Source organism: Pyxicephalus adspersus, chromosome 4 (genome assembly GCF_032062135.1).
Source record: "Pyxicephalus adspersus chromosome 4, UCB_Pads_2.0, whole genome shotgun sequence".
In the NCBI taxonomy this organism is placed as follows: domain Eukaryota; kingdom Metazoa; phylum Chordata; class Amphibia; order Anura; family Pyxicephalidae; genus Pyxicephalus; species Pyxicephalus adspersus.
Window position 1 is genome coordinate 82,299,716 of NC_092861.1, and position 53,960 is coordinate 82,353,675.

General features: G+C 35.9%; 4 protein-coding genes and 1 pseudogene across 6 annotated transcripts in view; 2 read left to right on the top strand and 3 right to left on the bottom strand.

Moving 5' to 3' along the window:
• The window catches only part of ZUP1 (zinc finger containing ubiquitin peptidase 1), a 13,233-nt gene extending 12,072 nt beyond the window's left edge, over window positions 1-1,161 (bottom strand). For 2 of the 3 annotated variants that reach the window (XM_072408795.1, XM_072408793.1), the window contains exon 1: window positions 844-1,160. The gene's annotated coding sequence lies outside the window, so the exon portion shown is untranslated. Of the gene's footprint in view, window positions 1-843 lie in introns of all 3 variants that reach the window. The other variant, XM_072408794.1, reaches the window with a different exon arrangement.
• A 758-nt stretch (window positions 1,162-1,919) lies between these two features.
• FAM162B (family with sequence similarity 162 member B) lies at window positions 1,920-9,357 on the bottom strand. Its single transcript, XM_072408796.1, has 4 exons — window positions 9,200-9,357; window positions 7,675-7,783; window positions 5,198-5,306; window positions 1,920-3,357 (listed from the first exon to the last, which is right to left on the bottom strand). Exons 1-4 carry the CDS (start codon window positions 9,282-9,284, stop codon window positions 3,274-3,276), a joined length of 387 nt encoding a protein of 128 aa, XP_072264897.1. The 5' UTR covers window positions 9,285-9,357; the 3' UTR covers window positions 1,920-3,273.
• A 4,997-nt stretch (window positions 9,358-14,354) lies between these two features.
• On the bottom strand, window positions 14,355-26,878 carry GPRC6A (G protein-coupled receptor class C group 6 member A). Its single transcript, XM_072410206.1, has 5 exons — window positions 26,607-26,878; window positions 23,083-23,386; window positions 21,508-21,723; window positions 20,939-21,068; window positions 14,355-19,484 (listed from the first exon to the last, which is right to left on the bottom strand). The coding sequence occupies exons 1-5, from the start codon at window positions 26,798-26,800 to the stop codon at window positions 18,373-18,375; spliced, it is 1,956 nt and encodes a 651-aa protein (XP_072266307.1). The 5' UTR covers window positions 26,801-26,878; the 3' UTR covers window positions 14,355-18,372.
• A 5,183-nt stretch (window positions 26,879-32,061) lies between these two features.
• LOC140329812 (G-protein coupled receptor family C group 6 member A-like) lies at window positions 32,062-45,440 on the top strand (annotated as a pseudogene).
• Window positions 45,441-50,091: 4,651 nt separating this feature from the next.
• Window positions 50,092-53,960, top strand: part of RFX6 (regulatory factor X6) — a 31,553-nt gene continuing 27,684 nt past the window's right edge. Inside the window, exons 1-3 of the mRNA XM_072408797.1 lie at window positions 50,092-50,314; window positions 51,855-52,011; window positions 52,777-52,900. Coding sequence (XP_072264898.1) covers window positions 50,092-50,314; window positions 51,855-52,011; window positions 52,777-52,900 — 504 coding nt within the window. The remainder of the gene's footprint in view (window positions 50,315-51,854; window positions 52,012-52,776; window positions 52,901-53,960) is intronic.

The window sequence follows — 53,960 nt, forward strand, 5'->3', positions numbered from 1 at the left end:
GGCACAAGCAAGTTTCATGTTGTTGGAGTTATGGGCCGTCATGAAGTTTTTGTTTCTCCAGGGAAAGGAAGGACACTTCTCCTCCAGTGTTTGTGACATCTCAGTGTGAATGTCCTTTGCTGACTTTTCCTGGAGAAACTAAAACTTTATGACGGCCCGTAACTCCAACGACGTGAAACTTGTTTGTGCCTCTGCCATCACAGCTTCTCACTAAAGACCTGATATTTGCAGTTACATACTAAGATATTAGGCTGTCATATGCCCCCACACTCATTTTTCTATTTCACCTGAAAGGGGGCAAAGCCAGGAACTTCTCAGCACCCCCTCGTACTGCATTAAAATATCCAGCACCCCACACTGTCCTTCTATAGCCCCTGATCTTGCACTGTATCTTTGTGTGGATCTTGGTAGAGGCAGGGTTTTGCTTCTTTATGTCCAGCAAGGAGAACAGTGAGCAGCACAGTATTGACATCACCAAACCTCACTTTAGATGATCCCAGAAAAGCGGTGCCTTAGATCCCACACAGCGGACATACAGCTATAAAGCCATAGGCACCCTCACATACCAGAAGATGCTTTTATCAGAAGGTACTGAAGACACCGCTTAGGCTCAAATCAGACCGGACTCGGGATCAAGCTGGCACCTTACAGGGCTGGTTCCTTAAAAAAGCATGATCTGCAGTTTAGACAGCAGAGGCCGATACTGTACCACTGACTGCTGCCCCCATTCATTCTGTATGGGGTTGCCATTAAAGCAACAGTTATAAAATTAAAGTCGGCTTCCAGATTCTAGGGTGCAGCCATAATCTACATAAGTATGCAGAAAATCATTGCCTGACTTACCTGACACAGTGCCCCTCCAGTGCTGTGGTGGCTGACAATAATCTGATTCTATAGTAAAAATGAATTCCTATTTAGAGAAATATTTAAAAATAAAGTGCACACTGATATGGGGATGCTCTTATACTCCAGCAGAGACAATATGGCACCACACATGTACATGACAGAAACCTTTCCCCACAGAGGCGCACTGTATGAAGCACTTCTTACAAACACACAGCCCTATACAATGCGGGTTGTGTAACAGTGACCATCCATACTCGTATAACCCTTACATCCCTCACTGCCTGACCCCTCATCACCAAATGACACAAAACCCGCCCACACGTCACATGTTTCCTGCGACAACTTACACACGAAAGCGATAGGGAAGTCGTAGTAAGAGGTGGCGGCCATTTTATTGGAGACCACAAGCAAACATTTGTTCTACATTGTTTTTATTTACTTATATTATCTAAGTTATAGGACTCGTTTTAATTGTAAGGCGCGAGTGTGCGTTAATAGCAATGAAAATAGTGCGGTGTTCGGTAAAATGCCGGGCTCAGTAACATGAAGTGATGAGTTGTGTACACAAGGGGGCGATGTGAGCAAAGATCAGAGCATCTTCTGTATCATGTACAGGTAGTCCCCGGGTTAAATACGAAATAGGGTCTGTAGGTTTGTTCGTAAGTTGAATTTTTATGTATGTACAATATTTTAATAAATGCAATTAGGACAGATGTCATGACATATTATTAGGCTTATTTAATAATACTTTTATATTTTCTGTGCTTGTGAAAAGGTGGATGTGGTCATTACTGGTGCCAAAATAATAGGCAGGGTTGACCATCCACATGGGTAATAATTATGACCAATCTGGAGCTTCAAAATGTGTGCATGAGAAAATAAAAATGGTTGTGCAAGACCTGGTCACAATAGTAGATGTGGCTTTCCAGAGCCTTATCCCACATGTGTTACCCCGGCCATTAATTCTCAGGTCTTTGCTGGGCTTGCAGATAACTGGTAAACTATATATGACCCAATAATTGACAGAATATATATAACCCTGCCTACCCAACACTATACATAGACAAGCAGTGTTTAGGCTACAGATGAAATTTATTTTATAATTGTTGCTTACAAAAGAGATAAAAAGTTGACATCCATTGAGCGGATAAAGCAGTGTTTTATATTTTCATTGCTTTAAAAAGAATGAACAAATTACAAATTTTATGTTATTTTGCTATTATTATCATTTTATTAAGCTAGTTTGAAACATGCCTCTATGTTAGCTGTAATCTCTAATTTAGCTTGTAAGTATTAAAGTACAGTTCATTGTTATGTGCAGTTAAAGGTTACATAGGTAATATTCACAATAAACTAAAAATAAAGAAACATCAGATTTAGAGAAAACACCAATATACATTTGCATGCCTATACTATAAATATATGCAGGTATATAATATTGTAAAATGTAAATTCAAAAAATGTGTAAATTCAATCTCACAGCGAATCGGGCCTTTCTCGCTTACCGAACATGTAAGCGAGAACGGCTTTGTGAATTCAACCGTCGAATTCGCATTTTTCAGGACCTGCAAAAGCAATCGGGAGAGCGGAGCTGACAGCTCTGCTCCCCTGATTGCTCTTGCAGCCCTACCAGAACTAAAGTATGTGTTCTTGCAATACAGGAGTCCCGTGGCTGCATCCATTCATGAGCACAGCCGGGGGACTCATACTGACAGGAGGAGTACCGCGGCTGTGCTCATTAATGAATGCAGCCATGGGAATCATTCACGTCATTCATAAGCACAGCGGCAGGACTCCTCCTGTCACTGAGAGATCCCCGGGCGCTAGAGGTTAAATGAGGACAAGGCTCCCAATTTATTACCCCTAATGCTCTCTCATTGGTTGAGGAAAGGTAATCCCTGATGACAGCTCAAGTGTCATCAGGATTTTTCTTTCCTCAGCCAATCCCAGAGCACTGGAAGTGATGAATGGGGAGACTTGTCCTCATCCTGTATCATCCTGTAATTTCCTCGAACGTTGAGGAATTTCCTCGAAGTTGGTTTGCCGAAATTTTGCGAACCCATCGGTTGGAGGAGTTGGAGGAAATTTTAGCAAGACTGGCAGAGGCCTTCTCGCTCGTCCCTATTTGGTTGTAGAAAGTATACATATTACACAAGACATCAGTGCTATTGCAGCCCGTTTTCAAATCAAATTGATAGCCCATGACTAAAAGAACTTTTCATTGTTTTTATAGTGACCAGTGTGTTGTTGGGATTAGTTACTTCTTCAGATAATTTTGATTATGAGACCTTTAATGTTTGTCTGACAAATAAGAAACAAGCAATGAAAACAGTGAAGTCCGAAAAGTTATTAGTATGTGGACATAAAGAGGCTTATTACAAAAGTATTCATGCAATATATCTATTTATATGAATGTCCTGAATAGGTTCATGGCTTATTTCCTGCTTCTCTACGCCACATCTCTTTCTTTGCTAAATTCATACTTGTTAGCGACTCATGACGTGCAGCAGCCTGCAAAACATAAGAAATATATAACATTTATACATCGGGTGTGCATGTTTAGAATTTTTTTGAAGTTCTGAATTTTCTCGGCTTTATTGATCTGCATTTCTAGCCCAAACCAAAAATAAAAGGAAAATATTATTGGAGAGGTAAAATGTTCCTGTTAAGATCACTTAAATAAACTTGATTAATAATAATTATTTATAGGATTTATTTCATGTTTTTAGTCTTGTCACATCACATTGTGACCACTGTACATTAAGGAGGAGCAGGAATCAAGGACTGTTGGAAATAAAGGTGTGTATACAGATGTAGTGCAGCAAGCAGCCAAAGGGAGCAAGCTGGAGCTGGCCTTTAATGCTCTTGATAATACTTTATGCCAGGAAGGATATATTAATTTGGATGTTATAATGTAACCTGTATCAAGTCACTGGGTTTGTTTCTTTTAAGCGTTTGTTTCTTTTAAGTGTCAATGGCATACCGTATTAATGCATGTGTAATGGGCCTGATTTATTAAAGATTAACGTTTGCTGGATCACCCATGATAGCCTATCTTCTCCATTTCAGGAGATCTTTAATAAATAAGCCCCAACGTGTCCAGTTGAAAATTACACAAGATGAAATAATTAATAAAATCTACTAATATGTTTTTTTCATGATAAAATGAAAACTATGATTGCAACTGTGTTTCAGTAAATAAATTTCTCTGCTTTTATTGATCTGCATACTTTTGTAAAAGTAGTCAGGAAGTCAGCATAACTGACAGGCAGCTTGGAGAAGTACTGGAGATGTGTGCCTAGGTGCTGCAGAGTGTTATGTTTTATATTAGAATTTCACAAGTTCACAAATGGAAGTACATGTAGTAGTGCTGGCACCAGAAAATTGCACGTATGCAGGTTTGTAATTGATAATAATCGGGGTATTGATGTTATAAATATTTTCTTCTGCTATTTACTGATTTATAAATAAATCTTTTTTACAGGTTTCACTCATGACACTAGTTTCCAAATGTAATTTCCAAATGTTTCCAACACACCAGAGCAGAAGCTGTTTGTTTTTAGACTACCTTTGATTAAGTAAAAGTCTGAAGGAAGACATACAGAGTGAGATAAAGAAAGGAGCGTAGAACCACTACTTTAACTAATTTAGCTGCAGCTGTGCATTTTATGTGTTAGATCAATGTTTCTTAACCAGGGTTCCTCCAAAGTTTGTTAGGAGTTCCTTCAGCAATGAACAATTTGTTCCTCTTGAGTCAATTACCACTAACACCAATGATCCATATGGTTATTGTATCCACATGGGGAGGCAGTCATTCCACTGGCCAATAATGTAAAAGGCAATCATCAAATTGACCACCAGGTTAATGTATCATTTTATCATTATTGGCATTTTTGGCATTATTGGCAGGGTTCCATGTAAACAGGTTGAGAAAGGCTGCTTTAATTGCTGAATCCTGTCTCTTCTCTTCCTGCTCTAACAAGATACAGTAAAAATGAACTAAAAAATATAGGAGACACAATGTCAATGTTATAATACAGTTTTCTCTTTACATTTTTTGTTATTCTCTGTTGCATCATAGTAAAATGCTGATATACTGTAAAATCGGGATGCTACTGTTGTACTTCTTTAAATGAGTAATTGTAGAATCTTGTTTGACATCTGTATAGTTTACACAGCAGCTAACTTAGATGGAACAGTTGTTATGTAGCCTAATGGTTGTTAGTGATTTTTAAATCCTATAATGTATATTTGTTTGCTGGAGGATTGTGTGATGTTTAAAAAGAGTGAGGCAGTACAGCTAATATAGGTGTTATCTAAGGGGAAAGTATTTGGTTCTAATCTTTCTTACCTTTTTGCCGGATACAATGACAGCAAAGCAAGCTATGATAGTGATTGCAATCATAACGTAGCAAGCTTTAATGCGTGCCTTATTCCGAGCTCTGACCAGCATTTCTAGCCTAAACCAAAAAGAAAAAGAAAATATTATTTGAGAGCTAAAATGTTCCTGTGAAGATCATATAAATAAACTTGATTGATATTAATTAGTTATAGGATTTTTTTTTCCCTACAGACTCAATTCTTTGTGATCATTTGCCAGGTATTTTCTAGCTGAATAACACCCAGTGACATTGTGGCCACTGTAGATGCAGGGGGAGCAAAAACTGAGATATCGTGCCACAAGATCAAAGACTTTTGGAAATAACGGTGTAATACAGATGTAGTGCAGCAAGCAGCTGAAGAAGCAAGCTGGAGCTGGCCTTTAATGCTCTTGATAATACTTTATGCCAGGACAGATATATTAAATTGGATGTTACTGTATATAACCTGTATCCAGTCACTGGGGAATTTAGTACTTATCTTTCTCTCTACATATCTCTTATCTGAATAATAAACTGCTGCACGTCCACTTTCCACTGCACATGTTTCTTTTAAATGCAGGATGGAATACAGTATCAATTCAAATGTAATGGGTCTGATTTATTAAGGATTAAGGTTTGCTGGATCACCCATGATAGCCTATCTTCTCCATTCTAGCAGGTCTTTAATAAATAAGCTCCAACGTGTCCAGTTGAAAATGAAACAAGATACAATATTAATTAAAATCTACTAATATGATTTTTTTTATGATAAAACAAAAACTATGATTGCAAACTGTGTTTCAGTACTGTGAAAACAGCTGTACTTAAACATCAGAACATCTTAAATTATCTAATGAGTGGAAATTATAACTATAATTGATTTTGAATTTAAACAGAGCAAACACATCAATGAGTGGTAAAGTAAGGTAAGCAGAAGCTTTCATGCTCAGATAAGAGACAGTTTTTGGCAGGACCTGCACTGTATTTGTCACGTATACAAAAGCCCTGTCACAGATATCACTCGCTAAGTATTACTGGAAATTTAGTCTTCACAGCTTGTTCTAAAACTGATTCAATGTACTCCCACTTCCACAGAAAAAGAGCTCAATGATGTAAACTACCTCCACTGGGTTCAGTAAGTTTCTCAGTGGTGCAGGTTTTAAAGCTTGTTCACCATGTATGAAAAAGTCCAAAAACAAATAAAAATACATTCAACCAAAATAAATAAATGAATTAATATGTGTGTGTGTCCAATGCCTCTCATCTGAGCTCTATCATTTGAGTCCTATGTCTCTGTTGTCATCACATAAAATTCAGAACCAACAGTTTTGCAATGTTAGTGAGAACATAAAGAGAACAACCACAGCCTTAAGTGCTGGAGGGAAGAGGAGCAACTGGCTGCAGGCAGAGCAGATGATTGGTAAGTAAAAGTGCTTTTAGTGGTACCCCTTGTAGCATTGAGGTTTTTTATTTTACTTGGAGTTTTGCTTGAGTTGACTCTAAATAGTATAAAGAGGAGACCCTGTACCACTTCTGGCTCTTGGTCACACTACAATGTTCACTGGATTGCAATTCTATGAACTGTTGAGGTGCCTTATTGCACAATAGGGGCTTTCCTAAAGTGAAGCTAAATGTTTTTGCTAGAGTTAGCATTACTATGTTTCTTTAGGTGATGCTGCGGCCAGTTTTCCATGCAGGAAAAGTACATAATCTCTTCCTTATCCAGTGGTAATAGGGAAAAAGTTATAAAAAAACTCTCACATTGCACTGTAATCACAAAAATTGGCCCATGTAGATAGTTGTATTGATTCAGTTGATGATGGATTCAGTAGTGCTTACTGTCCCTAAATAACTGACAACTTTTTTTCAAGACATTTAAATAAACCTATTGTTTTCATAGGGAACACTTGACAATATTCATCTGCTGCCTATTAAGCCTAAATTTGGATTTTCCATGATGCATACTGGTTATTTGGGCTATTTATTTTTATTTTCCAGTAAAGAATTACTGATATTTTGTTTTGTTCACATAGCCCTACTGTAGTTTTGGGGCAGCACTTGAGATACTGTCATTGGGGTATTGCAATGGGAGCTTCGTTTTTATTTTATTAAAAGGCTATTTTTTATATCCATATACCATACTGTTTTTTTCTCTGTTGCATGCTATCTGATCCATTAGACTCATTTTCTTGGATTTTTTATGATCATGCCACATATTTCTAACTATAGTGCAAATATTTTAAGTGTAACACTTAATTTTTTTCTTGGTTCTAGATAAAGAGTATAAGCGTGACAATTTTTGTTTTATTCTTCAACCTAATTGCAGATATTTTACCTAATTTCCTGTTTCTGTGACACCTGTACAAAAATACATAATACAATACTATACAATATAAGTCCAATCTTTCCCTACTATTTTTTTGTGAGTCAAGTTACTAGCTTGCTTGAAAATTGACTGAAACCTTACGGAATTGATGGTGGAATATCCGCTTCTGATTTGAAACGTCCTGTCCATTTCAGTATTTTTTTATCAAAAGGATTTGGCTTGTAGTAAGAAATGTTGTTCCTTGCACCACCTAGGAGCATGAATGCAAAATATTTACTTCATAAATAGTAAAGTAATGAAACATATACAGTAGGCAATATATTTGTCTCTTAGTTTAACAGACCTTGTGAGAGATATTTAGGATGTACTAGAAAATGATTACTGATGTTTTTGTGATATGGCTGTTCATGTGAATTAGAGAACAATGTCTGAACAATTTGTGTCAGCACAGCTGCTTGTGTATCAGGGACACATGACATGGTGACAATGGATTAGTAGAACTGTAATGTCGTCAGAACAGATAATTCCTGAACAGGGACCAATGGAGCTTTTTGTATTTTAGGTGTGAGTACACTGGGAAGTGATTGAACCCCCTGTTTGGTTCTTTCTGCAAACTGGGGCTCCGTGATAGAAGTCTATGACTTATATTAGATTAAATCTCACTTCCTGTCTTGTAAAACTCTTACTACCATGTCAGAAAGCAAAGGTAAATCTCAGTAGCAGAACCCAGATAGCAGTAAAATTTTCATAGTGGCAATAATCCTCCCCTATTCCATTTAAAACAACATTTTACGAAAACTACAGATTTACAAAGATTGAAAATTGCTTTAGATTTACGTACAGGTATAATATTACTCCTTAGTAGGACAGCCCCAAAATACAGTTATAGTTTTAATAATGTCTTGTTTTATTGTGTTAATTTTAGTACTCTACAATCTAGCAATTTTTTTCTCAACCAGGTTCCATGGAGGTTGCTAGGGGTTCCTTGAACAATGAGCAGTTTGTGACTCTTAGGTCAAGATAAGTGAGTTATGGATTTAGTAGATTATTCCATTAAAGCTCCCAAAGCTATTTCAAGAGTTCCCCAATGTTAAAAAGGTTGAGAAACACTGATCTAGCATATTGCTTGTAAATAGAGGTACATTAAAATCACTGCATGTGTAAAATAAACAGTAAACCTGAATGTGGAAAAAAACTGTCCAAAATGACTTCTGCTTAGTCTTTTTTTGCAGCTAAACAGCAAATAAGTTGTGCTCAAAGAATGTAATAAAGGAACAAACGTTGTTAGGTGAATGCAAATTTAGCTTAATGTATAAAAAGAAGTTGAACAATTTTAATAAACAAGGAGGGTGAGAGGAAGAAAATAAGAATCAGACCTTAATCCCAAATGAAGATAAACATTACCTAAATTCATTGACCAAAAAAAAAAAAAAAAATAAGACAGCCTCTATTTCTTTAGTTAATCGATCCTAATAGCACTTTTAATCCAATATACATGTTTATAAACTAACAAGGTATTTTATGATTTTTTTTTTTAACACATAATAGAAGTAACAATATTTTATGAAGCAAATATGTATTTATTTATTGTGTCTTCTGTATTTGTATCCAAATCTGAGGTTAGAATTATTCAGAATCATAATTATACATTATTCATAAACCTTACCTCCAGTGTCACATTCTGTGGAGTAATATGCATGAACAAACTGTCCTAATCTCATGCATCTTCTTGCCAATCCGACTGCAGTCATAGTTTCCCAAATTATGTTTGTTGTGTTGTTTGAATTGTCGTAATATTCCCATCTCTGAGTTCAATTACATTATGGAAAAGTGCCAAGTTAACAACGTCATCACTGTTTAGACCACCCCTTGCTCCCAAGACTTTGTGATTTCAAGCCCTGAGAACAGATATCGAAGCCTGTATTTTGAGTTAAGAAAGTCATGGCACTGTAACAGAATCAACCTTTATTTGCTAAAGAACACCACCAGCCAATATGCGAATAATGTTTTTTTTTTTTTTTTTGTTAGGAAGATTGTGAAATGATTTACATTTATACATCCTAAATGCAAGAATTGGTATCCCAGAAGTTTCATTGACTTGGTGTTATACTGTTGATTATGTGTTCCCTTTAACTTTTTTGTAAGTAAATATATTGTATACAGTATGTCCTAGTTTGGTATTAGAGATCATTTGTTGCAGAAGGAGAACTGTGAACTCCAGGAACCCAGAGAGAAAAAGCTGTGGTCAGGGAACAAGCCAATTTAGAAACTGGCACAGGAACAGGGTTAGGTATTTCAGGGTAAGTAGCTGAAGATTTTTAAGCATTTTACTGTCACAGATCTAAAAATGGTCATCTGGAACCTATTCTAAAATTGGGCATAAGTGTCTATGAGCATGCCAGCTACAATGCACATGTGTATACAAATGAGCTTAGTTGAAAATTATCCTAGGTCTGTAACATCACTTTATACCTGTTAACATACTTTTTTTCACTTAGGGTGTTTCTCAAGTAACACCTGAAGAAAAGGCTTTAGGTTACAACTGTGCTATTTCGGATTGTACCAGTAGGAAATGTGAGCAAACATCTAAATTTAAACATCTTAAACATAGCATTCTTTCTTTCTGGTCTTATGTTTAATGTAGAAATGTATTTGCAGTTCCTTTTCCTGATACCTGCTTTCTAAGTTTAATCAGTTGTTCCAATAACAAGGAAGTAATAATCATATGTTGACATCATTCTGTGTTAAAACACATCTTCCTGTTTCCCTAATGGTAAAATTATTATGGTAATAATATGCTTCTTGTAATTTTTTTTTCAGTAGAATGTCATATGTGGTTTTGCAGATCTATGATATTAGATATGTGTTGTTTTCCAAAATGTATACTTGTCACACTTACCTTTTCCTCACTAAAATGCAAGTGCCTTCTTCCTGTGCATGTGGGCAGTTCTGACCCTGGGCGTGCCTGTGCTCCCAAGTTTTATCAGTTTCGCCCATCCCGCCGGACCATCAGGAAATAGCCTCCTAATCATCTTAATCATGACAAAAGTTTCCCTCCACATCCAATTGGATTTAAACTTAATAACAAAAGTCTAGGACACAGTCTCAGGACTTCTGTCCCCCATTCATAAAACATTGCAGACTTTTACACTCAATTAAGGAATCACATTTTCAAAAAGACTCAATTCTTAGTAAACAGTGTCATCACCACCTCAAGAAGGTCCCTGTCAGATGTAAACAAATAAGAGAGAAGACACAGGGCTGGAAGGCCACATGTCTTCAGCTTTGGGTTTGTAATTTTTATACAATTAAAGGGCATGGGTGGAGAGGATTATGATCACCCTGGGGAAATTAAGTTCACAAAGCTGAAATTTGCAAATGATTGAGTATCAGTCACAGTCAGTCAGTACACAGATGGAATAAATTCAACATACACATAATATTGAATCCTTGTGTGATACAGTAGTCATCTCTTGCACCTAATAGCATCTGTGTTTGTGAGTTTACCATAATAATATTTACCAAATATACCAAATATATTTATATAAATATACAAATAAACTCATGTAAACTTTGAAACTCTACAGAAGAGCATTAAGATATTTGGGATCAAAAACCTAAAACAAGATGGGCTATGCTACATGCCAATGATTCAGAATATGGAATTCCATCAACAACAGAGTGATTTAAACAGATGAAACATATTTTAGTTTTGTCAGGTGTGACCCATTTTGAGGCATTACACATGAACTGAAATTACCTTTATGCAACAGAGGACCAAAGTCTTGTGCAACCTTAAAGGCTTTTGGCTAGTGTGAGGGATTAGCATCAAATAGGATGGTACAGAGGCAACTCCACACACCAGCTTTGTTTTAGGGTTTCTGCCCATATTTATTAGAGGAAATGGCAAACAAACCAAACAATCTTCCTTAGCGGGGGGGTTAGTGTCTGCAAAAATACATTAACAAAATAAACAGCCTCCTGGCTATCATAAACAAATTGTTTTTCCTTGCAGCAAAAATACAAACTGACCCACAGCAAGTCCAACCTTCAGTCAGGTTATGTTTAGCACAAGGTTTGCTAAATAGGCTTCTAAACCTTAGGAAAATGTGGGGCCTGGAATTGTGAATCTGCCCCACTCTGCTTTTGCAGATTCCCTGTAAAACCAGTCCCAGTACAGAAATTTTGAATAACTAGCAGAGAAACCTACATGTTTCTTGCAGACACAACATTGCTAGTAACGCAGCCCCACATACTTTCTAAATCTAGAGCTTTAATAAATCAGGCATATCATGTTCGTGATAGCATTTTTAGCTCCTACATTTAGTTGCTATTACTTTGTTGTGCTGATGTTCTACTCTTCTCCTCTGTAGCTAAAAATGTTTCTAAAGTTAAAACATTTTTAAAATCCTTGCAATACTGTCTCTGAATTAAAGTTGAACTCTGGCTTTATTTTTTATCTTGCACAGTTGTACAGTCTTTTGTGATTTTAATGCACAGTTTGGGTTTCTCACAATTAGCATTGGGAAGCAAGTCAAGCAAACCCAACCCATTTCCTAGCTAGAGGATGTCCAGCATTATCTATTTCCACCTCAGTCTTTATGGTCTCTGATCTGCCCATTTAGTTCCTTAAATTGCAGTTCTTTCATTTAATGAGGCTTAGCATCACATGTAGGCACTACCTATTAATGAGGTTACTGGGTCTTTAAATAAGGTATGTTAACAAAAACACAAAGGTTTAATTTATTATTTTTTTGTAGCATGTTGATGAGGAAATAGAAAGAACCAGGGAAAACAAACCATAAGGAGAAAAAACTTGGAATGAATATTTTCTTCTGGCTTGTTTTTGTTGGTATCTGTTCACTCTTTGTGAAATGTTTTTACTATAAACATTATTGAACTGAATGATCTAAGCAGTGAAGGTATGAGTCTCATTTTGTAAAAGAAACTTCCAGAAAAATTTAAAGTGAACCTATTACCACATTTTTTACTTTATATAAGTTTCTTATCACTGCGCCATACCTACATAACGTATACTAGAAGGCTTTGGGCTGCTCCTTTTCCCAATGCCCAGTCTTGGGCATGTGCAGATGGGGCTTATCCATGGAAATGTAATAAAAAATTCAGATCTCACGCGTTTACAGAAGGAAATGTTACCCAATCTCACATCTGTGTAATCAGTAATCCATTGCCACTTTTTGCTTTTATGCAATAAGTTCAGAAAACTAAACAGGCATTCACCTGCATGAGGAGTGACATCTCTTTCTTGGTGACAATGCTGCTGTCTAGCAATAGGCTGACGGGTCCAGGAAATGGGTTTTTCAAATTTATCATTATAATTATTAAAGAACTGCGAAAATTGCTGACAAATTAAATAATATCTGCCTTGATAAATCTCTTTTTAAATATGCCCCTAAGTATATAACTCTAATCTCCAGCTTAGAATTGTTTATATTACTACAATCATTCTGCAAATGTTTAATCCCTTCCTTTTGCTGTAAAACATTTGATGGAGACAATGTAATCACTCCATTTTAAAGTACTTCAGATTTAACTTGTTGACATAACAAAATGCTGTTTAATATAATGATATTGAGGTTTGGAAACTCTTTAGTTTGCATAGAGTTCATATCAACATGGCAATTTGTTTTCATAACAATCACAATCCTTTTTAGCCCAGTATTGCATCATATTTTTCCCTTGCAGAAAGGCTGAAAGCTATAAAACAAACATTCATAAGTGTTCCATTTGCTAGGTGAAAATGAAATCGCATTTTTGCATATCGCAATTTGCATATAGAAGGAGTGGGTGAGCTTAAACACATGGGTTTTTCTCCGTATACCCTTACCTGGTTATGAAATTCTTTAAAAAACGTCTGGCATTTTTTTTAGTTATATTACTCATAAGTTATTCTTATTTTCTACAAAATACCTGTATGGTTTCCAATAATACTTGGGTTGAAAAATTAGTCCTGGTAATACATATTCCAGACAGATATAAAGGACACAGACCAATGCAGCTTTTTATTTATTAAATACATTCTTCAAGGCATACATTCTTCAAACAGCAAGGAAGTACCTTCACTTGATAACAGCCTCCTGCAATCCACTGTACAGTTTAAACTAGAATATGGAAAGGCAACACAGGAAGCCAATAAGCTCCAGGGGCTTAATACCAGGAATAATACAGACTAAAAGAGAGATAAGCTTATCATTCTACTACCTCTACTTGTACAGTACAGTCATAGGGTGAGGATGGGAGAGGAAATTAAATGGACGAAAAAGACATACCTCTATTGTCAAAAAAGAAAACAATAAAGCAATGGCTCCTAGTGGCCTTTGTTTTACCTTTACACTCTACATCAGGGGTGGCCACACTTTTTTGGCTTGTGAGCTACTTTTAAAATTGATTAAAGTTTCTCTTTAAGTGTTACTGAACTGCAGTAGAGAAAACATAGATCTCCAACCATATCAAGCAAGGTCGTGTGGGGTGACAAAGCTGGGTAAATCTCAAAACAGAATGTACAAAGTTAAAAGTACATAGCCAGATCAAACGTCTTCCTAATATGTTGTTCTATATCAGTAGGCTCCAAATATGTATACCTGTATATAAGCATGCACGGTTACTGATCAATTGTCCTGATCCATTGAAACATTTTTTGATGGTGAAAAGCTGATTGAAAATGGTTGATTGCTAGAAAATTATTATCAGGACATAAAAATATAGGTGAATGTTACCCTATTTACAAATGTGTGAATAAAGAATGTGCTATAAATGTGTGTCACAAAAATGACAAACAGCATTATGGCTATTACACTAGGTCAGTACAAACTTTGGTTTTATTGTTTTTTTACAGCAGTATATTGATACATATGTTGTAATAGGCACACACAAAATATAAATATTCTTACAGCTGTTCACATACTTCCAGATGATAACAAATCTTAACAATTGCCTGATCTTCTTATGCTTCAGAACACTTCAAAGTTAAGGAAATGACAATATGTAAACAGCTCAAACTCACTGTACAAAATGTTTATTGTATTTTCCCATCATCTAAAACAAGATGCAGTTTATTTCCCATGTTATATAACATCTAAATCAGTTCTTCAACCTGATATATTTTGAGTATATCATTTTTTATATAGCTGTAGCAGTTTTATAAAGCTGTACCATATTCCATGTAGCTTTTTATAATGAATATTGCATTTTACTGTATATATATTTAAATCTGGTTAAGCCTGCATGTCGACTTTTGTTAAAATGGGTTGGTGACAAGAAGGACCTCTAATATTGGGTAGGAAGAAGGGAAAGCAACCTAATCGAATTAGTCCCAAAAAATAAATAAATTGTAGAATGATTTATGTCCCACACGCCTAAAAGAAAATGCTCCTTATTTCACATATCTTACCTGACTTAGCCCCAAAGTAAGATCACCTGAATAAAATACATAAATAAATAAACACTTTCATATCACTGTATGGCAGTGCTAGTAGGAACCATTGCACATAGTTAGGTCATATCCTGTTCATAGTACAAGCTATCCATGTAAGGAAAAATTATGTTTCTGGTTAACGTCAGCTTATCTTTCAGGTAGACTTGCTTTTTCTAAACTAGAAGCTTATCTCCTGCTCTTCCTAAAGTAAAGCAAACATTTTTTTAAAGCAGAAGAGCTTAGCAACACACTTCCAGCATTGCAAGTCAGTAAATGTAACCATATGTTCAAATCATATTCTGTTACTAGAGATAACAGGGTGCATCATATCTATTAGAGCAGAGGGGGCATTTGTACCATAATTTCGCTAAGCAAATTGTCAAACAAATTTGACTCTTGTCAAACAGTCACACAGTCGTCACAACAATAATTTGCAGCTATATGATTTAATGCTATTAATATTAAGACATTTGTACATTTGTACACTGCTTTCCTTGGTAGACTTGCTGCTCAGCATCTTCTGTGTTCTCTTAATCTTTTGGTTACATATCCATTATAGACAATCTTGTGTAATACAAGGCAAAATTAAAAGTACATACTATATGCTGTATGTCCATAGTAGGTGGACAAGAGGGTCAACAGCGAACCAACCCCAGAGGAGAAAATGGTTTTACAAAAAGAAAATTTTCTTCTCCTTCTTCTTCATTGATATTTCAGTCTTGTATTTTGTATAGTGCCCTTGTCAATGCTGGTACCGTACAGTATCCAAAGGTAGTACAGGTAGTTGCACAGGTGGTCCAGATGATCGAGGATAGTAAATCCAAATGGAAATTGCAAGAAGGCTTACTGGGTCTTCCAGCACAATGGTGAGAATATCAGAAGATGAGAGTTTCCACAAGAAGACTGTCATGTAGCTATAAAAGGGCAACAGCCCATCAGCAGAACTTTTATCTGTGTCTTTGTGTGAGAAATAACAGGAGGAGAACTACCAGAGCCTTACATGATGATCTTCAGCGGACTACTTGTGTGCATGTTTTTGACCAAACTCCAAGATAGTGGAATGCGTCCACATCATGTAGTGGGATCTGTACGCACAGCCTAGTACTTTTCAGCTTGAGAGATAACCAACAGGCTCGTTATTGGTGCCCCATTCACTTCACAGATGAGAGCAGAAGTGCTGTGATGTGGCAGACAGGAAAGAGCCTTAAGAGTCCATGGTGAATGTTGTGCTGCCTGCAGCATTATCCAGCATGGCTGGTTTGCTAGTGAGTCAGTCATGGTCTGCTGGGGCATATTTTTGAAGATAACTGCACAGAGCTCTATGTTCGAGCTAAAGGTACCCTAAAGGCTGTTACATACCAGGATGAATGAACCATGTACTGGTGCAGTGAGTTTATGTTGGTGTAGGACAATGCCCAACCTCATGAGGCCAAATTGTGTATATAGTTCCTGGATGATAAAGGCATTTATGTCATTAACTGGCCTCTGTGTTCCCCAGAACTGAATCCAATAGAGACCTTCTGGGATATTATGTATTAATGAATCAGACTCTGCCAAGTTGCATCAAAGATTCTCCAGGAGCTCACTGATGCCCTGATCCAGGATTGGGAGATGGTCCCCCAGGACACACATCTACCATCTCATCAGAGGAATGCCCAGACGTCATTAGCAGTGCATACAGGCAGTTGTGATCATTCTGTGATTTGAGTTTTTTTTACTTCACAGTGTGATTTTGAATCCAGTCTTTAGTAGGTTAATAATTTTGGTTTCCATTTACCATTCTTACGTCACTTTGCTCTCAGTGAATTACTTAATGTATATCAATATACACTATATATATATATATGATAAAAGATATTAGACTTAGTCCTAAAGCAGTGATGACAATGATTACCAAGATACACAGAGATCCATCCCCCCTATGGGGTGAAAAATAGCAGTACAAGCCTGACATTGGTTATTATTCTTCTGCATTATTCAAAACCTTAACAAAAGTTATGATTTTGAATACACATTATTAACATGAATCTGTGGGTGCAGTATGTTTAAGAAAAAATAAAGGTTGAGTGTAAAGGCATTACACTGTTTATATACTTTCAACAAGCCATCCTTGACCTCAAACAAAGATCACATGAAACACTCTAAAACTAGTTTAATTCAGTTTCTAACTGCTTAGAGACATCTGCTCGCTATTAACATTTAAGGGCAGACTAGCTGCCAAGATTCTGCTTATTTTCTGTTTTTTGCTGTGTTGTGAACTATGAAAAATAAAGGTCCACCTGCTGGCCTGAACCCCTCCCTAAATCACCTAATATATGAAGGTAAAAATTAACCTGTAAAGAATTAAGTTACAAATAAACTTACCTTACACTAGTCTTCTATCCAAAGTCTAGCCAAGGATAAAGTCACCACCCTTTTGGGTAAGGTTCTATTGAATGCAGAGTAGGCAAAATTTTACAAAACAATGTTCTGGCAATAGATTGGACTATCTCCTTGAGAGACTTCCCCTGCTCTGCATTTCAAGATTTTTCTTAGAAGGATGGGTATTTTGCACTCATCAATGCGTAAGTCATAGGTAAGATAAATATAAGTATATAGGGCCCGGCTAACATAAAAAGATCTTCCACTTTAGTCCTTTAATTACTTCATGGCTCCTACACAGTAAACTAAATAAATGAGTGCTTGTTTTAAGTGTTGTACAGCTGGTTCAGAATATGTAAATACTTTAATGTGCATGACCTGGGCACAGGTTCTCTTAGGACCAACCTAAAACAAAGACCTAGGTAAAGATCCATAAAGTTTCTTTAGTCAATTAATATTTATAGTTGACAAATGTACTGTGAAAAAAGTAGATAATGCACAAACGAAAGCTGTGTTCTGGTTCTAATAATAGTTCCAGGCCTTATTACATAAATGGTATTTACTGTGTAAAACAGATGTCAAATTTGCTAATACTGAGCATTGCTTTTCATAGGCATCAACTTTTGGACTGTATATACATTAAGATTATCCCTAACACGTGTTTAGTCAAATAATCCTAAAATATCAGACATCAGGTCAAGCAAATGATACAATTCCCCTAAAGTAGCTATACACAGTTGAACATGAAATAAAAATGTGTTTTCATTGTCTAAATGAAACCACCCCTTGCTTTAAAATGAAGCAGTCTTCACTCAACAGAAGTCCTTGTTTGCCATCAGTTAAAGCTTCCTTTTATATATATAGTTCCACATAATGTTAGTCCACTTTTAGTAGTTTTCATTGGAATCCTTAATAAAAGTAATTGCTTAGCCAATAAAAGAAATTGGGTAGATTGTGATCTGTCATTGCAGTATTTGATGAATATGACAATGCAGGTGTTTTTTTCTTGTCAATACAATAAAAAGTCTTGAGAAATGCTCTCATCAGATGCTTGATAATCTTTTCCTTCGGAGGCATCTGGCTTTTGTTGGAGGTATATCTGCAGCTACAAGTCTCTCGTGAAATGAAAAGCTATTACTTATACAACTCACAGAAGGTCTACTTGAGACACTGGTCACAGTGTTACTGCCCTCTGGTAATGGTAATGAACTGGAAGATAACTGATTAACAGTCAAGCTGCTGGCACTTTTGGATGAATATTTATAGATCATCTTTAGGAACGCAGATTTGGTATTTGTGTCTTGTTTACATAAGATAATGTAGCATTTGGGCAGAAACGTACAAGACAGAATGCCATAGTTAGATATCAATATAACTATCATTTCAACAGCTGGTAAATATATACCAAACGTTGTGGCATATATTGGAATAAACGTTATCCATGCTATAAAGTAAATTAACATGCCAAATGTGATAAATTTGGCTTCATTATAATTCTCTGGCAGTTTCCTTCCCCAAAATGCAAAAAGAAAACATATGAATGCCAAGACAGCAATATATCCTAACATGATACTGAATGTCACCGTAGAGCCTTCATCACACTCCAGTATGATGATCTTTGGAAGAGAGAAATTTTCCTTAGTATATGGAGGCCAGAATACCAGCCAAGTGGTACAAATCATGACTTGAATCCCGGTACATACAAAAACTAGGGTGAATGGCTTGTACAGGCGCTTTAAAATACTTTGCACTTTGGGTTCAAAGGTAAAAGCTAGCAATATTTTTATTAACTTTAATATATGGCATGCCACTGCTAATGTAAAACTAATACCAAACATTGTCTGCCTCATTTTGCACTTGATGTCTTCTGGTTGCCCAATGAAGAAGACTGCGCTGATAAAACTGAAAAGGAGAGAGAGCAGGATGACATAGCAAAGAAAGCCTCCAGATGCCTTAACAACAGGAGTATTAAAGTTCTTTGTGAACAGCATCCCTATAGCAACAATAAGAACAATACCAACAAAAGAAGCAACAAGGAGAACAATTGCAAAGCCATCATCCCAGCGTAGAAATGCAATCTGTTTCATGTAGCAGACAGGACTATTTACCGGAGACCAATGAGTCTTATTGTTGCATTCCAGACAATTACCCATATCTGAAAAAGATTTAAACATACAAGTTAAAATAAAAAGCATAAAAGCATGTAACATACACATGTTCTTTTGAAACCAATGGATACTATCTTACTACTGAGTGCCATGACAGTCAAATACCTGGGGTCAGGGCTTTTTTGACAGATTTTTCAAGTCCATAAAAGTCAGTGAAGGGGAACAGCTGTCAGTGAAAATGACAGCTCAGCCTGTAAATACAGGCTGCGCATGCGTGCTTCAATACTGGACGGTGGCTGAGCAGCCTAAGTGCTTGGGAAGTGTCATCATGTGCAGCGTGAACTGCCTGACCTGTGACAACATTTGGAGAGGGCCGATTGTTTAAATGGACCCTGGAGGATTAACAAGATGTGCCTGGACCCTGGAGGATTAACAAGATGTGAGTTCCAGCACCTATTTTCTTACAAAAAAAACACTGCCTAGGGCTACCAATACCAACAACGCTGGCCAAGAGTTTCACATTCCAAGAGGCAAGTTGCACATCAAATGATCAAAGGACAAGAGGGTTTATGTCTACTTCAAAGTAAAATGCATTTTGGGTACAAAGGGCATGTTTTTTTAAGGCTCTCAAAAGGCTGGAGAGAATACATTTTCATCAGTGAATGGATTTCTTCAAAGTAATTTGGTATTTCCTAGCAAATGTTTTGAATCCTTGACCAGATCCATTCCAGGTTTGCTGAATCACCCGGGTTCACTGATGAAAGTGTATCCTTTCCAGCCTTGGAGAGCTTTACTAAATCAGGCCCAAAGTATCATCTCTACAAACTCACAATCAAGTGGAGTATATAATTTTACCCAGTTTGTCCAGCTAGCCAGGAGAAGGGGTTGATTTATACATAAAAGTCACAAATCCTACAGTCACAGTCTCCCCCCCACACCAGGTCTCTATTTTCACTTGCCCTAGCATGTGCTTTTATTTCACATACAGGTAAGTAAAACATGGATCACAGTTCAATTAAACAAATGTTCTGAGTTCAGCACACAAGGAGTGTTTTACCTAACACAATGCTTTTACACATTGCTTGTTGGAAATCGCCTATTGATATATTCCAGTTTTTGTTCCTGCCTACTTACAACCGAATTACTGTTGGCATGAAGAAGGAAAGTTGTTTCTAGTTTTATTGCTGTCTAAGCTCGTTTCCTATTGTGTTGTCATTGGAACAGAAAATAAGCAAAATCACCTAACAAAGACACAGAAAGAAATACAACCACTTTTTATCTCTAAAGAAATAGAGAATGGATAGATTCTATTTTATTTTATTGCTTTCTGTACCCTTGTTATATTGGCTCTGCTCACAAAGACAGAACTCATAAGCAGACAAAAGTTTATACCCTTTTTCCGCAATAACCCAAATTAAAAAAAAATTAAATATTTAATTGTATATAAACAATTGCCCTCCATGCTAGTAAAAAAGAAACCAACAAGCTTCTGAACCCATACCTGAATTGTCGGTGTAGTGGTTTTCAGGACAGGGAACACATTCATAACAACATGTGTGTTGGCTCTTGTTGTCTGATGTTTTTTTCATTTGCCCTGGTTTACATTCATCTGAACATCGGGAAAAAATTTTCTGTTTTGACAAAGAGAACATTCTTGTTCAATAATAATATTCCAACATAAAAACACTATTTTTATTTTCTTGAAGAGTAATGGGGTGTTGGTCACATGCCCTATCAAGGTTGTGTTGGAGGGTCAGTGGTACTGGGCAGATGCCTAGTATACCTCATTCCCTACCTATATGGCTACAATGTATTTGGGAGGTGAAAGCCTCTTGTTTTAAATGTTTTAGTTTGTTGGCTGTCATAGCTTTGGCTTCGGTTCTTTTAGTTTCTGACCCTGAATAATTTTAGTTAAAAATGACACCTATTTACAGCATATGCATTTGGGTCTGTGATACAAAAGCAAAGGCAGATATAGCATTTTCCTAACAAAGCCAGTAAAGGCAGACCCGGTATTTACTTTGTGTCACTTAAAACCTGTAAATGTAAAGATTGCTCTTGTTTTCTTACCCTCAAAAGTTTAAACTCATTTTCTTTATCCTTGGTGCTGAATTTAAACACGTCCTTCTGGGTGTCATATTCAGCAAATGGGGTGATATTTATCTTTCCATTAGGGCCGGTTTTCCAGAGCAACACATCATATCCTGTACTGGCATCACCTTTGGAATCAAAGTAAAGAGTCCGGCCTTTGTAAGTGAAATTTACAGCCTTTAGGGATTGTAGAAGCTGTAAAAACATGGGTCCGGGTTATTAATACAAAAATCATGGTATTGTTAACATTAAGAAGCTTTATGTTATATATTTCGTATCTGACAACAACAGCAAAATGGAGACAGAGTAAAATGAATATGTGATCAAAGTGAGGATTAGGCGTTAGGTTCAGTCGTTTGCTGAAAAGTTAAAACACTGTTTTGGTAGGATTATGAGATATCTCTGACTACTCGCAATTTTGTTATCCGGAACTTTAGTTGCATTTCAATACTTGTAGTAAATATTTCTTTGTGCCTGGTGTTTACACTGCTGTATCTTCAAAATTATTTTAAAACATAATAAAAATTTGACAAAATTTGGCAGGAAAAGTTTGCACCTGCAAGAACATGGACACCGTCAGACAACCCCTAGTCAATTCCTATCCACCATTTGCATATGTTCCTGCTAAACTACCTTAAAAACCTGCTTTTTTCCTAAAATAAGTCAGTGATGGATACTCTTTTGATATACCACCTGAAGATTTATGGCTCCCAAAATCTATCATTGAAAGGATTTGTCTTTTTATATTTTCATGCTGCCCTTGAAGCCAAATGAGAAGGACCCTCTCCCTGCTTTATAGTATTTTTAAAAATTTTTAAAACCTAAATTTTCAAATGTTGACATTGCTAATTGTTACATTAGACTCCATATACAATGTTCCCATATTTAATGGGATTGGCTTAAAGGTTTGGGTTTTCTAAACTTCAAACAGGATTTGCCAAACCCTTGGCAAAAATCTAACTAACTAATTAAATATTGATCCTTTAACCGGATATTGCCTTAGGCTGCTCCTTGTACAGCATTCTGTTAGGTGAAGGTACATTGGTTCAGTTGTTTTCCATTTAGAAGGTTGAATAAAGATAAAAGTTAATGCCCACCCAAAAATGCCAATACCATGTTCCCACCATATGGATGCTGAGTTGTAAACATGATAATTTTAATTTCTGAAGAATTTACTTCACATAAACAGTGCATAATACTAGACACTTTTGTTGACAGATCTTGGGAAAAACACAAACTCTCATTTTGGAGGTATTACTTTTAAACCCTGCTTGATAAGCCTCTGGCAGTGGTCTGGTCTGGCAACTGCTCCCCATCCTGCCTACATATTATAGCCATGGCTCAGACAAGAATGCATGTTTCTTTCATTGACAAACCAAAGATAACTTGAGTATTGGCTTCACGTCTGTTTGCGCTTTAATTTTAATGATTTAGGAAAAGCATAGGCGTACATATTATTTTTTCACTGTAAATATCATATTATGCATTGGAAGTCAACATTGAAAGTATATTTCACAGAAGACAAAATACCATAGATTTGAAATAAAGTTTTACCTGTGGGATAAGCTGGGTGTTTAGTAACCTTGCAACAGCAATGGACACTTCTGAATAACTGCCTCCAATCACAGCTTTCACTTTGGGTGTATAGTCTGAATAGTTGCATTTGAATGCCACGTTGTCCCCTGAGGTATTGTATGTAGACAGAAATCGCAATGTAGCTGATATTGCTAGTGTGGATTCTGAACAGGTATCATATATTTCGTATCCCAGTTTAATTCCAGGTATAAGTGAGGAATTATTTATCAGCTCTATAGCATGAGCCATGGCTAGCATCTGCAGGAATCCCTGCATCTCAAATCTGCAACAAAACCAATATTGATGTTAAGTTAGAAAAAATGAATGCACTAATACCATATAAGATCAGAAAGCAAGACTAAATGCTTGTCATCCACAGTTACCCATATAGATATTAGAAAAAAGGCGGAACATTTAAAAAAACTGATTTTTTCTACATTTGTCCAATAACAATGATACCCTTATTGCCCGCTTATTACATGTGCCCTTCAGAAGACTTAAATGCTCAGGACTTGGGAAACTATGAAATCAATCTTACATTTCCATATGCAGCAACAAACAAAAGGGTTGAAAAATTCAGAACATCCAAACCAGTCAACCAACATGACATCTAGGAAATGTTTTTCATGTTTCGATTGGACTTTTGTTTTCTTTACAATTAAAACAAGTCACAAATAAATTACAAGACAAATAGGCAGATAATGTAAAGTTTACAGACAAAGATCAACCAAGCATATAATTTGGGGTGAGAGGTTTTCAAAATATTATAATGCATATAATAAATGATTGGCATATGCTGTTTATAAATCATCCATTTTTTTTATCATCATGTCATTTGTTTTATGAAAAGCTCAACATTGGTAGCACTCCCTTTTTTTATTTTCTTATTTTAAAATTGCCATTGTTATAGGTATCTGATGCAACCAGTCCTCTGTGTTATTTTACATTTACTTGTATGTTGTGTGATATCCCTAATTGCTCCTTATGAGATAATTAAAATCAGCGTGTTCTAATAATTTTTACCGTAATGCAACATATCACTGACTGTGTGTTTAGTCAATGTGTAGTTGTTTTATGCACTATATACAGTCAAGACTATGTAAATTATATTAGCCCATGCCAGGGAAAGCATCTTTGCTTGTGTTTTCTCTTCTCTAAAGACCCAGTATACAACAGTATGTATTCTACCATGAAATTATAGATGCACAGTTTACTCATTGAAGTACTTTTCTATCTATTCCACACATTTTTTGGTCCATGCAGAATTTCAGCCTGCATAAAATTAGAGTCATTATTGCTGAAGAGGACTACTTGCACTGGATCGAGAAGGAAGCCAGTTAATTGAGTGTAAGTAGAAATTAAAAAAATAGAAACATAGGAGGAGATAATTGATAATAATAAAAAAATAGAGTTACCTGAGTACTCATTATTTATTAAGGTACTTTTTTTTACACTGGTAATACAGTTAAGGGAGAAGAAGCCCTGTTGATTACAGCAGCATACAGCAATATGTAGGACTGCTGAAAAACAACATACCTGCACATTGTGGCACACTTACCCTACAGAAACTGTTCCCTGACACTGCTATCCCTGACTCTGGATCCCAGCCAAAGCTATTAGGCATCCACTAATTATGTAACTCCTGAGTATCTGCAGAGGAGTTACATTGTTCCATAGTTATATCCCATTACACATGTTTGTAAGGAGCAAGAAGTGTACAGTCATGCAAAACAATTGCTAGGGCTAAATTATTTTTTTTTTGGAAATTTTTGGCGGTTTGTAGTAGCTAAATACAAGCCTTTGTACTCTAGGTAATTGCCACCAAGGCAGGCGCTAGAAAATGTTGTTCTCCTTAAAAAAAAAAGACATCAACAGGACCTAAGAATACCCACAGCTAGCAATATGACTTGAGGTAACATAGTCAGATGATGTGAATAATTACTTCTGTCATGTTATCTGGCTTCTGGTAAAATGTGATAATCTGTTTGGCATTGGTTGGTATTAAAGATTCACTAAGCCAAAATCTGGCTTAAAATATAATATACCATAATGATCATTTATAGCCAACTATGTTGTCCTAGTAGATATAATTATTTATATGTGGTTAGACTTTCGTTAAAATTCTAGAATAAAAAAACAGGTTTCGGTTATGGTAGATAAACTATATGGATTACTTATGATATTGGTTATGTTGCAATTTATTATCTATATCTTGTGTTGCTTGANNGTTCATGCATCTTGCAGCCCCTTGTCGTTGGAAAGGATCGTGAAAGATCCTTTCCAACGACAAAAATTGCAAGTGTGTACGCAGCTTAAGCCAAAATCTGAACAAAGCAAATTTTATTATAAACAAGGTATAGAAACTGGAGTTGCTGTTTTATGGGTCATATATTCTTGCACATGACAGCTTCTTTCCCATCTCTAAATTCAGTCAGTTATATGGTCAATTAAATGTGACACCCAAAATGGGAACATTAGGAGCAATAGATGCCAGACTACATTTCCCAACATCTCTACATTAAAAAAAAACACTGTCTCCAAGAGGGGGCTAACACATAAATTACATTAAAAAGTTGGATTGTACAGCATCAATTTTGTAAAAGCAAACTAAAGGGCATGAGAAAAACTAGATGTGTCAAGCTTTCACTGTCAGAATAAAATTGAAAACATCCTTGGGTCACCTTTCCCACAGCTTTGCAGTTCTGTTTCTCCAAGTTAAAATATACATGATATACGTGATATACCAAATATATAATATACCATAATGATCATTTATAGCCAACTATGTTGTCCTAGTAGATATAATTATTTATATGTGGTTAGACATTCGTTAACATTCTAGAATAAAAAAAACAGGTTTCGGTTATGGTAGATAAACTATATGGATTACTTATGATATTGGTTATGTTGCAATTTATTATCTATATCTTGTGTTGCTTGAATTTACTTCAGTCCATTTTGAGGGTCAGTTTACTGGAACTGGGAGAAAAAATGTGGATTTGGAATCTCAAGTTTACTTGATCCACCAATTGCCTCTCGGCCCAAATTTTGGATTCAAAAGGTGTAAAACACCTTTACAATCTCCTAATACATTTTAATGTAAACCAGCCAGTTGTGAATATCCCTTCTTCTGAGCAACTTTATCTAAATTTTAAAACAGAGACATCACGTGTGATTAAAATTAACTTGTATTCCTCTTCTTTTTCACCATGTAATGACCATAGTGTAGAATATATGAAAGTCAAAATTCTGTTTGATGACCCATTATTTAAATAAATTACATTTTTTATTTCTCAATGGCTAAGCAGGAATGCTTTTTTTGTTAACATCCAAGCCATACTGACCTTGATCAAGGCTCTATTTAAAAACCAAGGAATCAGACATTCTCCTAAACATTCCCTTGTAGGAATCTTCCAGGGCTATATGTTTTAATGACAGTAATTGATTCCCACCAACTGAGACCTAAAAATATTACTTGAATATTCTAAATAAAAAAAACTCACCCAGCACAGTTCTGAATGGCCGGTTGATGTGGATATCCCCGAACTGAGTTCATCATTCTTCCATGTATTGCAAACAGGCCCCCAATAATAATGTCCCCGTGTGCTCTTGCTCCTACAAAATCATCAGGAATGTCACAGCAGTATAGTCCACTGATTAGTATCCCAATGAATATAGATATTCCATACAGTGCCATGTCTCTAGATCATTTTCCTGTTGTTGAATGCAGAACAATAATTCTTCAACTTAAGCACAGTTACAGTTTAGTTATCAGCAGCTAACAAGCAGTGTGAGCTGGATGCACCTTGTCTAGGCTAATTCTCTTTGTTATGGGTACAGATGCTTCCGTTTCTGTATGGCAGCTACAGGTTGAGATATCGGTTCTTGATTAGGATAAAACACACATACACTACATAGACAATTAGCAGTAATACAAAAGCATCATAATGCTTATTGAATATTAAAGCATCTGTTCTGATACCTCCCATCTGTTTTAGAGAGTCTACAAAACATTCATATGTCTTGTTATCTCTTTTATATTGATTCTTTGTGGGATTTTGGTGTGTGTCATAAATTTAAGTATGAGCAATAAATTTTTATCTTTATAAATCCATGAACATGACACCATATCAATAACTTCAAAGATATCGGAGACAAAACAGACCCTGATATATCTTTGCTATCAGAATCTTTATGAAGTCTACTGTTCTAGACAGTACCTGTCAGTGAAAGTGGGTTCTTGTTATGTGTAACAGTTTTTTATTTGTTATATATACTTGAGTTTTTCCGAAGTATGATATCACTCCTCCCCTTAGAGAAAATCTAGGTGGTCCATGAAGTCTGACCCTTTTTATATTTTACTTGTTTAACCTTTTTTGTTTGAGTATAGGTCAGTTTTATCCAAAGTTCTTTTTATTTTACTGTTGATTGACCTACTGAAACATGTTTTATTTCCCTTACCGTTGATTGTCGCCAAGGTTAGTTCTGATATTTCCCTTTGCTAGTTTTAATCAAAGCTTTGCATTGAAAATACTGAAAAGAAAACTTCTGCTCTCCTTAACCTTATCATCAACCTAAATTGTTATGTATTTAAAGGTATTAGTAATATCCCCATTTCTCTACTTCCCTCGAAACTGTACATATAAGGTTTATGTAGTCTTTCCTGATGTGCTTGTCCTTTTATTATTTCTGTCGGCTGTCCTTTATTGATATACATATATGGTACTATGTAACATTATTTATCTGTATAGGTAGGTTGGTATCTATTTGTCTCATCATCTGAATGTAACAAGGGTAGCTGTACAGTAACAATACTGTATATTTCAGTTGATGTTTAATCATTGTATGTGGTACAATAGATATTATCAACATTTTCAACACCTTCATCAACCTTGCTTGGTTCCTTATTGTTTTTAGTGTTGATGTAAGCAAAATATGATTAAAAAAAGAACCTCTTCATACAAGATTCACATTTTTTTTCCTGGCAAAACCTGCAATAACATCATGGCTGATTTAAACTTAGGTTTAGGGTTGAGATAAGCCCAACCAATTTACAATCTAAGAGATCGGGTGGATAATTTACAGTAGATAGGAGAACGCGAATTAGTTTTGGTTCATAGAGGAACCTGAGTAGGCATTGTTGTCATGTTTCTTGAAGACCAATTAAAGTTCCACTGAAAAAAAAGGTTCAGACTGGCCACACACTTCAGTGTTACATGCTAGCAGAACCACAATATTATTTATACACTCCAGAGACTAATGTAACAGAAAAAGGAGATAAGACAAAAAATTTACAATGTGTACTGAACTGCATATCTACTTCTAACCTAAATTGGCATTGCAATATGAAGATGTGGTCCTCTGGTACATGTGACAACAATAATTTGTTGTTGGCATATGAATTCTGGTTGTTCTCTGGGGGCTAGAAAGGAATGGAGTTATGTCAATTATGGCTAGCCCAGCATCTGTACTTCATGATGTTTTCTCAGTAATTAGGATAATACACTTATTAGGATGGCAAAGTCTCTTTGGCCGAGGGTACCACCCTCGGCCTATTTCATATTTCCTTCCTTCACCACTGCATTGTTCTGTCTATGCTATGTGAGGGATGGTTTGGGCCTATACATGGTGGAAAATGTTATCCCCCTCTTCATTGGACGATGTTCAGGCCTGGCTACTTAGCACTAAAACCCGAGCACTGCATCATGCGAGGAGGTCATATACTTCTCCATAACCAGAAGCACCAGATAATATAATAAAGTTACACCACACTCATTTAGCCACATCTGTTATGCCATCCCAACCCTTGCTCTGCCTTTCACCCTAAGAGCACATGTGCACATAAGATGAACATACTTATGAGTGGAGTTTCTAGGGGTTATACATTTTACAAATGGTTTAATGTAACTTTAAGGTGGATCACTCCAACAGTTTTCAGACATGTGAGAAAAAAAAATGATGTGATGCTTGGTGTTGTCTTGTTAACCCTACAGCTCAAGGCACTTCGGCATCTAAGAATGATTCCAGTTATGACTTTGGTAAATAATTCATAACATTTACCACTACTTACTTAATCATGAAATTTAAGAAATTAAAAAAAACAAGGCAAAATCTTATGTTACCATAATCAAATGAATATTCATGGATGCAGATATTAAATTTAGTTCACTAGTTTGTTATTTTGTGAGTGCTTATTTCATTTATAATATATAAAATATTTCACATAAAAAGTTTAATGCGCTTAGGTGGTTAATCGTTGTTTTTCCCATGTAAACTAAAGCTAGGTACACACTTTCAATAATTATCGTTAGAAAATGAACAATTACGATCGATCAACAATTATGCACGATTATATTTGAACAATCGTATTGTGCACAATTCTGCACATGCTGTAACGATACGATCATTCAAATATAATCCACCAATAGTGTACACACGCTAGATACAATCGTTTGAATGATGCAGGGAGTGACATGTAAAGGAGAAAGTGTATTGCAGAAACATGCACCATCACTGAACGACTGTACACACGATAGATAGTGAACAATTGTTGGCCAATCAGATCCGCCGTGCCAGTCGTTCATTTCCAACGGCAATCCTTGTTCGGCGGCGGCGTTGTTCATTCTTTTTTAGATTTCTGACAATCGGTCGGTCGTTGGTTGTTCGTTTCCAACGATAATTATTGGACATGTGTAGGCAGCTTAAGTATTTACTGTTAATACCCTTAATTTCTCATAGATCATTACGTTCTCTCACAGAATGTTAATTTATAACCACTTCAAAACAGATGCTTTTACTCCCCAACACAGCACATCACACCAAAATAGATGCATTCTGCTCACAGTGACTCAATGTAGTCCATTATTAAGTACCGTACTAATGTACATTGCACAGTAATGAAATGGAAAAGTCTGTTTGGGGTGCCAATAAGAAAATAAATGTCAAGACACCATACAAAAGGAGGTGACATGCATTTCTGTTTTGTGAGTCAACACAGGTTAAAAAATGTTATTTACCATTCTGAACTGTACCTTTAGAGTTATGAGTTCAAATCTGTCACACCTTTTGATTCCCTGTATAGTCAATGTAATTCACAACTTCTCCATTGCCCAGTGCCTTTATAGATTGTAAGTTATAATTGTAGTATGTCAGAAACATTAAAAAGTAATTATACCCAAAGAACAAAAATGTACAATACTTTGCTAAGTGAACAGCCTAAATTCCTTTAGTAAATCAGCCCCACTGTTTCAGTTTTTTTTCTTTTCTAGATTCAATCAAGAACAGATGTGATTGTAAGTCTTCCTTTTCACATATTCTATGTTTTTTAATACCCATACTTTCAAATAAAGTGCAGTAATTCTGCTTCACCCTTTCCCATACCTAAAGAAACCAACCATCTGTCTTTACAGATTCATACTTATCCAGATACCCTTGACCAGCCCACCTTTTGGCTGCATTTACATGGAGCATCTGCAGAATAGCTATGGGACACAGAAAGCAAAACAAATTGGACTAGCCCTTCCCCATGGCAATCCTAAACAGAAAAAAAATGTTTGACCTAAAGATACATTTTATAGGATTTTTGGGGGATTTACTTTACTCTGCCAAGTGCAAACTAGTTCACTCATCTCTAGTTCAAACCTGTTGGCTTTCATTAGCTTTGAAATAAACATAGCATATGACTCTGGAATTCAAATATTTAGACATACAACAATGATAAAAAGACAATACTCACAAAAATGCCTAATTACTATAAAAATAGGTTCTGCTTGAGCCATCCTGAACTTGGTAGGCAAACTCTTACTCCTAACTATACTTTCATGGTTGGAGAATAAGAACTCCCTTTCACCCTCATTGGCTTTGCTTTTTATTCTCTATGGTGAACAGATATGTAGAATAGCACCACGTAATATGTTTGTCCTCTGGTAATTGAATGGTAGACTTTATCAGATCAGGGTATTCTTAGGTGTTGTTGGAGTGCAAGTTTTATATTGTTTAAACAAATATATATATATTGTTTAAACAAATATGTTAATAACACAGTTGCATTTCTCAATTCAATTAATGAAAAGCTACCTGATTAGTTCCACTTGTTGTTAAGATTGGCTTTTTATAGTTTTCATTAATCTTATCACACCTGGGTCATGATGAGATGATTTGTGGACAGCAGGATCTCCCAAAGGACCCCCATGAAGCTGCTCCCACACTAATGAAGCCGCAATTTTGCTGCCCAGTCGCCAGTGATTCTTCAGCTTTCAGTGTCAGTAAGAGAATGACCCTATAGTCATTCATGTAAAATGTTCCTAATTCAGAGAGTTTTTTTACAGTGTGATACAACAGGGACATTTACAAAATTCAAAGATCCTGCTGGGGACTACATAGAATACCTAGTTTATAAGGAACAAGAGTCAACATGTGCGTACCTAATGTCATCCAAAGCCACCTAAACACACTTTCTAATCTAATTACCTGTACATAAAAACAAGTCTGCTTACCAAATTTTTTATCTGTCATTTTTGAAATGTGCAGAAAAGGTGAATGTACCAACTGGTTATGTAAGGCTATTGTGAATGGCTTAGCCACTATTTGTAACAACAAAGTCATTTTTTCCATTTTTTTTATAAAGTGTAAATATGACCTTCTTTACCCTATGTGTGTTTCGTGGTTGTCCATGTGATTTCCCATGGTTCTACTCTTCTTCTCCTTGTAGTAGTAGGTGGCCCCCTATGCTGCAGCATTCTTTAGTGTGGTGTTGAATATGATTAGGTCTCTGCTGTTTGAATTTACTGAACGGTGGAGCTCAAACTGTCAACAAAGAAGCAGCACATGGATAAAAATCAGTTACTATGCTGGTAGGACCATATCAATATCATCTTATCACTGTGCTTCTTATCACTATCTAAACACAGCTAGGGGCAGGTCCATGGCAGCCTGATCTAGGGGAATGTGGGGTGAATAATGCTGGCTGATACACTTTCTGGAATTCTAATGACACCTAGTGGTGGAATAGAAGTAATATGGAGAGCAGCTTTGGATTTAAGGTGAGCATTGCTTCCAACACTGGATTTCAATCTTCTTATGGGCTATTCATTTTTGTTTTATTATTTTGTCAACTTTAATGACAGCAATTACATAAGTACATTATACACAAATAGCTGATCAAATGGCTAGGTAGACACAGGAAATACAGTGGCTTGATACTGATGTCCTTATGAGACCTATGGAACTATCAAGTAATTCTAAAACAGCCCATGAAAGGCAAATGTGTTTGAGAAATACATAAGCACAGAATATTATTCCTGCCAGTGTTTCTGTTGACGGAAAACATTCACAGAAGTTGTACTTTTTTTAACTATACAAAGCAACCTTTTAAGTTACTCCATGTTATGCAATCAGATTTACAAGATTATTCCTTAGATAACGTAGGGCAATGAGATAGCAGGACAAGCACACATTCATGTCATACACTGGCTAAACACAAGCACCTGTATAAACTTGTGATATTGGAAATCTACAACCATCATGTTTGTTATTAATTATAAAACAAAGCAACACTTTTTCTTCCTTGATAAATAATTGTAAATAATAAAAATACATTATTATGTCAAATAGAATTGGGTTTTTTGAATGTTTCAGTAGTGGTTAATTTACTAGTCGTAGGGATCTCTGATTACTTAAAAATGTGATATATCAGTATTATAGGGATGTCTTCCAAAAATGAAAAGCCTTTCTTTACACATGAGTTTACACATCACTTATTTTGTGGCTGCTAACACACAAGTGAATACTTTATGAATAAAATGAACAGTGCAAATGATTGTGTTGTAATGGTTTTAAAAATACCTGTGTTAATGGGAGTATTAAGATCAGGCACATTAGAGTGATCCTAGCCCATAAGTGATCAAATACTAGGAATGATCAGGCAATTTTTGTAAAATTGTGTTCTCTGCAAAAATTGGTGTTTGCAATCAGAAAAATTAATGGCAAAATTATGCTAATTTTAAACATGCTGTGAATTTACACTTTTAACTTAAATGCAAAGCCCTTTAAACATTATATTGTCCCTATAATTGGGTTGGATGAGTTTTTTTTTTTGATCAAGGAAGCCTGTAAAAGCATGATAGACTGCAACATATTACATTTTTGTTCTAGGTTTTAGCCATACTTTAGCTACATATATTTAATTTATGCCAAGTCTAAAAGCACTTTTAAGCCTTAGTTCCCTATGTTATGATTAAGGCTTACGTTTGTACAGATACCCTGTAAGTGCTGGGTAATAAGTGTCGCGCTCAGATTTTCCCACAATCCAACAGTTTTGTCACTTATAGGTGATAAACATTTCTTGGTTCAACAATGCAGTTTCCTTCCCTTTCTGGGCTAATAATAACATACTCTTTTCAATCTAACTGTCAGGAAGGAGATTTGGGAATCAGTAAACCTATGGCTTTGCAGTTCTAACTATGAAGTTAGACTAAACTTAATTTACTAGAAATGTCAACATTCATCTTTTGGGACCTAAAAAGCCCCCCCCCCCCCGATATCTGCTGCCCCACTCTGGGAAATGGTACAGGGGCACATAATACCCCTTACCCATTCCCCAAAAGGTTAAAACAGCCCTAAAAAAACACTACTCCATGTATAAAAATATTTATTCTTTTTTTTCATACTTTAGTGATTTAGTGATATATATATATATATATATATATATATATATGCATACAATGAATGATCTATCCATTTATTCTCCAGCGTCCCTGCTATCTCAACACTGAACTCATCCCTGGATGGATGGATGGATGGATGGAAGGATGGATGGATGGATGGATGGAAGGACCATCTATCATGGACTCCCATACATAAGCTGATGAAGCAAGTGAGGATTGCTGAGATCTGTAAAGTCCATGTTACAAAGTGAACTATAACGATTGTTTAAGTGGACCTATCTCTGAGAGATGATATAAACTGACATTAATGACCTAGTGAGAAAAAATCCAGTGTGTCAGGTTAATGTTCTGGTCCTCTGCTTTTAATACCTTCTGAATCAATGATCCTAAATGAGTATAACACACTGGTGTTAAATATATACCGCTCATTTGTCACACAAAGTGTCACACAGTTATCTACATGCCTGTTTCAGGTGTGATTGAAACTCCTGACACCAAAAGATCAGAATTACATTCAGCAATGGCAGCTTCCAAAATCTACCAGTGGCTTTAACCTATCAATAATGCTGAATTACAAATCTGCCACTGATTCAAAAGTTCTATTTGGCTGAATTTCTTAACATTAATGAATCATTGACATGCCATACCTAAAATATTGAGCATCCAAACTATTGTCATTTAAATAGGCCTCTCTTGCATAACATTAAAAACATTAGCATTCCAGTTCAGCTGCTAGTACAGTCTCAGTATTGCTTATATCTAAAACATTTTTTCCTCATATTGGTGCACTGTCAATATATAAATATAATATATATAGGAAGTAACATTTGTAAATCACTGCACAATAAGAGTTTTGCAAAGTCCTATGCTTTTTGTTTATTGCTTTTCTCATATTTCCAGCTTTCCCTGTTTAAAGTGGGGGCTGTTGTCTTAATAAGTATAAGGAGGTTCAGGTCATATACATCCAAAATATATTTTCCTCATATTGGTGCACTGTCAACATATAAATATAATATATATGGGAAGTAACAATTGTAAATCACTGCACAATTAGTCTTGCAAGGCCTATGCTTTTAGTTCATTGCTTTTCCCATATTGCCATCTAGTGGCTAGAAGAAAACATCACATACATGAGTATCCTGGGGTATAATTTACCATAGCTGCACATTTATTTCCTAAGGATGAGTATCTCATTTTGGATTATATTATAATCAGAGCTAAAGTAATAGGTGTATTTCCACAATAAAAAAAATCCAAATAACATCATACACTAGCAATTTGGCTAATGTGCTGAGTTTAAATAATTTTTAATTTATGTTATAAAATGACCACATATTTTACAGCCAGATTTTAAAATGAATTAAAATGTGGAAATGGTCTAAATAAATAAAAATTTAATTTTGTTATATAGTACATGGCGCATTTATTGAACAACCTATACAGTATGATGTTTTTCTCCTAAAGATTTTGCTAAAAAGAAATGGTGGTCCTTCTCCATAAAGTTACTGGCACAACAGGCATAGAGGCTGGTATTCCAATAGCAAGAGAGATGCATTGATGTAGGTCTGCTGCTACATCCCTACCAGTCTATGTTTCCTTCAGAATCAGGTGTTTTAAAAGCAAAGCTCAGATAAAGGAGGGAAGCAGTATGAGCAGCTCATCATCTGTGGAGCAATGTAAGGAACATCCCGATAAAAGAAGACATTGAGTAAAAAGATAAGCTCATCTGTCTATTTCTTCTTCTGTCACTGTCCATTGGGTGTTGGGAAGGGATCTAAAAGAAAAAAAAAAGTGGATGCTATTTATAAATATTTTTTTTCAAAGATTCTCACAACTTTTATCCCAAAATTACAAATTCAGTAGAAAATCTGTGATTCAATGTATGATTTATAAGTTTACTGATGACATTTATAAATATTCCCTACCAGGCAGGACTTAATAGACAGAAATACAAATGCTTTGGTAAGCAAGGCAGCGCACACATGCTTTTAATTTTTGTGTCTCGGAACAATGTTTAATAATAATTTCTAGCAAAATAGACTGGCAGATGAACAAACAAGCGCCGTTCTGTGTTATAAAGAGGGGAGAGAACTAGCAAGCAACACCCCAGTGTGCTCTTCTCTCTTCATTCCTATTGCAGTCATTCATCATCTGTTGTTTATGGAACCATCAGGTTAGATCCAATAATGACATCGACTTCATCGACAGTCGACTTCTGTTCTCACGATTCTCACGAGTCCCACTGTTCATATCGGGCGAGAATCAATTGACGTTTGTACATAGCCTTAAATGGTCATGTTTCCTTATATGATTTTTTGGATTCCAGCTTTGGATGTTTTTGAATTAATTCAGTTGCAATAAAACACACCAGCTTTAAATCCAAACCTGTTACAATAATGTCCAGCTTTTTTTCCACAGTGTTTGAAGAAAGAATGTAATTTGTAAGTTACCTCTGTGGTGTCCTGCAATACATGTATTATTTTGCCCCATAAACTATAAAGCCACCTTTTTTTAAATCAAGCAATAGTGTATACTTACATCTCCAAACAGTGCTGTTTCCTTTCATCCACTATTATTTTGTATATAAAAAAACAAATTGAGCAAAATCCAAATTATTAACTATTTATAATATTTGTTCCAAGTTCCAATAATTCATCTTGCAAAAAAATGAAAAAAGATGGAATTATTTGTGTATACCCATCACTTAATATTTTTAGAGGGGTTGCACAACAAAGATTTACAAAAGTTTTATTTTCGCCATACTCCCTATTTGTTCAATTTTCTAAACATGTTTTTGTACACCTGAATGTGAGAGATATTTGTGAACTCTTGTAACTCTGAAAATGAAACTTGTTTAGTAAATCTTTCTCTATGTGAACTGTGTATAGTAAATCACTTCTGATTCACAAATGCCTGCACAACTGTTGCAGTTCAGTTCAGTATATGTGGTCTTGCAAGAACTTTGGACAGTATCATTATGTCAGATAAGTGTAAATTTAACTTGTGCCATGCTTGCAGTGTATAAACAACATTCTATGTCCTGCTATAACCTCCTCCTAGTTAATTAACAGTTGGAACAAATGCTGAAAACAGAAGTCTCTAGAAAAGCACTCCACTGTGAAAGTGATAGTAACCTTAACCTTAAAGGAACTCAAGGAAATAATGGGAACTGCCATGCCTGACCTAGTTTTTGTGAATGCTAACTCCCTGTTGGCATTCTGATGCTTTCAATTAAGGTATGAAACTTTTCTAACACTCATTTAGTATGCATTTTACAGGTCTGGGACTAAAAAATAGTGAGGTCAGATATAATCAGACATTAAGTATTTTCAGAAGGAAATAATCAATGGCAGCCTCCATGTATCTCTAATGCAAGGGTCACTTTAAAGCCCCACAGTAGCCAGGTACCGCTCTCTTCCTAAAATCAGTAACTGTTCATGCCAACAGATTCAGTTTAGGACACTTGTTGGATCTTCATCCACATTGGTACAAGGTGTAATGTCTTCAAGCAAAGTTTGTCTGGGCCTGATTTATGATGAAAGTTTATGACTTCAGCTGGTTAGGTATGCAGGTAGTTTTACATGTTTATCCTTTCTTAGCTTTTCTAATAACATACTGGAGAATCTAACTTTAAACTTTTTATATATGATTTTGCACATTTTTGATACCTTTATTTACATGATGCTTTATTGACAGATATTCTATCATTTGACACTAAATATATTGGTTAAATTTCCTAAAGGGCTGGATTCCTGATTTATTTACAATGTATATAATCAGTTTTTATAGGATTTTAAGTTTGCTGAATGACTGTTGGAAATCTTCTTGTCTTCATCACTAGGTGGAGCAGTGCAATATTGTCTTTTGTAGATTCAATAGACTATAATAGTATTACTGCATGGTATTATAAGTTTTTTCTATCAGTTTTTAGACTGTGCCCCCTATGAAGTCCAATCCCCACAAAGTTTAATGACTACTAAGCTCCCTAGCTCAGAATTCTTTCAGCCCTAATCAGAAAATGACTAGTTTAGGCGTGGTTTGCATATCAAGTAATATATAAAGTAAAATGGAAAAAGCAGATGTTTATTGCTGACAGCAAAACAAACCTGAATTGATTTGAACAGGAAAAACCAAATACGGTATGTTTAGTAGAATATGTGCGAAAATGTAAGATGTTCATATTTAAACTATTTAAAAAATATTTATTCATATGTGAATTGAAGCATGTTGTTCAAAGTTGTATCTTTTTTCAGTAACTTGCTGATTTCTTGAATATAGAGATCTCAACTATTTACTCACAATATAATGTTACTGTAAACCTTGGCCATATTTTTTAGGCCTCAGAACATTTACAGGATTACAGGAGTTGTTAACTAAATTGTCAAACTCTGTTCTATAGGACCCTTTATTTCTAGGTCATTGCTGGTGAATATCTAGTGAATATGTGTGGGTGGTGCTACAAAAAGATGTGCTACCACTGGTATCAATTTAAAAGGAGCATTTCAACATAGTTCCACCACTCCATCATTAGGCATGATTTAATAAAGCTCTCCAAGGCTGGAGAGGATACACTTTTATCAGTGAAGCTGGGTCCAGGAAACCTGGACTGGATTTCCTAAAAGTCATTTGCTAATTGTTTTTTAATCCTAGACCAGATTTATTCCAGGTTCGCTGGATCAGCCAGCTTCACTGATGACAGTGTGTCCTCTCTAGCCTTGGAGAGCTTCAATAAATCAGGACCAATGATGGATAGATTTAGAAGGTGAAAATCCTGGAATACATAGAACAGAGCTGATGTTTTGGATAAGCCTCGATTTGCAGACTGCTTTCTCCCAGACCTATGCCCACACATGTTCCCCTGTGCCAATGCTGAATAATGCTTCTGTACCCAATCGCAGTGTCTATAGCAGTGCTTTTTCGACCTTCTTACATGGTGGAACCTCTTGAAATAACTTTTAGGTCTTCAGGGAACCCCAACTAACAGCTCACAGTATTAGCATGGTAATCAGTGGGAAGAATGCCTCGTACGTTGCTGGCTAGTGGGAAGAATGTCCCCATTTTAGCGTAGTTTGCTTCCCTAAAAACATCATGGGGTCTATTTATTAAGCAGTGAATCTGATATTCAGCCAACACTCTCTCGTAGAGAATGTTCTCTGGTCAAGAAAGTCAATTTGTTTGAATTTCCATCACAGAATGTTCTGTGAATGTCAGATTTAATGCCTTATAAATAGACATCAATAAAAGTTTTTGCCAAATGATCAGACCATTGAGTGAAATATAATAAAAACATGTAAGTACAATACAATTAGCTGTGGATAAAGTCGAGTAAAGTTAATGTTCCAGATCCATTTCCCCTTTTTCACATTTTCTGTCCCTGTGGTCCCATTACATATCTTTATTAGAAAGTTTCCCATCACTGCATGCCACTACAGAAATCAAGGATAAATGTTCAATGGGAACACAGTCAGTAAAAAAAACAACATAGGTTCAAGATTTCCTCTCTAACGAAATATAACGAAAAGCTTTATTTCATGAATTTCAATGTGTTTCCATGGCTAGCAAACAGAGCTCAGGATTTCCTGACTTTGCTAAATATATTTTTTATTTCATGAAATCTTAAATTCATCTCAGTTTTTGTTGGCTTTCTTTTGTATAGGTATTAGCTTTTAAATAATATTATATTTGTTTCCAGTTTACAAAGTATACTTGAAGTTCTCGCAATTGAAAAGAATAATAGTTCAACTTTTTTACAAGGCATTACAGTGGGTTATGAAGCATGTTCCCGCACATTGAAGGCTGTTCTTAGCATTAGGCACTTAGCATTAGGATTGCATGAAGAGTGCAACACCAGACCAACTGTATATCCTGTCAAAGCAGTTGTTGGAGAAACATACTCAAAATTTCTTAGCTGTTTCCAGACTCCTGGGAAATTACCTTATACCACAGGTAGAATTCATTGTATTTTATGTACTGTTTGATAATAGGACTGACACTGTTAAGCTACGTACACACGTCAGATTTTTATCACCCGATAATCGGCATCGGCCAATTATCGGGCGAAAATCTGCCGTGTGTACAGTCGGTGTCGTCCATCGTCCGAACGACCGTCCTGCCGGATCCACGGACGATGGATGAAAACCGATCCTAATGAAAGGGAAGGGGGAGAGCGCGCAGCAGGGTGCCGCTCCGTCGCTCTCCCCCTCCCCTCTCCATAGAGCAGAACGGTGCTGTATGTACAGCATCGTTCATGCATCGTGCAGTCCCTTGTCGTTGGAAAGGATCGTGAAAGATCCTTTCCAACGACAAAAATTGCAGGTGTGTACGCAGCTTTAGATTTGTCCCAATAATCTACAGAATGGTCAGAATAGTAAGAATAATTCATGTGGTTAAAACAATTAATTTAAGACAGGCAACATGTAAGCATTTAACAGTCGTGGACCCGTGTCCTTTGACAAGCCACATCATGTGTAAAATCTGCATGAAACAATGCAAATTATATATCATAGCCTATTATTTCTGTAACCATGAATCTCTCATAGTTATGGATGTGGTACAGAAAAGAAGTTGGTTTATAATCCACAAAAACATGTCCTGAAACTTTAGGTTTTAAATGAAAAAGTATCAAGGACCTAATTTGGTTATAGACTAATAAACACAATGCTGTCTTTGAAAAGTTTATCTAGACATTCTTCACACAGATATACAAAGCCAAATATCTAGGACACATTTATTTAAAAGAACAACTGCATACATAGTAACTGTAACTTTACACATTCAAACATTAAACATTCAACTTCAAACACAATTTTTTTTTTTGGACACCATTATGTTTATTGATTGTTTTATTTTATTGTTTTAGAAATGTTTTATATTATACATACAGTGTTTTATTTAAATGTTTTCTTTATAGAAATAAGTCAGATCATCTGCTTCTACTCTGAGTGATAGAATTAGATTCCCTCCCTTTTACACACCATCCCAAGTGATACATTCCAAACAAAAGCAGTTGTGGAACAAAGCCTTTCAGTGGAAGTGGGTTGGAATAGAGATGATGATTATGGAAAATTTGCTTTGGATCTCCTAAATGATCTTTGGATCTGCTTTGGATCTCCTAAATGATCTTCTTATAGGCTGAGAGATATGCACAGCTTTCTCCAAAATAGTATCATATATAGATCATCCATTTTTGCTGAGTTATAGAAACGGGGCCATTAAGCAAATAAAAAAAAAGTACTACAAATGTTGTGGTTGTTATTGCAAAGGGTTCCATTGTTAGCAAACTTCTTAAAGCCTGCATTGAAGTTAATATTTCCAAAACCCGGATTGCAACTGAAAGCTGATCTAATTATATGGACGTTTTGAGTACTGAAGACATTGAGAATGTTGGTTCAACTTTCTTGGAATCAACTTTAAAATAGGCTATGTTAAAGGATTTGAAGAAATATTCAACCACCAGGAATAGATTCAGTAAATCATTTTTTTTTTTAAAATTCAAGAGTTTATATAATATTGCACTGCAATTTATAAGAAATTCCTGGAGTGCATTAGGTCATCAAAAGATTGCACCTTAGACGATCTTTCAATTATGAAGTCACCTCTAGAATGTCAAGAAGGGCATTTGCCTTTTTAAACAATAACTACTTTGCAGAAAATATTGATATGGAGCAAAAGATAAAGCACATGCTTTGCCAGTATAGCCATAGTACAGGCTCTACAAAACATTCTATGCAAAAGTGGAAACTGTATAAATGATACTAACTTCTCACAAACTCAGGTAATGATACTGTTTGTTTTACATAATATTTGTTGGCACATAAATTGTAAGAGTTATAAATCTGGAGCCTGTACTTTATAATTGGAGATCTGGTTGAAGATAAAAAATAAACATGACCATTTTTGATTATTTACTAACAAAAAGATATTATTATCAAATATTTCTTACCCTAATATGCAAAAATATATAATAAAAATCATTGTCAGTATGCCATAATGAATGAGTAGATATTGCATTGGACGCCAGAAATGATGGAGAATGTGTCACAAAAGTTAAAAACCTAGTAGAACACTTGCTTAAATGTTCTCCTGTAGTCAGAAAACTGTTGATGAACATGAATTGGTGTGTATACCTTGCTAGTGGAATGAACCCTAAATGCACATGATTAAAATATAGCTTTGAAAAAGTCAGTCAAGTAAAATATGTTGCATGCAAATAATGTAAATGTTCATAGCTAGCAAATGAAGTTCAGTACAAGAGCCTGGTCTAAAAGGGAAGTGCAAAGCTCTCTTTATAGTGCTCTGGGAATCAATTGCCAAGGATTTTATTTGTTTTTGTAAAACATACTTTGCATACATGTAATAAAAACAACCATAATACATAAAGTTAAAACAACATGATAAACTAAAAAATATACAATAAAATTGACTCAAAAACATTGATTCAAAGACAGGTATGTCACCAAGTGCCTGAACTAAATGAACTTGAATGAATGAATTGAACAAAATGAACTAAGTGAACAACAATTTTATTAATTCCTATTTCTAAAGTATGGTTTATGACTAACAAGAAGAGTACGGGTAGAGTGGGCAACATCTTACTCTTTTTGAATTTTTTATTTTTTTTTTTATTTGTGTGTATTAATCTCTCTTTTTTGTATTTGGGTATCTTACTGAGTCTTTGGGCCTGGTCCAAGGCTAACCTTTCATCAATGAACCTGAGAGATCCAGCAAACCTCATATGGATTTATTATGACTAATTTGACTAATTATGACATTTATTATGCTATGACTAAGACTTTGGCAAAGAGAGGGAGACTTTGCCATGCATCAATAAAAGGCTAAGTCCATTATGTGTTATATTTCCAAACTAGTGGGATGATAGACTGAAATGTTATATCATTGCAGGTTTGAATCTAAAGATTCTCCCATTCATTCACAATCATGCTTAAAAAAAAGTATTTATAACACACCTGGTTACAGTCTATTCTTACCACAATACAATTCAATTTGTTTTTGTGTCCTTAAAAAAAATTTAAATGATCAGCACCAATGTCCCCATATAGCACTGATCCTTCACTTCCTCCTATTGATATTGACAGTCATAAAAAACCTAATATTTTTAACCGAAGCCATTGTAAGCGGCTGTTATGAATGTGTTGATTGTACTGAGAATTATTATTCACCTAATACAGGTAAGTGTTTTATGAAATCCTAACCCTTTCATAAAACCATAGATATAACATGCATACAAAATATGAATACAAAATGGTCAGCGCTTTCAATTTTCCCAACTTATGTTGTGATCCTAACAATTTTAGCTCTTCAACCTGTGTACAAAGTTCACATAAATGACAGCTTGCTTTTGTATTTTTCCCCTCCTTGCTCCCTCTCCTCCTCCCTGGCTGTAATGGAGTGTTTGTAAGTGCTGAAGATGATTTACAACCAGTGCACAGACACCTTACTTCATACAAAGCTGGTGGGGGTGTTATTGATAATCCAGGCAGGATTAGGTGCTAAAACATGCTCTGGTTTAAAGGGGATTGAGCAGAAGATGGATTTATGCTTATGGACATTGGAAGCTGCAACTGAATTAAAAAGGAACAGAATTTTAAAGAAAAGGCTGCTTGGTTTGCAGTTCAATTGCACATTGAAGTTAACCTGTGATCATGCACTAAAGCGTTTCTTGTGCTATATACACATTGACACTGTACTTTCCTTTTGCAGACTGAATGTCAGAAATGCCCCCGAAACCAGTAGTGTTGGTGTTCAGATTCGGGTTGTCCTTATATTCGACCCGTATATGGCTGTTCGAATTCGGATGGACCTGACACGAAAAACACAGGATTCGACTTTGCAAATGTGTGTAAAAAAATGTGTTAAAAAAAGAGTCCCTAATGTTAAAGTAATTGTGTGATTTGTGTAACTAACTTTTATTTTTTTACAGGTTATCCCACAATAACAGGATGATTCCCACGGCTGCACAGCCATGGGAATCCTCCTGTCAGTGTTGGATTCCTGGTGACTAGAAGTTAAATGAGGACAAGTCTTCCCATTTATCACCTCTAGTGCTCTGTAATTGGCTGAGGAAAGGTAAACCCTGATGACAGCTCAAGCGTCATCAGGATTTTCCTTTCCCCAGCCAATCACAGAGCACTAGAGGTGAATGGGGATACTTGTCCCCATTTAGCCTCCAGTTCCTTGGGTTACCGTGGGACTCCAGTATTCTTGGCTAGAGAATCTCTATCCAAGAACACATGTTATAGTTACGCTGGGGCTGCAAGAGCAATAAGGGGAGCGGAGCTGTCAGCTCTGCTCCCCTGATTGCTCCTGCAGTTCTTGCAGTTCTACACAGTCCCGAAAAATAACCCGGATTTCCGCACTTTAATGGTGTTCGAATTCGACGTTCGATCACCCGAACAATATCGTCCTATTCGATCGAAAAGCTGTAAAATCAAATAGTCAGATATTCGACCAGTACTAGAAACCAGTGGTCAAAAAATGAAAGCTCTTATTGTAAAAACAGAACAATTGACTTCAAACTGAAAGGTCAATTTGAAATTTAATTAGTAACTTTTGCTGCTCCAGGAGATCCAGCAAACCTGGAAAGGATCTGGTCCAAGATTCAAAACATTTGCTAACAAATGATCTTCAAGAAATACATTCTAGGTTTGCTGGATCATTCAGCTTCACTGAATATTATGAATCCTCTCATTTAATAAATCAGGTCCACTGTCTATATATCTTGTGTTTTAATCAAATCCATGAGAATTCTTTTGGCATTCAAGTCAACCTTGAGAAGAAAAAAGTTAGTAACAATAACTATTGTCATTATCAGCATTCTAACTGATATCCAAATCTGAATTTGTATATTATGACTTGTCCTGAAGGGTCCCTATTTCATATAAAGCATACCAGAACATATTATCCTGTTTTGTGATGAAGGGTCATATGTGGCATTCGGAATTATTTTAGGTTACATTGGATTAAGCTACGTACACACTTCCAATTATTATCGTTGGAAAACGAACAACGAACGATCCTGCACGATATCTACGAACGATCGTATAGCACCGATCCTGCACATAGAGATAACGACACGATCGTTCGCAGATATTGTACACACAATAGATACGATCGTTTGAGCGATAGAGAAACTATGTGCACGACAGGAAAGTGAACGAACGTTCGTTCATTACGCATGCTCAGCCCATGGACGATCAACGAACGACCGTACACACGAACGATGTTCAACGATCGTCGTCCAATCCGATCCGCCAGTCCGGTCGTTCGTTTCCAGCGACTTTCCTCGTTCGTCGGCGTCGTTGGTTACTTTTTTACGAACGATTTTTTGCCCAATCGGTCGTTCGTCGTTCGTTTTGAACGATAAAAATTGGAAGTGTGTACGCACCTTTACTTGCATTAGTTTGTTTACTTTTAGATTACTAAGGTAGAAACCTACTGGAAAAATACAATGAAGATGGATGTATTAGTTCCAGATTGCTTGTGTACACCTTTGTTTGGATTCTCTTTATTCCCATCTATGTGGACTATACAAGTGGTGTTTATCTCTCCATTGTACAAGCCATTGCTATACTGGCCTCAATATATGAAGTGATATCTTTCCACATCTTACCAGTTTGTTACATAATTATTTTCAAAAGAGACTTTTTTAATTGACAGAGTTACCTGCAGAGTATCTTTATTTTCTATAAGACTAAGGTTTTCTCAGTTTGTCAGAATTCTCCAGATCAAGAGGCCAAACCCAAACAAGATATTGAAGCTGTTCATGTGCCTAGAGATATATTCCCTTCAAGTGATGGGAAAGAGACATAAGAGCTGTTATTGGCCATACTTTTATGTTTGTATAGGATGCCCTAACACATATATTAGGCAAGTTTTTTTCTTCACAAAACAGATCTCCTCGTAGGATTACAAGATTGTAAGATTTGTTTTTAACAATTGTGCCTTGAAATGTCTGCTGTTTTTTAAAACAGTAGTTCGGGGGTTAGTTTTATTTTTTAGTATTCACATATTTTAGTCTGATTATCAACCTCAATCGATTATCAACCTCAATCAATCGATCTATTATCGGTTGTAAAATATTTGTTAAAGTTTGTAATGTTTGTATTTATATAAAATATTTATTTTAAGAATAAATGTTTATATAAGAAAAAACGATGTAAACGAAAAAACTAATAAAAGAAACATTATGATTTTCTAAAGAAAGAGCAAATCATCATTTATCATAAACATATACTTCTCCCTTAAAGCAGAAGTAAACCCAAAACTCACTTAAAACAGTAAAATCACGGCATGCGACGATCCGGCGGATAGTAATTCTCTCAACTGGCTCCACACCACGCCGGGAAAAACAAGGCCCTAGCAGGCGCACCGCACTGACAGTGAACCGGCCATTTGAAGGTCCTTGAAAAATGAGCAGTACAGCGGGAGCACGGAGAAGGAGAAGCCCGGATGCCAACACGGAGTAAGCACCAGCAACCCGGGGGAACAATGCAAGGGGCAGCAACATACAAGGCAAAAAAGCTAGTGGACTCACTGTCTCCCTCTCCTATGAATCAGAGGAGGAGAGAGGGTTCCAGTGAGTTGGATACGCATATAGGGAGTTCTCCTTTAACTCCATCTCAAGCTGAGCAGCAGCAGCAGGTATCAGTTTCAGAAAATCTCCTTGATAGATTTCAAATGATGTTGGCAACAGCCTTAGAAAATACTACAAAAAAATCAATGAGCATTTTATTAAAGAGCTGAGAGATTTGGGGCACCGGATAATGGAATTGGAGGGGCGAATGGACGACACTACCACTGTTTTGGAGGGACATGAAGAAGGTATAGAGCTATTGAAACAAGAGGTATTGTCCCTACACCATAAGTTAGAGGACTATGAGAATAGGTCCCGCCACCCAAATATCCGTATCCGTGGTTTGCCAGAAAGTATAATTGATCCTAATACAACAGTTACAGCTCTCTTTCAGGAATTATGCCCTGAGATACCTGCAGTAAGCTTAGACTTGGACCGGGTACACCGTATATTGGCAAAACCAGAAGGCCCACCAAGAGACATTGTTGTCAAATTACACTATTACCGTGTTAAAGAGACACTAATGAATGCAGCTAGAGCAAAAGAGCAAAAAAGGACACAACTACCAGTTATTTACAGATTCGGCACTGGCTACAATATTTCGTCATAGAGAACTGAAACCTTTTTTACAGATTTTACAGAAACAACAGATTCCATATAGATGGGTCTTCCACTTTAAAATGCTCTTCTCATATAGGGACAAAATGCAAGCTGTTTCTTCACTAGGGAGGCTAGAGAATGATTTCAAACATTGGGACTGTTGGATACTACTCAATTGGAAAAATCAAAAGCTGCAGAAAGTCCTGGTTCCCATATAACCCGAACAGTGGGCATTCAGCAACAAAAAAGGGACTAAGGAACAAAAGATTGTAGCTTCACTTAAACGTCTGAGATTTTCTCAGAGCAAGGCCTGAATGTGTATATTGAGAAAATGCTGGTCATAGGAAATGTCTTTTTTTTATACATGTTATACTGTTTTAATTGGAACTATGCCTCCTATAGAATGATAATTGTTGGGCTGCTATGGGTGATTGAAGCATTATTACAATCGAAACAATGATAATCTTATATATAAGTTCCACATAAGGCAAGATATGGATAGTTGGTTGGTGCAATTTTTTCTTCAGTTTTTTTGTTTCTGCCTAGGTCCTGGTGTGGAAGACACTGAGTACTCATAAAAACAGTAGAACATTTTTAGTAAGAGAGATCCAGTGTTGTATTGGGGGTGTCAGAAATATTTCTGTCACCTTTTTGTAAGCACTTATTGGTTTCAATATAAAATAGAGAGGATGTGGAGTGGGGGTAGGTTGCAGTTCCACACTATTAGGTAATATGTGCAGTATATGGCGTTTTGTGTTTTGTTTGTCCTATGTGGTGATGGTTTGTCCCCAGTCCTGGTATTGTCTTTTCCCCATTGTTTCTAATGTTTGGTAGGCGGCCAAGGGTACAGATACAGATGATAGAATTAATTGATAGGCGACATGAAAATGTAATGAAATGGTAATATCAATATTATCATTGAATGTGCAGGGTCTTAAGTCTCCAGTTAAGAGGCCGCAAGCATTCTGATATTTCTATAAACATAGGGCAGACATAATATGTCTACAGGAGACTCATTTTTCTATTGAATGTTGCCCAAAATATTGCCATGTCTTTAAGGCAAGTCCTCCAGTGAACTGGAGAGGGGTACTTTTAGGGTTTAGGAAAAAAATAATATTTCAATTAGAAAAGGAGATTGTGGATGAAGATGGTCGGTATTTGTTGGTGAGAACATTGAATGATGCTAAAGTAACATTGGTGTCGTATTATGCCCCTAATGATATTCAATTAGGTTTTTTTTAACGTCTCTGATCTGATTGTTATGTGTAGCAGAAATGTTTTGTTAAGGATAAATATAGAGATCTTGTGGAATAGATAGTAATGTTTTTTTTTTTTTTTTGAGCACAAATAGGGTGTATAAAGCACAAGTTAACATGAATACATAAAGAAGGACTATTTTGTCAAATATAGATAATATTAAAAGAAGAAAGTTTGAGGATTGTTTCTCCCCTCCATTTAGGGAGAAGGGAAATAATCCCTCCCCCGGTTTTGGTTACTTTCACTATTTCTATAATGTACAAGATTGATAATGAATATACACTAGGACAGGATAAAGTAAATGAGAATTAATGAGGTGTTAAAGAGGGGAGTTAGCATATAAAATCGGTTAAGGAAAACTGGGTTAGTAATAGGCACCTATGGTTAGAGAAATAGTAGAAATAGTATACAGAAAATGAAAGGAGGCGACATTTGTTTTATAATGTTGTTATCATGGATTTATTGTAGACCTCTAGAATTTATTTTGATATGGCTTGAGATATATATGTGTTTGATTTGTTTGAGAAACTAAATGAAAATTAATAAAGAAATTGAAACAGAAAACAGTAAAATCACAATTACCTTCAATCCCGCATATCAGTCTATCCGTCGGGAAGTTTATTCTGTCAGGTCCCACATCGTTCCGATATCCATCTACGGCCTAGCACAGAGGGAGCACCAGGCGCTGCCATCTTCTCCTTTCTTCTTCCACTTTCTTCTTCCTGCTTTACCGGTCTCGTACTGGGCAGGCACGTGATCGGGTGACGAAGATTGGGAAAAGACTTGCCGATCTCACTGCACATTCAGTCTGTGATTTACAATACATAGGTGGACTTCTTTTTAGGAAACATGATTGTGTTGGTTTTATAAAATTAGGCACATTCAGAAATATGCCAACTTTATGTAAAAACTAAACTTTTCACTGGAATATAATTAAGTTGAAAAAGTAAAACATGAAGGGGAAATACCATAAATAGCATACAGCACTTTAAATTAGTAGGAAGAGAGAAAAAGGGTAGAAAAACAGCTTACAATTGAAAGTATTTATTAGTGAAATAATTTTTATTTTAGGCCACTAAAATTACTTTCAAGATTCATACACATGTGCATTATATAGATTCTATAGTATTATTATAGTTTTTATTATATATTATTTATAGCTTTGAGCATTCTGTGGATGTGTTTACTATTGTCATAATTGTATGGTACAGATGGTGAAAATTCTTTTTTTACTCTCTAAATATATTTTTGCAAACACTGTCTTTTTTCCTCTGTCCTGAAGATGTAAAGACCACATATTTGACTCAGTCATTCAGCTCTAGATATGGAAACACATAATAAACAAACATCCCTTGGCTCACACAATCTGACAGGATTGTTTCAACCTGTTAATCATTAATACAGTTGATGTGATCGCCACCATTTTTTCTCTCTTTTTAAGACAACAGATAACCCAATTTACTGTGGCTACGTCACATCCAGAGTCATTATCTCTACCTCTGGGTGACTTTTTTGTCAAACTAAAAGCACCTGGGATTGTAAGCACCAACCTGTTGACGAAGAACTGCCTTTCATTTGATAGGAGATATATGCCAACAACAAGGTGTGCTTCCAGCTATACTTTAAAATAGCCAGTGATGTCAAAGCTTTCAGAGCAGCTTTGGCCAGATCTGAAAGCAAATATTTTATGAAGCTTATGAAGGACCAGTCAAGCAACACGCCTCATATGGACTTTTAATGGGCCATCGTTTATATCTATTTTTTCTTCATATAACACTCAGGATGCTGTTTGAATTCTATTTAGACTAAAATTGTGATTTTGACTTTAAAGTTTGTTAGCTGGTTGGTGAACTGGAATAATTACCAATTTAAATAATGCCAATTGACCAGTTTTCAGAGACACAAGAGGGAGACTGTCCATTCCAAACGGGAGAACCACATAAAAAAAGGAACACAAGGATATCGGTTGGCTATGGATCTATGGTGGAGAAAGATTTAATGGTTTATTCACAGGAGAGTCTCTGCACAGAGAGAACAGATGGAATAATGCTTACACCAGATGAAGAAGAATCCTCAGTTGGCCTTGGAATAAAAACAGGTAGGAACTCCAGGTCCAGCAACAGTTGTGCTATAGAGAGAGTTTTTACAGAAGATGGTTGGCAGTGAGTTAACTACCTGTCTAGATATTTCCTGAATCAGATGGTGTCCAGAATCCAGGATGCAAACTTGTTTTTGAGATGTTTCTAGATAAAAGGGATTGATTGCTAAATCATTTCAGAAATGTTGTAAGATATTGGTATCATTGGATAATTCCAAACAATTACAGTCATTTGTCTTGTCATGGTAGTTTACCTACTTAATTGTGTGTAATGTACAGAAGTCCATGGACATAGGACAGCAGGAAATCAGTAAATGACATACATGCCCATTTATATGTTATATATCTAAAGCTCCCTTACATATGTATAGTTGTATTTCACGAGGCTCTCTGAGCCCTAGCATCTCTCCAAAGACAAGGGAGAAGTATAATCTACTAGCCACACAGTTCCAAGACTACCAATAGTTTTGTGAGAACATACATAAAGATTGTCTACAGCATCCTTTTCCAATCCATATACAGCCCAATGCTCATCATCTGTCTATGGTAAAAATATCATTCAGTTCATTCAGTCAAATTAATGTTCTTAGCCTAATTGTAAAATTAAACCAAACCGAATTGCCACTTTGTAAACTGCATAGCTGTTAAAATCACAAAATATGTGATAATTTCACATTGTTCAATATAGTATAAAATTTTTTGTCAAATTATATTTATTGATTCTATTTACAACCTATAGGGGTCTATTTATAAGCCGTTAATCTAGCATTCGCCTAAACATTCCCTAGTGGCAAATCAATCACCTGCAATATTTTCCACCAGAGCATGTCTCAGTGACTGTCAGATTCACTGCTTTATAAATAAACCCAATAATGTATAACAGTATACATTTATATATGCTAAAGTAAATACCATAGTGAGCAGATTGGTATAATTATTAAAATTATGTCTGGCTTTGTTATGATTGCTAACATACGTGTACAACGTATACGAGTTCAACAAAATGCTACAAAAATTATGTTTAGGTATAGTTTCTTAAAGGAGAACTGTAATCCAGGAGCTTGGTGACTGCAATTCTTAACCTTGAATATACTAATTTCCTGATTGTCATGTTGATCCAGTGGCTTCAGTGCCTGCTAAGACTGATATAGACCAAGTAGGTAGACTTGGAGCACTGGATTTCTGAATGTGCATGCGTGTTCCATGTTGGTGTTTCAAAGAGCTGAAGCTAGAAACAGCTAGGCATCTAAAATTTTACGAAAGTCTAATGACTGTCTATGCATTCTTTTAAAGACATGTTTTCTTTATTAATGTTTTATTGGCCAAAAAGTACATAGTATAACAAAACAAGTAATATCTATACAGACAGGTTTTCTTAAATTGGAAGATTTGAATAAAACCTTGTTAAAATAAAAAGCAGGCACTTTTGGTATATAAAGTACTTTACTGTATAGATATTGTTTTTTTTCCTGATCAATGAAAGAGAAATTCATAAGTTGAATAACATAGAATCCTATGTTTTCTTGCTGCCTGTACACAGAGATGCATCTATCGAATGACACGTGTTCATCAGAAGATGAGGACCTGGATATCATTTATAGGAAGAATAGAGTTATCTGCAATAAGGCTGCACAGAAAAAATCAATCACGCAAATCATTAAGGATAAAAAGAAACAGACACAGCTCACATTACAATGGTGAGTATAAGAAATTGATATGACTTGTGTAGAGATAAAAATATGATAATGGGGGGGGGGGGGGTCATCTGAGTTCCTTTTAGAAACTGAATTAAACTCTATATGAGAATGCTTATTGTATTTTTTTGTTCTAAAACTTATTTCTGTGCAAATGCTGTAATTTTAAATGTACTAAAGCAGGCATATTTCTCAATACATGTCTTCCTGTTTAGCACTGTTGCAGTGATTTTTGTTTAACTGTTCCTCAATCTGTTCTGTGCAAACAAATATGTTAGGACTTAGGCTACGTACAACATGTGCAATAATTGTAGTTGGAAACAAACAATTGACGACCAATCGGCCGATAATCTTTACCAAATAAAGTGCACAACGACTGGCCGACAAACGAGGAATGTCGCTGGAAACGAACGACCGTCCGGGCAGATCTGATTGGGTGACGAACATTTGCAATCTATTGTGTGTACGGTCCTTCGGTGAACGTGGATGGTCCTTCAGTACACTTTCTCTTGTACACGTTACTACCTGCATCGTTCAAACGATCGTATCTAGTGTGTGTACAATATTGGTGGATTATATTTGAATGATCGAATATATTGAATCAGCATGTAGAGCATGTGCACTATACGATCTTTTCAAAAAAATCATGTATAATCGTTGAATCGGTCGTCAATCGTTCGTTTTGCAACGACAATTTATGCACGTGTATGCGTAGCCTTACACAAGGTATATGATGACCACAATAATAGGTATGACTTTACATCACAGGTTGGAAGAAAACTATATTGTATGTGAAGGGGTATGCTTACCACGGTGTATACTGTACGCACATTATCTAGATTTCTGCAGAAAGGAGAAGTTGGAGCCAGCTTGTGCAGCGACATTTGGAAAGGTACTTTTTATTATAAAAAGTTAAATATGGACTTTGTTTTTTAGGTATAAATCTGCAGGCTGTAATCATTACATTTGTGCAAAGTAATCGATGCAATCATTTTCAGGCTTCTTTTCCAGTTTCCCTCTTCCTATTTTACCAAGTGATAGTGCAAGTAACACACCTCCTCCCTAGTGTGACAATGCTCACTCACTACTGTATCCATAGATAAGCGGAATTGTGACCCAAGGGAGAGAGGGAAAATAAAGCCCCTTCCATTCTCCTTATCTTCATAACATGGGGAAGTGATATGTATATCACAAAGGAGTACTGGGCAGGACTGATGACATTACTTAAACCGAACCTAAACTCAAAACCAAAAGGTAACAAGGGGATCGAGCTAACTGACAAAAGAGACATACAGTGAAATAAAGACCTGGCTCTTGGTGACGTTTCGTTTTAGTTCTACACTTGCGTGTAGAACTATTGTATTGTAGAGCTTAGCCTGCCGCCAGAGGCACTGTAACTCTAGCATGTGCAAAATGATCATGGTCTTCTTGGCAACAATGATGGCACCTTCTGAGTACAGTATACATAATAATTATGATAATAACTCACCACCCACCAATAAATATAGGTCCTCTGTAAGATAAGCAGGGACATGGATAGTACTGTTTTCCTGGAAAAATCAACAGGTTTATTATGGAAAATATCAAACAGATATAAGAAAATGCTTTAAATAGTATTTTATCAGATCAAAGGGGAGCAAATAACACAAGTTCAATATTAGGGTTCCCATACCTTTTAAGCTGTGCAAATGTTAACAGCATTCTGTACACACTGCTTTATGTACATGTTAAGGCCTGTGTGCACAAGGCAGAAAGCTTTGATCAAATACATTTAGAAACATATACATTATATGCATTGATTTGAAGCAAGAGTTACATACAGCATACATACAGCTTTTTCTTTTTACAATACACACTGCTCTAAAATGGTCCTAAATTAATGAGAGCTTTTCCAGGTGTTGTTAAAGAATAATTTAGGAAATCGCCCCTTTCCTCCTTTATAGGCTGCAAAC

What these genes read in the sequence shown, in the direction of transcription:
- GPRC6A (XM_072410206.1), bottom strand. Translation starts at nt 26,800, where the DNA reads ATGGCACTGTATGGAATATCTATATTCATTGGGATACTAATCAGTGGA. An exon ending in GCCATTCAGAACTGTGCTGG is followed by an intron (nt 23,387 to 26,606) that starts GTGAGTTTTTTT and finishes GTTTTGTTGCAG; the next exon opens with ATTTGAGATGCAGGGATTCC. An exon ending in ACACCCAGCTTATCCCACAG is followed by an intron (nt 21,724 to 23,082) that starts GTAAAACTTTAT and finishes ATGTTTTTACAG; the next exon opens with CTTCTACAATCCCTAAAGGC.
- FAM162B (XM_072408796.1), bottom strand. Translation starts at nt 9,284, where the DNA reads ATGACTGCAGTCGGATTGGCAAGAAGATGCATGAGATTAGGACAGTTT. An exon ending in CACAGAATGTGACACTGGAG is followed by an intron (nt 7,784 to 9,199) that starts GTAAGGTTTATG and finishes TCATGCTCCTAG; the next exon opens with GTGGTGCAAGGAACAACATT. An exon ending in TCATTGTATCCGGCAAAAAG is followed by an intron (nt 3,358 to 5,197) that starts GTAAGAAAGATT and finishes TATGTTTTGCAG; the next exon opens with GCTGCTGCACGTCATGAGTC.